Source organism: Oncorhynchus tshawytscha, linkage group LG04 (genome assembly GCF_018296145.1).
Source record: "Oncorhynchus tshawytscha isolate Ot180627B linkage group LG04, Otsh_v2.0, whole genome shotgun sequence".
Lineage (NCBI taxonomy): Eukaryota > Metazoa > Chordata > Actinopteri > Salmoniformes > Salmonidae > Oncorhynchus > Oncorhynchus tshawytscha.
This window is the reverse complement of record NC_056432.1, coordinates 4,298,090-4,370,178: the sequence shown is the minus strand read 5'-3', so window position 1 is coordinate 4,370,178 and position 72,089 is coordinate 4,298,090. Positions and strand designations below refer to the sequence as shown.

General features: G+C 42.5%; 3 protein-coding genes across 4 annotated transcripts in view; 1 reads left to right on the top strand and 2 right to left on the bottom strand.

Moving 5' to 3' along the window:
* The window catches only part of LOC112249418 (phosphatidate cytidylyltransferase 1-like), a 61,328-nt gene extending 49,185 nt beyond the window's left edge, over nucleotides 1-12,143 (bottom strand). The window contains exons 1-2 of the mRNA XM_042320236.1: nucleotides 11,781-12,143; nucleotides 2,434-2,579 (exon numbers count right to left, since the gene is read on the bottom strand). Coding sequence (XP_042176170.1) covers nucleotides 2,434-2,579; nucleotides 11,781-11,840 — 206 coding nt within the window. The 5' untranslated portion in view covers nucleotides 11,841-12,143. The remainder of the gene's footprint in view (nucleotides 1-2,433; nucleotides 2,580-11,780) is intronic.
* Nucleotides 12,144-35,195: 23,052 nt separating this feature from the next.
* Nucleotides 35,196-58,234, bottom strand: si:dkey-193c22.1 (probable isoprenylcysteine alpha-carbonyl methylesterase ICME). Of its 2 annotated transcripts, XM_042320235.1 has the most exons (10): nucleotides 57,886-58,234; nucleotides 50,446-50,551; nucleotides 48,929-49,078; nucleotides 47,251-47,341; nucleotides 47,148-47,177; nucleotides 42,135-42,347; nucleotides 41,926-42,009; nucleotides 41,047-41,188; nucleotides 38,683-38,845; nucleotides 35,196-36,893 (listed from the first exon to the last, which is right to left on the bottom strand). In XM_042320235.1, coding segments are annotated over exons 2-10 (1,119 nt in total). In that variant the 5' UTR covers nucleotides 50,448-50,551; nucleotides 57,886-58,234; the 3' UTR covers nucleotides 35,196-36,649. The 2 variants fall into 2 exon arrangements, with proteins under 2 accessions (XP_042176169.1, XP_042176168.1); XM_042320234.1 differs by lacking the exon at nucleotides 47,148-47,177 and having other exon boundaries at nucleotides 47,218-47,341.
* Nucleotides 58,235-69,211: 10,977 nt separating this feature from the next.
* cspg4ba (chondroitin sulfate proteoglycan 4ba) overlaps nucleotides 69,212-72,089 on the top strand; it is a 64,625-nt gene continuing 61,747 nt past the window's right edge. The window contains exon 1 of the mRNA XM_024414876.2: nucleotides 69,212-69,459. Within this exon, the coding sequence (XP_024270644.2) occupies nucleotides 69,366-69,459 (94 nt within the window). The 5' untranslated portion in view covers nucleotides 69,212-69,365. The remainder of the gene's footprint in view (nucleotides 69,460-72,089) is intronic.

The following is a 72,089-nucleotide window of genomic DNA, read 5'->3' as shown; positions in this document are numbered from 1 at the left end:
ACAGCACATCAATACACACAGCACAGCACATCAAGACACAGCACATCAATACACACAGCACATCAATACACACAGCACAGCACATCAAGACACAGCACATCAATACACACAGCACATCAATACAGCACATCAATACACACAGGCACACAGCACATCAAGACACAGCACATCAATACACAGACACAGCGCATCAATACACACAGCACATCAATACACACAGCACATCAATACACACAGACACAGCACATCAAGACACACAGCACATCAATACCACACAGACACACAGCACATCAATACACACAGACACAACAATACACAGACACACAACACACAGCAATCAAGACACACAGCACACCAATACACACAGCACACCAATACACACAGACACACAGCACATCAATACACACAGGCACATCAATACACACAGACACACAGGCACACCAATACACACAGACACACAGCACATCAATACATCAATACACAGACACACAGCACACCAATACACAACAGACAACAGCACACCAATACACACAGACACACAGCACATTAAAAACAAACAGCACATTAATACACACAGATACACAGCACATCAATACACAGACACACAGCACATCAATACACAGCACATCAATACACACAGCACATTGGATTTAAAAAGACACACAGCACATGAGAAACAAACAGCACATCAATACACACAGACACACAGCACATCAATACACAGACACACAGCACATCAATACACAGCACATCAATACACACAGCACATCAATACACACAGACACAGCACAGCATTGATGTGGATGCTACCATGATTACGTATAATCCTGAATGGATCGTGAATAATCATGAACGAGAAAAATAGATGCACAAATATCATACCGCAAAGACATGCTAACCAGGATATCATGGGGCAGCAGGGTAGCCTAGTGGTTAGAGCTTTGGACTAGTAACCAGAAGGTTGCAAGTTCAAACCCCCGAGCTGACAAGGTACAAATCTGTTGTTCTGCCCCCTGAACAAGGCAGTTAACCCACTGTTCCTAGGCCGTCATTGAAAATAAGAATTTGTTCTTAACTGACTTGCCTAGTTAAATAAAAATAAATACATCATGTTTTTTTTTAGGAAAATGGGACTAAACTTGACTTGACTTACCTACTTCCACTAAAATGGAGGTACTATTGTACAAGGAACTACTGTAATTTCTAAACGGTTTACCCGATATGGATGAAAATACCCTCAAATTAAAGCTGACACTTAGTCCTCATTGTATCATTTCAAATCCAAAGTGCTGAAGTACAGAGCCAAACTGTCCCAATACTTTCTGGAGCTCATGAATGTTTGGTACATAAATCTAGACAGGCTAAATACACTTGACTGTAAACACGGGATAGGCATGCTTAAATCCAGGTATAAACTGGTGTCCAGAGCCTGGGACACGAGCGTCACAGTTCCCCCAAGGAAACAAAGTGGCTTGTTGTGCTGCCGCCTTGCTGCCTCCGCAATCCAATTCATGTATTCATGTACTCTTCCTCCCTCTTCCTCCCCCTCTCCCTCCCACCTCTCGTTACTCTATAATGATGGACTATAATGTGGTGTCCCTCCCACCTCTCGTTAATCTACAATGCTGGACTAATGTGGTGTCCCTCCCACCTCTCATTACTCTATAATGATGGACTAATGTGGTGTCCCTCCCACCTCTCGTTACTCTATAATGATGGACTAATGTGGTGTCCCTCCCACCTCTCGTTACTCTATAATGCTGGACTAATGTGGTGTCCCTCCCACCTCTCATTACTCTATAATGCTGGACTAATGTGGTGTCCCTCCCACCTCTCATTACTCTATAATGCTGGACTATAATGTGGTGTCCCTCCCACCTCTCGTTACTCTATAATGCTGGACTATAATGTGGTGTCCCTCCCACATCTCATTACTCTATAATGCTGGACTAATGTGGTGTCCCTCCCACCTCTCTCATTACTCTATAATGCTGGACTAATGTGGTGTCCCTCCCACAATCTCAATGCTGGACTAATGTGGTGTCTCCCACCTAATAATGATGGACTAATGTGGTGTCCCTCCCACCTCTCGTTAATCTATCTCATTACCCTCTATAATGCTGGACTAATGTGGTGTCCCTCCCACATCTCATTACTCTATAATGCTGGACTAATGTGGTGTCCCTCCCACATCTCATTACTCTATAATGCTGGACTAATGTGGTGTCCCTCCCACATCTCATTACTCTATAATGCTGGACTAATGTAGTGTCCCACATCTCATTACTCTAGAATGCTGGTCATAACACAAAAGGTTATAATGTGTGTGTGGTTCAAAATGCATCTCTGTGTGGTTATTATAGTGTATTCAATGTGTAGTATAGAGTACAATCCCACCTCTCCCTCCAGTGAGGACGTTAAGGTGCGTGTTACCTGGGGTTGAGGCCCTCCACGGCCTCTTTGAGGAACTGTGGAGTGTTGTCTGCTGTGGAGGGAGGAACGGATGGGGTGTCTGCTTTATATTCGCCGTCTCCTCCGGCCTCACCAGGCAGACCCAGTCTGTCCTCTCCATCTGCCTCCTAACACACACCACACACACACACAAAAAGGGAGAGAGAGCAAGTTAGACTAGAAATACTAGTGTGTCATCAACAAAGAAAAACAACACAGGCATGAAAAAGATACTAGATTAGACTAGTCATTCTGCGACAGTACTGGAGTATAGATCTAAAGATACTAGATTAGACTAGTCATTCTGCTACAGTACTGGAGTATAGATCATTTCTGAAACATGGGAAGCAAGTGGGTCTCTCAATTCAATTCAAGGGGCTTTATTGGCATGGGAAACATATGTTAACTTTGCCAAAGCAAGTGAAGTAGATAATAAACAAAAGTGAAATAAACAATAAAAATTAATAGTAATCATTACACTCACAGAAGTTCCAAAATAATAAAGACATTTCAAATGCCATATTGTGTAAATACACAATGTTGTAATGATGTGCAAATATTTAAAGTACAAAAGGGAAAATAGCATAAATATGGGTTGTATTTACAATGGTGTTTGTTCTTCACTGGTTGCCCTTTTCTTGCGGCAAAAGGTCACAAATCTTGCTGCTGTGATGACACGCTGTGGTATTTCACCCAGTAGATATGGGAGTTTATCCAAATTGGGTTTGTTTTCTAAATCTTTGTGGATCTGTGTAATCTGAGGGAAATATGTGTCTCTAACATGGTCAGACATTGGGCAGGAGGTTAGGAAGTGCAGTTCAGTTTCCACCTCATTTTGTGGGCAGTGAGCACATAGCCCGTCTTCTCTTGAGAGCCATGTCTGCCTACGGCGGCCTTTCTCAATAGCAAGGCTATGCTCACTGAGTCTGTACATAGTCAAAGCTTTCCTTAAGTTTGGGTCAGTCACAGTGGTCAGGTATTCTGCCACTGTGTACTCTCTGTTTAGGGCCAAATAGCATTCTAGTTTGCTCTGTTTTTTTGTTAATCCTTTCCAATGTGTCAAGTAATTATCTTTTTGTTTTCTCATGATTTGATTGGGTCTAATTGTGTTTCTGTCCTGGGGCTCTGTAGGGTGTGTTTGTGTTTGTGAACAGAGGCCCAGGACCAGCTTGCTTAGGGGACTCTTCTCCAGGTTGATCTCTCTGTAGATGATGGCTTTGTTATGGAAGGTTTGTGAATCGCTTCCTTTTAGGTGGTTATAGAATTTAACAGCTCTTTTCTGGATTTAGATAATTAGTGGGTATCGGCCTAATTCTGCACTTCCTAACATATTTATGCCATTTTCCCTTTTGTACTTTAAATATTTGCACATCATTACAACACTGTAAATTTACACAATATGACATTTGAAATGTAGTTTTTTTTATTTTTGGAACTTCTGTGAGTGTAATGTTTACTGTGAATTTCACTTTTGTTTATTATCTACTTCACTTGCTTTGGCAATGTTAACATGCCAATAAAGCCCTTAAATTTAAAATGTTGAGAGAGCGCGAGCGAGAGAAAGAGAGCAGTAGGACAGGTGATGAGCTACTCAGTAAATGAGACTAGGAAAATCCCCAACAGCCAGGGAAGAAACAGCCGTGTGTGTGTGTGTGTGTGTGTGTGTGTGTATAAACAGTACACAGCCAAGACCATGCTACAGAAGCAGAAAGAGCACCATTCAGGAGGAAATTAATGAGAAGGAGAGCAGTGAGGTACACACCCACACACACACTGACCCCTGTCTCTATCCAGAGATTGAACAGTCACCCTGATGGTATCTGGCACCTCTCATCCTCTCTTTAAAAGCTTTGCAGAGGGACCATCCCTTTAAATTCTTTGCACAATGTCTGGACGGTCCACCACCCCCCCCCCTATTCAACCCTGGTCCCTTTAACTGCTTTGCAGAGGTGGCAGAAAACAGAGGCCCAGCTTCATTAGGGATTCATTCTCACTAGGGCAGCAAACAGCCAAATGAACACGGACGAAAAAGTCAAGCCAAACAAACATGCATTCTGTTCTGTTCTGCTTTGTAGTGCCAGGCCTAGCTGGAGTCTAGTTTATCTACTGCTGAGGCTGGAGTCTAGTTTATCTACCGCTGAGGCCGGAGTCTGGATTATCTACTGTTGAGACTGGAGTCTAGTTTATCTACTGCAGAGGCTCATTTTGTGCATGTATTCTCTTTGCTCAGGGGGTCCGGGATCCTCCCAGGGATCATTTTTATTTCGAAAGACCGAGAATCTCAGTTCTGCTAACTTTAAAAAAAAAGGTCATTCTACTCCAAAATGTAAGAAAATAAAAATATACTGACACACTATATCATTCAATCTCCAGAAATTAGCCCAAAAACATATTGGTAACATATTTAAACATGCATATAACCTATCCATAGTCTATATTATCATTGTGGAGATTCTAGCTATACTATATGGAATTATTGTGTAAATTCGCACTATATTTACTAATCATTGAAACCTATCGACGCGGACTCAACACATTTCACAGTTACGGAGGGGCGCTACATTATTGTGATGGATGAACTATCAAAAAAAAAAAAAAACAGACAATTATACCCCACAGCCAGGTCCCATTGAAGGGTATTTATTGAAGGAAAACCAGACTGAATTCTGAGCTCTCCATCATTGTTTCACAGACAACTGACTCTCTAGGCAGAGGCCTGGGCTAGTCTATAATATAATTGTGTAAAATATAAACGTCTTTACTCTTCACTTCATAGGCATCTCTGTCAAAGACGACATCTGTTAACAAATCATAGGCATAAGGGTGAAAATTCAATACCTTGATATTTAAAAACTATTTCCACTCTTCATCTCCCCCGTTATTCGTGAGCTGATCTGCTATCTGTATAAAAATCAAACAGATTTTTCCAAATATAGATCTGTCATTTGTTGGAGGAGGTTATCTAGCAAGCTTAGCAACATTGGTCATTTGACTACCGTTATAACGTTCTTTATGATTCCACAACTTCGTAGTCTGGATGCGCTCCGAGCGTCCTGAACACGCTTTATGTCCAGATAGCTCTGAGCATCCTGAACACGCTTTATGTCCAGATAGCTCTGAGCATCCTGAACACGCTTTATGTCCAGATAGCGCACTCAATGAATTCAGGAACATGATAACAAAGCCTGTTTTGCAATTAACAACGATGCCATTGGCGATCAAGTATAGAATAACTATCATTTCTAAATTCTAAATAATCAGTTGAATTTGCATATTTGCATAGTGGTTAGAGTGTAGAGGAGGCAGGTAGCCTAGTGGTTAGAGTGTAGAGGAGGCAGGGTAGCCTAGTGGTTAGAGTGTAGAGGAGGCAGGGTAGCCTAGTGGTTAGAGTGTAGAGGTGGCAGGGTAGCCTAGTGGTTAGAGTGTAGAGGAGGCAGGCAGGTTAGAGTAGCCCTAGTGGTTAGAGTGTAGAGGTAGCCTAGTGGTTAGAGTGTAGAGGAGGCAGGTAGCCTAGTGGTTAGAGCGTAGAGGCGGCAGGTAGCCTAGTGGTTAGAGTGTAGAGGTGGCAGGTAGCCTAGTGGTTAGAGTGTAGAGGTGGCAGGGTAGCCTAGTGGTTAGAGTGTAGAGGCGGCAGGGTAGCCTAGTGGTTAGAGTGTAGAGGCGGCAGGGTAGCCTAGTGGTTAGAGTGTAGAGGTAGCCTAGTGGTTAGAGTGTAGAGGCGGCAGGGTAGCCTAGTGGTTAGAGCGTTGGACTAATAACCGGAAGGTTGCAAGTTCAAACCCCCGAGCTGACAAGGTAAAAATCTGTCATTCTGCCTCTGAACAGGCAGTTAACCCACTGTTCCTAGGCCGTCATTGAAAATAAGAATTTGTTCTTAACTGACTTGCCTTGTTAAATAAAAGGTAAAATAAAAAAATGACTCCTGGTATTGAAACCTGGAAAAGGTGATAAAATTGAATCCCTAATTAATACTATTACTCAAACATAGCCTCTTGAGGACCTAATTAAAAAGTGCCAGCCAGGCTGAGAAAAGGCAAGCACAGTGAAGGCTGTGTATGAAGAAAGCACAGTGAAGGCTGTGTATGAAGAAAGCACAGTGAAGGCTGTGTATGAAGAAAGCACAGTGAAGGCTGTGTATGAAGAAAGCACAGTGAAGGCTGTGTATGCGTGTGTATGAAGAAAGCACAGTGAAGGCTGTGTATGAAGAAAGCACAGTGAAGGCTGTGTATGCGTGTGTATGAAGAAAGCACAGTGCTGGCTGGCTGCCATGTATACAAGTGAGAACAGATCCATTTTCCCTGATTTCATACTAGCCTGGTCCTCGATGTAAGTCCTGTCTCGCCAATGGCCATAGGAAGCCAATTGATCTGGGACCAGGCTAGTATATCACTGCACGAGGGATCCATTACCAAGCTGTGTAGGTCCCACGAGCCCCACAGAACCTAAATCAGAGGACAGTCTAATAGACTGACAGTCCCATACAAGGTCAGGTACAGGATAAATGATTTACCTCCACTGTGACGGAGGTAATCCATTTAACTCACTACTACACAACACAAGTCAAGGAGGTCAGTGTGTGAACTTTTTCAACGAGCCGTGTTCCAAGTTCATACCTTAAGGCTTTGGGATTAGCTGCCTGCCTACCACTATAGAACAGTTAGCTGCCTGCCTACCACTCTATAGAACAGTTAGCTGCCTACCACTATAGAACAGTTAGCTGCCTGCCTACCACTATAGAACAGTTAGCTGCCTGCCTACCACTCTATAGAACAGTTAGCTGCCTGCCTACCACTATAGAACAGTTAGCTGCCTGCCTACCACTATAGAACAGTTAGCTGCCTGCCTACCTGAACAGTCTATAGAACAGTTAGAACTGCCTGCCTACCACTATAGAACAGTTAGCTGCCTGCCTACCACTATAGAACAGTTAGCTGCCTGCCTACCACTATAGAACAGTTAGCTGCCTGCCTACCACTATAGAACAGTTAGCTGCCTGCCTACCACTATAGAACAGTTAGCTGCCTGCCTACCACTATAGAACAGTTAGCTGCCTGCCTACCACTATAGAACAGTTAGCTGCCTGCCTACCACTATAGAACAGTTAGCTGCCTGCCTACCACTACAGTTAGCACTATAGAACAGTTAGCTGCCTGCCTACCACTATAGAACAGTTAGCTGCCTGCCTGCCACTATAGAACAGTTAGCTGCCTGCCTACCACTATAGAACAGTTAGCTGCCTGCCTACCACTATAGAACAGTTAGCTGCCTGCCTGCCACTAGAACAGTTAGCTGCCTGCCTACCACTATAGAACAGTTAGCTGCCTGCCTACCACTATAGAACAGTTAGCTGCCTGCCTACCACTATAGAACAGTTAGCTGCCTGCCTACCACTATAGAACAGTTAGCTGCCTGCCTACCACTATAGAACAGTTAGCTGCCTGCCTACCACTCTATAGAACAGTTAGCTGCCTGCCTACCACTATAGAACAGTTAGCTGCCTGCCTAACACTATAGAACAGTTAGCTGCCTGCCTACCACTCTATAGAACAGGTAACTGGTCTGCGTGTCTGTAATAACCTCATAACAGCACATGTTCTGGGACTCTTGTGGCAGCCTAATCTACATTGTGGGCTGCTTTCCGATCACCACTTTGGCACCATCTCTAAGACATTACACACAAATAACCAGAGTCCTACGGCATAGAGGACCATGTCCCACATGACACCCTATTTCCTATATATAGTACACTACTTTATACCAGAGTCCTATGGCATTTTATTTCCTATATATAGTACACTACTTTATACCAGAGTCCTATGGCATCTTATTTCCTATATATAGTACACTACTTTATACCGGAGTCCTATGGGAATAGGGTGCCATTTGGGACACACCTTCCCAGAGCTAAATCAGGTCAGACGACATCATGTCATGAATCACTATTTCTGTTGTGTAATGAGCACCCACACACATAAAACCAGATAGAACCGTTTGACAGACACGCCACACAAGTCAATAGTGGGCCGGGGAGAGGGAGTGGTCACGGTGAGCCTTTGAAGCAGCAGAAGGGGGGGGGCACTAGGATAGCCCAGAGCCATATACAAATGTAGGCCGTGGCTGCGGATTCAACTCTAAAGTTCACGGGACCAAAAGATTGTGAGCTTACTGAAGCTTCTGCACACGTGTTTATTCTCTACTTTACAACGTCTCCGCTCCGCTCCGCTCCTAGAGAACAGTCTCCGCTCCGCTCCTAGAGAACAGTCTCCGCTCCTAGAGAACAGTCTCCGCTCCTAGAGAACAGTCTCCGCTCCTAGAGAACAGTCTCCGCTCCTAGAGAACAGTCTCCGCTCCTAGAGAACAGTCTCCGCTCTTAGAGAACAGTCTCCGCTCTTAGAGAACAGTCTCCGCTCCGCTCTTAGAGAACAGTTTCTGCTCCACTCTTAGAGAACAGTCTCTGCTCCACTCCTAGAGAACGGTCTCTTTACACAGTCTCTGCAAGAACACACCGATCACAGTACTCTACATAACAGAATATATCTCATAAACTTACTGTAAGTAAAAAAAGAAAAAGAAAACACCGCATTCAACTGTGAATGGTAAATCTTCGTTTTTACTGGTGAAAACATCCATGCAGCATCATTCTGTATAGTAACCATTTGATCTCACTTTCATTTAGATGTTACGTTATGGCTACCGATTGGTGCAGCGGCCTAAGGGGCGTCACTACAGTCCCCGGTTCGAATCCGAGGCTGCATCCGGCCGTGATGGGCGGCGGCGCACAATTGGCCCAGCGTTGTCCGTGGTAAGCCGCCATCGTAAATAAGACCTCTTAACTGACTTGCCTAGTTAAATAAAAAATAATAATATGCCATGTTGTTTGGAACGATGTACAGTGAACAAATTTTAGCGCCAGATGGTGTTTATTTTTTTTCCTAGTGGCGCTCGCTGTTGAGTGATTCGTACATGCGCAGAAGTTTCGGGAAGCTCTGGATCCTTCGGCCCACAATCTGTAATGTAGATCCTGATTGGGTCCCAAATTGCACCCTATTCCCTATAGTCCACTACTATTGATCAGGACCCAGAGGGTGACTAGTGCATTAGAATACTGTGGTGGGTGCTGCTATTTGTACTATTTCACAATGTACAAGTGTGTATTATACGCATATGTGACTCAACAGGTTTTTTTATTTTATTTTTTTTTTACATTGGATTAAAAAAAAAAGTAGAGATTCAGAGCTACAAAATGGTTTATCATACACAACAGTTGAGAAACAATAGGAGAGTAATTCTGCTTTGAAAGTTGTAAACTCACTTTTGAGAAATTGGAGGAAAAAAAAATATATATATATATATTATTATTATTTGTTTTTTTGTATACCCCAACTCCTGAGACATGTTCGGAGTGAGGTCAGGGCCAAGGTGGGGGTCATTATCAATCTGTTGTTGTTATTTAAAATAGTTACCATGGTAATGTACGTCATGCTATTTAATGGCCTGTCCGTTTAATTGCTACACAGAGACACGCCTCAACCGTACCAACTGTGCACACCACCATGAAGTAAACGTAATGATTGTAACATCACAACGTTGTTGACATGTTGTTTACAATGCAGGCATACCATGTAGCATAGCTATTTCATAACTACCAAAGAGGTGGATCTTTTACACTTTACTATTCTTCATCATGTCTAAGAATACCATAATCAAGTCGGATTATTTTTTTTTTCAAGAATTCATTTAAGTTAATCAAAATGTGGTCCTTTGTAGCTCAGTTGGTATAGCTTGAAACACCAGGGTAGTAGGTTCGATTCCAGAACACATATTTATTTAACTAGGCAAGTCAGTTAAGAACAAATTCTTATTTACAATGACGGCCTAGGAACAGTGGGTTAACTGGTCTAGTGGGTTAAATGGTCTAGTGGGTTAACTGGTCTAGGAACAGTGGGTTAACTGGTCTAGGAACAGTGGGGTTAACTGGTCTAGGAACAGTGGGGTTAACTGGTCTAGGAACAGTGAGTTAACTGGTCTAGGAACAGTGGGTTAACTGGTCTAGGAAGAGTGGGGTTAACTGGTCTAGGAACAGTGGGTTAACTGGTCTAGGAACAGTGGGTTAACTGGTCTAGGAACAGTGGGTTAACTGGTCTAGGAACAGTGGGTTAACTGGTCTAGGAACAGTGGGTTAACTGGTCTAGGAACAGTGGGGTTAACTGGTCTAGGAACAGTGGGTTAACTGGTCTAGGAACAGTGGGTTAACTGGTCTAGGAACAGGGGGTTAACTGGTCTAGGAACAGTGGGGTTAACTGGTCTAGGAACAGTGAGTTAACTGGTCTAGGAACAGTGGGGTTAACTGGTCTAGGAACAGTGAGTTAACTGGTCTAGGAACAGTGGGTTAACTGGTCTAGGAACAGTGGGTTTAACTGGTCTAGGAACAGTGGGTTAACTGGTCTAGGAACAGTGGGTTAACTGGTCTAGGAACAGTGGGTTAACTGGTCTAGGAACAGTGGGGTAAGTGCCTGTTCAGGGGAGGAATGACAGATTTGTACCTTGTCAGCTCGGGGGTTTGACCCAGCAACCAACACTATAAACACTAGGCTACTTGCCACCCCCATGACTAAGATGCTTTGGATAAAAGCTAAATGGAATATAAATTATAATAATAATCATGTTATTAACTACATCCTAGACAAATTGCTCCTCATTTTATTAGACATTGTAAATGATTAGGAGCAAACTTGACTAGACCCTCAAATCCACCCCAGGGGAGTCAGGCTATATACATATATATAGTATTTTATCTGTCAAACCAACAGCGTGATTGTCTTTCCAATGAAAAAGCAACTTACTCCTAGCTTTGGGTCCAAGGCACAGAAAAAAAAGAGCGTCCTATATATTCTATTTTTGGGGGTGAAAGTAATATAACATTTGGTTAGATTGTTTTGAAAGGCCATCTCTTTTTGACAACAGTCGGGTCACTAAGCTAGAGCACCGAGTCAGCTGGTTTGACAGGTTAGCCAGCAGCTCGATTATAGCATGTCAGCTAACAAAATCATTACTCGTTATAACTAAAATAAGACATTACTCGTTACAAATGGCACAATTTACCAGGGTTATACCAGTTACTAAATGCCTATTTAATAACGTAACATTCACATAGTTATCTCGCGGAAAACTTAAGTTTAGTTAACGTTGACTGAACATGAGCTACCTATAGCTAACTAAGCTAATTAGCGAGGAAGGAGATTAGCTAGTTACGACGTCCCTAGCAACGAAGGAGCACATTTCAGCACGAAAGAGATTCAAATATGTTTTCTTAGTTTAAGTTTTCTCACCTTGTCACTAACGCTGTCGGCATCTCCTCCTTTTCCTCCTCTCTTCCTTACCTCCGTCATGTTTTCCTAATTTTCACTCAAGACACATACAAAAAAAATTGAGTGTGAAGACTCAACTGAAGCAGCTTGGAATTGAACCTCGTCGGCCCCCTTTTGTAATCACACACGGGGTTATGAAGATCTTCAATGGGGTTTAACCAGGAAATAAATGGTCGGTTTTTCCGATTCTGCAATGTGCAATGTGCTGTTATTTTGACACAACAGTACGCAGCCTCTCTACTAGCCTGATCCGAATGTGTTTTGTTTATTACCGCAGTTGTCGTTCGCCATCTCAGGTGTCTGAACCTGTGTGAAGTTAGACACTATAAGGACTAGGCCACAATAGTGTGGATTTTACTGCTCGCCTTCAAAATAAATGTCCCATTTTGAAAGGGTTTTAAAAAGGTAACTACTAGTGGAATCATGCCATATTTGGACTAGATAATGCCAAACAAGGCTGGAATGTTTTTATATAAATTAAACAAAAGACAATAATTTGTTAATTTGAACCAAAAAAAAGTATAACTCTGTTTAAATCGCACTTTTGATTTATAGATTTCAGAATTGCATTGGGGGCATACTTGCATGCACTGGACAGTCTTACCAATGAAGAGTTTATACAAAAACTAGCGTCATAGCTAGTGTTATGGCTTTTCAACCTCTGCCATATCGTGGATTCAGAGCTATCTATGTAATAGAACTCAGAGGGTTTTCTTAAAATGGAAGCTTTTCTAATGTCAAACATGTAAAGTGTGGTGTACTGCAGGGCAGCTCTCTAGGCCCTCTACTCTTTTCTATTTTTACCAATGACCTGCCACTGGCATTAAACAAAGCATGTGTGTCCAAGTATGCTGAAGATTCAACCATATACACATCAGCAACCACAGCTAATGAAGTCACTGAAACTCTAAACAAAGAGTTGCAATCTGTTTTGGAATGGGTAGCCAGTAATAAACTGGTCCAGAACATCTCTAAAACTAAGAGCATTGTACTTGGTACAAATCATTTCTTCAGTTCTAGACCAGCTAAATATGGTAATGAATGGTGTGGCTATTTAACAAGAGACTAAATTACTTGGCGCTACCTTAGATCGTAAACTGTCATGGTCAAAACATATATAGATTTAATGGTTGTAAAGATGGGGAGAGGTCTGTCCGTAATAAAGAGATGCTCTGCTTTTTTGACACCACACTCCAAAAATGCAAGCCCTGCAGGCTCTAGTTTTGTCTAATCTTGATTATTGTCCCATTGTCCCAAATTGTTTGCATAGTCAACTTACACACAGACCTGACACACACACTTATCCCACCAGACATGCCACCAGGGGTCTTTTCACAGTCACCAAATCCAGAACAAATTCAAGAAAGAGTACAGTATTATTGGCCCAATTAGCCCAGCATCGTCCAGGTTTGGCCGGTGTAGGCCTTCATTGTAAATAAGAATTTGTTCTTAACCGACTTGCCTAGTTAAATAAAGGTTAAATAAAATATATATATTTTTCATCAATTTACTTAAGATCCAACTATTTCTCAATGTGCTCCACCTTATATTTGTCATCTTACACGAAGTAGTAATTCTCTTTAGTTTAGATTAGTCCCTATGTGGTCATAATTTTAAAAGAGTATACACTATGCAAAGCTGGAAGAAAAAATATATAGATTTTGTATCGCAGACTTTTATTTTAAAGGCAGATTCCGAAAACCAGTAGACTTAATGCTGCCAATACTGCTGCCGTTATGCACATCCTTCACACAGATGAGTGAGATGTTTCACCTGATGTAAACTCAGCAACAACAAAAAACGTCCTCACTGTCAACTGCGTTTATTTTCAGCAAACTTAAACATGTGTAAATATTTGTAGGAATATTAAACAACTGAGACATAAAGATTCAACAAACTGAGACATAAACAGAACAAGTTCCTCAGACATTTTTTTTTTTATTACCTTTATTCAACTAGGCAAGTCAGTTAAGAACAAATTCTTATTTTCAATGACGGCCTAGGAACAGTGGGTTAACTGCCTGTTCAGGAGCAGAAAGAAAGATTTGTACCTTGTCAGCTCGGGGATATGAACTTGCAACCTTTCAGTTACTAGTCCAACGCTCTAACTACTAGGCTACCCTGCCGTCCAACACTCTAATCACTAGGCTACCCTGCCACCCCAATGTGACTAACATAAATGGTATAATGTGTCCCTGAACAAAGGGGGGTCAAAATCAAAAGTAACAGTCAGTATCTGGTGTGGCCACCAGCTGCATTAAGTACTGCAGTGCATCTCCTCCTCATGGACTGCACCAGATTTGCCAGTTCTTGCTGTTAGATGTTAACCTACTCTTCCAACAAGGCACCTGCAAGTTCCCGTACATTTCTGGGGGAAATAGCCCTAGCCCTCACCCCCCGATCCAACAGGTCCCAGACGTACTCAATGGGATTGAGATCCGGGCTCTTCGCTGGCCATGTTAGAACAATGACATTTCTGTCTTGCAGGAAATCACACACAGAACGAGCAGTATGGCTGGTGGCATTGTCATGCTGGAGGATCAAATCTAATTTATTTGTCACATACACATGGTTAGCAGATGTTAATGCGAGTGTAGCGAATTGCTTGTGCTTCTAGTTCCAACAATGCAGTAATAACCAACAAGTAATCTAACCTAACAATTCCACAACAACTACCTTATACACCTCAGTGTAATGGAATGAATACGAATATGTACAAAAATATATGAATGAGTGATAGCCGAATGGCATAGGCAAGATTCAGTAGATGGTACAGAGTACAGTATATACATATGAGATGAGTAATGTAGGGTATGTAAACATTACATAAAGTGGCATTGTTTAAAGTGGCTAGTGATAAGTTGATCCATTTTTCAATTTATTAAAGTGGCTGGAGTTGAGTCAGTATGTTGGCAGCAGCCACTCAATGTTAGTGATGGCTGTTTAACAGTCTGATGGCCTTGAGATAGAAGCTGTTTTTCAGTCTCTCGGTCCCAGCTTTGATGCACCTGTACTGACCTCGCCTTCTGGATGATAGCGGGGTGAACAGGCAGTGGCTCGGGTGGTTGTTGTCCTTGATGATCTTTTTGGCCTTCCTGTGACATCGGGTGGTGTAGGTGTCCTGGAGGGCATGTAGTTTACACCCGGTGATGCGTTGTGCAGACCTCACTACCCTCCTGAGAGCCTTCCGGTTATGGGCGGAGCAGCTGCCGTACCGTGCAGCCCGACAGGATGCTCTCGATTGTGCATCTGTAAAAGTTTGTGAATGAGTTTGGTGACAAGCTGAATTTCTTCAGCCTCCTGAGGTTGAAGAGGCGCTGCTGCGCCTTCTTCACCACGCTGTCTGTGTGGGTGGACCATTTCAGTTTGTCCGTGATGTGTACGCCGAGGAACTTAAAACTTTCCACCCTCTCCACCACTGTCCCGTCAATGTAGATAGGGGGCTGCTCTCTCTGCTGTTTCCTGAAGTCCACAATCATCTCCTTTGTTTTGTTGACGTTGAGTGTGAGGTTATTGTCCTGACACCACACTCTGAGAGCCCTCACCTCCTCCCTGTAGGCCGTCTTGTCGTTGTTGGTAATCAAGCCTACCACTGTAGTGTCGTCCGCAAACTTGATGATTGAGTTGGAGGCGTGCATGGCCACTCATTCGTGGGTGAACAGGGAGTACAGGAGAGGGCTGAGAACACACCCTTATGGGGACCCAGTGTTGAGGATCAGCGGGGTGGAGATGTTGTTACCTAGCCTCACCACCTGGGGGCGGCCCGTCAGGAAGTCCGGTACCCAGTTGCACAGGGCGGGGTCGAGACCCAGGGTAATGACGAGTTTGGAGGGTACTATGGTGTTACATGCTGAGCTGTAGTCGATGAACAGCATTCTTACATAGGTATTCCTCTTGTCCAGATGGGATAGGGCAGTGTGCAGTGTGATAGCGATTGTGTCGTCTGTGGACCTATTTGGGCGATAAGCAAATTGGAGTGGGTCTAGGGTGTCAGGTAGGGTGGAGGTGATATGGTCCTTGACTAGTCTCTCAAAGCACTTCATGATGACGTAAGTAAGTGCTACAGTAGTCGTTTAGCTCAGTTACCTTAGTTTTCTTGGGAACAGGAACAATGGTGGCCCTCTTGAAGCATGTGGGAACAACAGACTGGGATAGGGATTGATTGAATATGTCTGTAAAAACACCAGCCAGCTGGTCTGCGCATGCTCTGAGGGCAAGGCATTGTCTGGGAGCAAGGCATTGTGGTCCACGACGGGGTTGGTTTTTCTTTTGTAGTCCGTGATTGACTGTAGACCCTGCCACATACCTCTCGTGTCTGAGCCGTTGAATTGCGACTCCACATTGTCTCTATACTGACGCTTAGCTTGTTTGATTGCCTTGCGGAGGGAATAGCTACACTGTTTGTATTCGGTCATGTTTCCGGTCACCTTGCTCTGATTAAAAGCAGTGGTTCAAGCTTTCAGTTTTGCGTGAATGCTGCCATCATTCCACGGTTTCTGGTTGGGGAAGGTTTTAATAGACGCTGTGGGTATAACATCACCGATGCACTTGCTAATAAACTCGCACACCGAATCAGCGTATTCGTCAGTGTTGTTGTTCGACGTTATGAGGAACATATCCCAGTCCACGTGACGAAGCAATCTTGAAGCGTGGAATCCGATTGGTCGGACCAGCGTTGAACAGACCTGAGCGCGGATGCTTCCTGTTTTAGTTTCTGTCTATAGGCTGGAAGCAACTAAATGGAGTCATGGTCAGCTTTTCCGAAAGGAGGGCGGGGGAGGGCCTTATATGCGTTGTGGAAGTTAGAATAACGAATAATGATCTAGGGTTTTACCAGCCCTGGTTGCACAATCGATATGCTGATAGAATTTGGGGAGCCTTGTTTTCAGATTACCCTTGTTAAAATCCCCGGCTACAATAAATGCAGCTTCAGGATATGTGGTTTCCAGGTTACACAGAGTCCAATGAAGTTCTTTCAGAGCCGTTGATGTGTCTGCTTGGGGGGGAATATACACGACTGTGATTGTGATCGAAGAAAATGTGGTAGCAGAGAGAACAGTCTATGACTTGGGTGACTGGAGTCCTTGACAATTTTTTGGTCTTTCCTCTGACACAGCCTAGTATATAATTCCTGGATGGCAGGAGGCTTGGCCCTGTACGCACTGCCCTCTGTAGCGCCTTACGGTCAGATGCCGAGCAGTTGCCATACCAGGAGGTGATGCAACCGGTCACGAGGCTCTCGATGGTGCAGCTGTAGAACTTTTTGAGGATCTGGGGACCCATGCCAAACCTTTTCAGTCTCCTGAGGGTCGAGAAGGTGTTGTTGGTCTTTCTTCACAACTGTCTTGGTGTGTTTGGACCATGAAAGTTGGCTGGTGATGTGGACACCAAGGAACTTGAAACTCTCAACCCGCTCCACTACAGCCCCTTCAATGTTAATGGGGGCCTGTTCGGCCCGTCTTTTCCTGTAGTCCACGATCAGCTCCTTTGTCTTGCTCACATTGAGAGAGATGTTGTTGTTCTGGCACCACACTGCCAAGTCTCTGACCTCCTCCCTGTAGGCTGTCTCATCGTTGTGGGTAATCACTACCACTGTTGTGTCGTCAGCAAACTTAATGATGGTGTTGGAGTCGTGTTTGGCCACGCAGTCGTGGGTGAACAGCGAGTACAGGAGGGGACTAAGCACGCACCCCTGAGGGGCCCCAGTGTTTATGATCAGTGTGGCAGGCATGTTGTTGCCTACCCTTACCACCTGGGAGCAGCCTGTCAGGAAGTCCAGGATCCAGTTGCAGAGGGAGGTATTTAGACCCAGGGTCCTTTAGCTTAGTGATGAGCTGTGGGCACTATGGCGTTGAACGCTGAGCTGTAGTCAATGAACCGCATTCTTACATAGGTGTTCCTTTTGTCCAGGTGGGAAAGGGCAGTGTGGAGTGCGATTGAGTTTGCGTCATCTGTGGATCTCTTGGGGCGGTATGCAAATTGGAGTAGGTCTAGGGTATCCGTAATGATGCTGTTTATGTGAGCCAGGACGAGCCTTTCAAAGCATTTCATGGCTACTGATGTGAGTCCTATGGGGTGGTAATCATTTAGGCAGATTACCTTCGCATTCTTGGTCACAGGAACTATGGTGGTATGCTTGAAACATGTAGGTATTACAGACTCAGACAGGGAGATGTTGAAAATGTCAGTGAAGACACTTGCCAGTTGGTCTGTGGATGCTTTGAGTACACGTCCTGGTAATCCGTCTGGCCCTGCGGCTTTGTGAATGTTGACCCGTTTAAAGGTCTTGCTCACATCGGCTACCGAGAGCGTTATCTCACTCGTCCGAAACAGCTGGTGCTCTCATGCATGTTTCAGTGTTGCTTGCCTTGAAGGGAGCATAAAAGGCATTTAGCTCGTCTGGTAGGCTCGGATCACTGGGCAGCTTGCGGCTGGTTCTCCCTTTGTAGTCCGTAATAGGTTTTCAAGCCCTGCCACATCCGACGAGCGTTACAGCTTAATCTTAATCCTGTATTGACGCTTTGCCTGTTTGATGCTTCATCTGAGGGCGTAACTGGATTTCTTATAAGCGTATGGATTAGTGTCCCGCTCCTTGAAAGCGGCAACTCTAGCCTTAAGCTTAATGCGCATGTTGCCTTTAACCCATGGCTTCTCGTTGGCATACGTACCTACGGTGACTGTGGGGACGACGTCGTCGATGCACTTATTGATGAGGCATATGACCGAGGTGGTATACACCTCAATGCCATTGGATGAACACGGAAACCTATTCCAGTCTGTGTGTGTTTTTTCCCTCTGGTTGCACATGTAACATGCTGGTAGAAATGAGGTAAAACGGATTTAAGTTTGTCTGCATTAAAGTCCCCGGCCACTAGGAGCACCACTTCTGGATGAGCATTTTATTGTTTGCTTATGGCCCTATACAGCTGGTTGAGTGAGGTCTTAGTGCCAGCATCAGTTTGTGTTGGTAAATAGACGGCTAAGAATAATATAGATGAGAACTCTCTCGGTAGATAGTGTGATCTACAGCTTATCATAAGGTACTCTACCTCAGGCGAGCAATACCTCGAGACTTCTTTCATATTAGATATTGTGCACCAGCTGTTATTGACAAGACACACACCCCATAAAACAGACACCTCACAAAAGTTCCAAAGGAATAGAGACATTTAAAATGTCATATTATGGATATATACAGTGCTGTAATGATGTGTGGTAACAATATTCATGTGAAGAGGGGTTTGTTTGTTCTCCGCCCACTTCATTTTATAGATAAATGATCTGCCATGAAAAATAAACAAATTAACAATTAACAATTAGAGTTAAATCAGGGTCCATTTAACATAATATCAGAGTCTTTTCAAATTAACAACGAAAGTAGTAGTTTATTTTCAAATAGAATCTAACTCACTCCAAAATCTTCTGACATAAGAACAGTCCCAAAATAAATGATCAAGAGTCTCTGGGTCACGACCACAGAATACACAATTTGTTATCAATAGCTATTTAGAATCGGTGTATTAAAAAAGGTCTTTACAGGGGTGCTTGACTGCTGTTGTTAGTACAGACCGCTCGAATCAACCCTTAAAGAAATGGGCGGGGCTAAAGCTTAAGAGGGTGTGTACAATGCTGAATCGGTGTAGACAAAGAATAGCTCTCCAGTAGGTGTACTGTACCAAAACATTCAAGGGCCATTTCCTCAAAAATGGGGTTACAAGTTTATCAGCTTTCAATTCAGAATTACTTTCCCATTGTTCCTCAACTGAAGTGTATGATATACAATTTTCTAGTTCTGAGTTTCTACTTTAATCCAATGTAAAAAATTTAAAAAAACACAATTTCAAATGTTGCTACATAAGACCGAATTGAGTTGATCGGTCACAAATTACAAATAAAACCTAATTGGTGGTAAACAGCGAGTATTTAATTTAAATTAAGAGAATAAGTACTGTCTTTATTGCATTTTTGTAACAGTTTATGTAAGAGTTATTCACACATTTTTTCCCCACTGTTGTACTGAACACAAATATATAATGAACATTCCGTCATCATCATCACATATTGCACACTATTATACTGTAGTAATGCAGTCTAATACAAGACCACCAAAATAAATCCAGGATTTCATTTTGATCGGTCCTTAAAGAGTACAAAAGTCCACCCAGAGTTGGAGCACATCTCCACCACTCTGTACACAGACCTGTCGCTCGGGGCTTATAACATCTTATAACAACTCATGACTGACAATGCCTTGAAAATATATAAGAAAGACACAACAAACAATAATAATGCCCCCCCCCAAAAAAATATGTACAATGAACCGACACAGAAAGTCAGTTGTGTTAATATGACACGCAAAGTAACTAAACTTGCTGAAAATTACAATAATCATTCAAAATAACCAAAAACAAAACAATAGTACAAATGTTTAAAACCCAGTAATAATTGCATAAATACGTTGAACAGTTCATATCACTCTGGAGGACAAAGGCACCCTTTCTTTAAAATGATAGCCCAACAACAATAAAATTGCATTCGATAAAAATCATGATTCCTATTCATATCAACTTTTTTTTTCTGTACATGAGAAGGTATAAATAATGAACTCGGATTAATGTAATAATAATCATCAGCATCAATCTGGTTTGAAGTTGCTTAGTAACAGCCAACTCATGATGATTGCACGCTAGATACAGTACACACCACTAGAGTGATTTACCATTAGTAATAGGAGGAGGAGGAAAAGTCACACCGTGATCGATCATTGACCGCACTTGTGCAACAGCTCTTTAAAAAAAAAGTGTTTTAACTTGTCAAAAGAGACTCCAAAAAAGTTTGAAAGAAAAATGTCAAATTACAACGTTATTTCTAGTAAACAAAGCAGCACTTCAATGCACTGTTGCCCACAGCATCACCGACGTTCGGAAGGATACAAGACCGAATTAAACGAAGAGGGTTGACGACAATAAACTACGTTCTCTCTCCTGTCGCGACTAATATGGTTCTAACGTACGTTACGTAGCTAACTGACGGCGTAAAGAGTGAAATGTGGCCAGCAAAAACAAGCAAAAAAATAAATAAACCCCTTTTCTTGTGACCAATGGTTTTCATGCTAGAAAAAACTACAGAGATGATCCTTGGTCAGTATAATATAATAGTATGAACAAAAATATAAACGCAAACATGTGAAGAGTTGGTCCCACGTTTCATGAGCTGAAATGAAAGATCCCATACATTTTCATATATGTACAAAAAGCTTATTTCGCAAAGATTTTGGGCACACATTTGTTTACATCGCTGTTAGTGAGCATTTCTCTTTTGACAAGATAATCCATCCACCAGACAGGTGTGGCATATCAAGAAGTTGATTAAACAGCATGATCATTACACAGGTGCACCTTGTGCTGGGGACAATAAAAGGCTACTCTAAAATGTGTCGTTTTGTCACAACACAATGCCACAGATGTCTCAAGTTGAGGGAGCGTGCAAATTGGCATTCTGACTTCAGGAATGTCCACCAGAGCTGTTGCCAGAGAATTTAATGTTCCGTTTTTCTACCAACGTCATTTTAGAGAATTTGGCAGTAAGTCCAACCGGTCTCACAACCGCAGACCACGTGTATGGCGTCGTGTAGGCGATCTGTTTGCTGATGTCAGCGTTGTGAACAGAGTGCCCCATGGTGGCGGGTTATGGTATGGGGAAGGCATAAGCTACGGACAACGAACACAATTGCATTTTATCGATGGCAATTTGAATGTACAAAAATACCGTGAGGAGATCCTGGGGCTCATTGTGAGACCAACAGATGCATTATCTGTATTCCCAGTCATGTTAAATCCATAGATTTTAGTCAATTCCACTCCGACATTGCTCAATCTAATATTTATATGTCTTAATTCCATTCTTTAACTTTTAGATTTGTGTGTATTGTTAGAGCTACATTGCTAGCTGACATTGGCCGGCAACTTGTGTTTCCTCCGGAGATCGCAACCACCACCCTAAGACCTGACATGGTGCTCTGGTCCCGTTCGCTCAATAAGGTCTTCATCATTGAGCTCACAGTACCCTGGGAGGACTCAGTAGATGAGGCTTATGATGAGGCTTATGAGCGAAAACATCTGCGCTATGCTGATCTAGCTGCCGAAGCACGGCATCATGGCTGGAACACAGAAGTCCGACCAGTGGAGGTGGGTTGCAGAGGTTTTGTGGCAACATCTACAACCAGACTGCTTAGAGACCTGGGAATTAAGGGCCAGAGCCAGCGTTCGGCAATCAAAGCTGTATCGGAGGCGGCAGAAGGCAGCAGTCAGTGGCTCTGGATGAAGAGGAAAGACCCCAGCTGGGCCCCGAAGTGAGAGGGCCAGGAGGTATGCGGTCAACAATGCTTGACTCAGGGAGGAGGACGCCCCGGCCATGCATAGTCCCATGGGATGTTGGCTATCAACAACAAGGCAACTCCTATGACGAATTGGGAATGGGACGCAAGCGTAGGATTGATCACCCTGTCGCTGGCCGCCTTTGGGGAGGGTGTATAGTGTGAAAGGCCGAAACACCCTAGGAACCAAAGGTACACTACTGACGATGCGCTCCCCAAATTTCACCAGGCTCACTGTTCATTAACTCTTGGAAGTGCTTGCACAAAGGACAGTAACATCTCATCCTGTGTTCTTGGAATCTGCTAAATAAGTGTTTGTAAAATTTGATCTATCTATCTATCTATCTATCTATCTATCTATCTATCTATCTATCTATCTATCTATCTATCTATCTATCTATCTATCTATCTATCTATCTATCTATCTATCTATCTATCTATCTATCTATCTATCTATCTATCTATCTATCTATCTATCTGATCAACAAATATATATATCTTGAGGTGATCCTTGTATCCCCAAATGTTCCAGTAACAACTGTACTACAGCCACTTTAGTTACTGGCTTTCATCTTAGCAGATTGTGAAACCATAGAAATAGGATAGTTTGTACTGCTGCTACTAGGTAGGTCTGCTGGTTAACTGGGTCTGACTGGACAAAACATTAAGAACACCTGCTCTTTCCGTGACAGACTGACCAGTTGAATCCAGGTGAAAGCTATAATCACCTATATTGATGTCACTTTTTAAATCCACTTAAAATCAGGGCAGATGAAGGGAAGGAGACGGATTAAAGAAGTTAAAGAAGGATTTTTAAGCCTGGAGACAATTGAGACATGGATTGTGTGTGTGTGCCATTCAGAGGGTGAACGGACAAGACAAAATATTGAAGTGTCTTTGAACAGGGTAGGGTCGTAGGTGTCTGGCGGACCGGTTTGTGTCAAGAACTACAACGCTGCTGGGTGTTACACCCTCAACAGTTTCCCGTGTTTATCAACAATGGTCCACCACCCCAAAGGACATCCAGACAACTTGACACACCTGTGAGAAGCACTGGCATCAACAATATAAATTAATGGTAAATAATGTTCAGGGGGAGGCAGGTAGCCTAGTGGTTAGAGGGGGGGCAGGTAGCCTAGTGGTTAGAGGGGGGGCAGGTAGCCTGGTGGTTAGAGGGGAGGCAGGTAGCCTAGTGGTTAGAGGAGGGAGGCAGGTAGCCAGTTAAAGAAGGTTAGAGGGACAATTGGCAGGTAGCCTAGTGGTTAGAGGGGGAGGCAGGAGCCTAGTGGTTAGAGGGGAGGCAGGTAGCCTAAGAGGGGGAGGCAGGTAGCCTAGGGGTTAGAGGGGGAGGCAGGTAGCCTGTGGTTAGAGGGGAGGCAGGCTGCCTGGTGGTTAGAGGGAGAGGCAGGTAGCCTAGTGGTTAGAGGAGGGAGGCAGGTAGCCTAGTGGTTAGAGGGGAGGCAGGTAGCCAGTGGTTAGAGGGGAGGCAGGTAGCCTAGTGGTTAGAGGGGGAGGCAGGTAGCCTAGTGGTTAGAGGGGGATAGCCTAGTGGTTAGAGGGGAGGCAGGTAGCCTAGTGGTTAGAGGGAGAGGCGGGTAGCCTAGTGGTTAGAGGGGAGGCAGGTAGCCTAGTGGTTAGAGGGGAGGCAGGTAGCCTAGTGGTTAGAGGGGAGGCAGGTAGCCTAGTGGTTAGAGGGAGGGCAGGTAGCCTAGTGGTTAGAGGGGAGGCAGGTAGCCTAGTGGTTAGAGGAGGGAGGCAGGTAGCCTAGTGGTTAGAGGGGAGGCAGGTAGCCTAGTGGTTAGAGGGGGAGGCAGGTAGCCTAATGGTTAGAGGGGAGGCAGGTAGCCTAGTGGTTAGAGGGGGAGGCAGGTAGCCTAGTGGTTAGAGGGGGGAGGGATGTAGCCTAGTGGTTAGAGGGGGAGGCAGGTAGCTTAGTGGTTAGAGGGGGAGGCAGGTAGCCTAGTGGTTAGAGGGGGAGGCAGGTAGCCTAGTGGTTAGAGGGGGAGGCAGGTAGCCTAGTGGTTAGAGGGGGAGGCAGGTATTCTAGTGGTTAGAGGAGGGAGGCAGGTAGCCTAGTGGTTAGAGGGGGAGGCAGGTAGCCTGGTGGTTAGATGGGGAGACAGGTAGCCTAGTGGTTAGAGGGGGAGGCAGGTAGCCTAGTGGTTAGAGGGGGAGGCAGGTATTCCTAGTGGTTAGAGGAGGGAGGCAGGTAGCCTAGTGGTTAGAGGGGAGGCAGGTAGCCTGGTGGTTAGAGGGGAGGCAGGTAGCCTAGTGGTTAGAGGGAGAGGCAGGTAGCCTAGTGGTTAGAGGGGAGGCAGGTAGCCTAGTGGTTAGAGGAGGAGGCAGGTAGCCTAGTGGTTAGAGGGGAGGCAGGTAGCCTAGTGGTTAGAGGGGGAGGCAGGTAGCCTAATGGTTAGAGGGGAGGCAGGTAGCCTAGTCGTTAGAGGGGGAGGCAGGTAGCCTAGTGGTTAGAGGGGGAGGGATGTAGCCTAGTGGTTAGAGGGGGAGGCAGGTAGCTTAGTGGTTAGAGGGGGGAGGCAGGTAGCCTAGTGGTTAGAGGGGGGAGGCAGGTAGCCTAGTGGTTAGAGGGGGGAGGCAGGTAGCCTAGTGGTTAGAGGGGGAGGCAGGTATTCTAGTGGTTAGAGGAGGGAGGCAGGTAGCCTAGTGGTTAGAGGGGAGGCAGGTAGCCTGGTGGTTAGATGGGGAGACAGGTAGCCTAGTGGTTAGAGGGGGGAGGCAGGTAGCCTAGTGGTTAGAGGGGGAGGCAGGTAGCCTAGTGGTTAGTGGGGAGGCAGGTAGCCTCATGGTTAGAGGGGGAGGCAGGTAGCCTAGTAGTTAGAGGGAGGAGGCAGGTAGCCTAGTGGTTAGTGGGGGAGGCAGGTAGCCTAGTGGTTAGAGCGGGAGGCAGGTAGCCTAGTGGTTAGAGGGAGAGGCAGGTAGCCTAGTGGTTAGAGGGAGAGGCAGGTAGCCTAGTGGTTAGAGGGAGAGGCAGGTAGCCTAGTGGTTAGAGGGGAGGCAGGTAGCCTAGTGGTTAGAGCGGGAGGCAGGTAGCCTAGTGGTTAGAGGGAGAGGCAGGTAGCCTAGTGGTTAGAGGGGAGGCAGGTAGCCTAGTGGTTAGAGGGGGAGGCAGGTAGCCTAGTGGTTAGAGGGGGAGGGGGAGGCAGGTAGCCTAGTGGTTAGAGGGAGGCAGGTAGCCTAGTGGTTAGAGGCAGGTAGCCTAGTGGTTAGAGGCAGGTAGCCTAGTGGTTAGAGGCAGGTAGCCTAGTGGTTAGAGGCAGGTAGCCTAGTGGTTAGAGGCAGGTAGCCTAGTGGTTAGAGGCAGGTAGCCTAGTGGTTAGAGGCAGGTAGCCTAGTGGTTAGAGGGGGAGGCAGGTAGCCTAGTGGTTAGAGGGAGAGGCAGGTAGCCTAGTGGTTAGAGGGGTAGGCAGGTAGCCTAGTGGTTAGAGGCAGGTAGCCTAGTGGTTAGAGGGGTAGGCAGGTAGCCTAGTGGTTAGAGGCAGGTAGCCTAGTGGTTAGAGCGCTGGGCCAGTAACCAAAAGGTTGATGAGTCAAATCCCCGAGCTGACAAGGTAAAAAGTATTTTCGTTCTGCCTCCTGAACAAGGCCGTTAACCCATTGTTCCTAGGACGTCATTGTAAATAAGAATTTGTTCTTAACTGACTTGACTAGTTAAATAAAGGTTAAATTTTTAAAAATGGTGTCATATTTTGTACTTTTAGAAATAAGAAAATAATATATATCTAAACACTCCAACATTGATGTGGATGCTACCATGATTACGGGTAGTCCTGAATGAATCATGAATAATGGAAGAGGGTCAAATATCATAGCCCCAAGACATGCTAACCTCTCACCATTACAATAACAGGGGAGGTTAGCATGCTATATCGTAGCCCCGAGACATGCTAACCTATCGCCATTACCAATAACAGGGGAGGTTAGCAGGGGAGGTTAGAATGTAATATCATAGCCCCAAGACAGGCCAAGCTCTCACCATTACAATAACAGGGGAGGTTAGCATCATAGCCCCAAGACATGCTAACCTATCACCATTACAATAACAGGGGAGGTTAGCATCATAGCCCCAAGACATGCTAACCTCTCACCATTACCAATAACAGGGGAGGTTAGCAGGGGAGATTAGCATGTAATATCATAGCCCCAAGACAGGCCAAGCTCTCACCATTACCAATAACAGGGGAGGTTAGCAGGGGAGGTTAGCATGTAATATCATAGCCCCAAGACAGGCCAAGCTCTCACCATTACAATAACAGGGGAGGTTAGCATTTAATATCATAGCCCCAAGGCATGCTAACCTCTCACCATTACCAATAACAAGAGAGGTTAGCATGTTATATCGTAGCCCCGAGGCATGCTAACCTCTCACCATTACAATAACTGGGAGGTTAGCATGTTATATCGTAGCCCCGAGGCATGCTAACCTCTCACCATTACAATAACTGGGGAGGTTATCATGTAATATCATATCCCCAAGGCATGCGAACCTCTCACCATTACCAATAACTGGGGAGGCATGTCTTGGGGGTATAATCTTTGACCCTCTGTAACTCCCTCACTATTCATTATTATTCATGATTCATTCAGGATTATCCGTAATCATGATAGCATCCACATTAATGTAGAAGTGTTTAGAAACATATTCTATTCTTATTTACCACAAAAGTGACTCCAAAATGACACAATACATTATTTAATATAAATGTATTTTAGTCACAAAATAATCTAAACAGAACCAAAATGAACTGCAAATGCATCCAACAAGTGCTATGAATATGTGACCAAATACTAAACTTTTGAAATTATTTATGAGAATCATTAGGGGTGTCAATTTTGACACTTACCCTTTCGAGAGAAAAAAATACTACTTGGTTTATGAACTTTTGCCTGCCCTGACCCTGAGCCTGTCTGCCGTCCTGTACCTGTCGGACTCTAACCTGGTTATGAACCTGTGCTTGTCCTGTACCTGTCGGACTCTAACCTGGTTACGAACCTCTGCTTGTCCTGTACCTGTCGGACTCTAACCTGGTTATGAACCTGTGCTTGTCCTGTACCTGTCGGACTCTAACCTGGTTACGAACCTCTGCTTGTCCTGTACCTGTCGGACTCTGACCTGGTTACGAACCTCTGCTTGTACTGTGCCTGTCGGACTCTAACCTGGTTACGAGCCTCTGCTTGTCCTGTACCTGTCGGACTCTAACCTGGTTACGAACCTCTGCTTGTCCTGTACCTGTCGGACTCTAACCTGGTTACGAACCTCTGCTTGTCCTGCACCTGTCGGACCCCCCCTCCCCTGTGTTATTATAAATGATCTGCTTGAACCTGTACCTCCATCTCCTGTGTCTGAACCTCTGCTTGTCCTGTACCTGGCGGATAATAACCTATGGTCAATAACCTCTGCCTGTCCTGCAAATCTGTCGGACTCCCAAATCTTCTTATTATCAATTATCATTTCAGCCAATCATCAGTCATGTTTTGTCAGTACAGTACATTGTCATTGCAGCCCTTCTCTATAAACATGCTGAAAGTCTGTTGTTAATTTGTTTACAGAGAAATAGCTTTGTGTCTGGTCAAAAACATTTTTTCCCTAAACTTGGCTAAGAGTCGGTTAGCAAGCTGATTGGTCGGCTATTAGAACCTGTAAAGGGTTATTTAATATTATTGGGTAGCGGAATAACTTTTTCCAGGTCTGAGGACAAACACTTTTCTCCAGACTCAGAATAAAGACATGACAAACAGGAGAGGGACTATAGCTCGCTCTCGTCCTCAGCAGCTTTCCATCTTGGTCGTCAATACCATTTGGTTTCTTCAATCATTCCTTCATTTTTCCACCTCTTTCGCACAAAATGTATAGAGTAGTTTTGTTATTTTTAACATCCTAATGTGTGTTGCATAATATGTCATCCACGTGAGCGTATTCAGATGATATTAGTAGAACTGGTTCATAGCTATGGGTCTATGTGCATATTGAAGAGAACTTCCATGGAGTGGCATCTGACACCAATATAGTGGAAACACAGTGTCTGGGACTTGGCCTCCATCTATATTTCGTTAAATCAAGAAAAAAACGTGGCACAGCCGTCTTGACAAACACAAACAGGGAAGTGTTACTTTTTTTTTAGCAGCATCATTAGCTATATCAAATGAAAAGACAACAACAACAACAACTGTAGGAAATATGTTAGATAAAGATCATCAAGGACATCAACCACCCGAGCCACTGCCTGTTCACCCCGCTATCATCCAGAAGGCGAGGTCAGAAACAGGTGCATCAAAGCTGGGACCGAGAGACTGAAAAACAGCTTCTATCTCAAGGCCATCAGACTGTTAAACAGCCACCACTAACATTGAGTGGCTGCTGCCAACACACTGACACTGACACTGACTCAACTCCAGCCACTTTAATACTGGAAATTGATGTAAAAATGTATCACTAGCCACTTTAAACAATGCTACTTAATATGTTTACATACCCTACATTATTCATCTCATATGCATACGTATATACTGTACTCTATATCATCTACTGCATCCTTATGTAATACATGTATCACTAGCCACTTTAAACTATGCCACTTTGTTTACATACTCATCTCATATGTATATACTGTACTCGATACCATCTACTGTATCTTGCCTATGCCGTTCTGTACCATCACTCATTCATATATCTTTATGTACATATTCTTTATCCCCTTACACTTGTGTGTGTATAAGGTAGTAGTTTTGGAATTGATTAGGTTAGATTACTTGTTGGTTATTACTGCATTGTCGTAACTAGAAGCACAAGAATTTCGCTACACTCGCATTAACATCGGCCAACCGTGTGTATGTGACAAATACAATTTGATTTGACTTGATTTGGATCAGATTACACCAGTACAAACATCATTTGATTTGACTTGATTTGGATCAGATTACACCAGTACATACATCATTTGATTTGACTTGATTTAGATCAGATTACACCAGTACAAACATCATTTTATTTGACTTGATTTGGATCAGATTACACCAGTACAAACATCATTTGAGTAACATCAAGATGTGACAACAGAAATAGACTTTCATTAGCGGCTGGCTGAAGGACCAAGGTGCAGTATGGTAAGCGTACATTTTAACTTTATTTAAAAATGACGCCGACAAAACGAAGAACAAAAAAACAACAGTGAAGCTTTGGGCTATGTGCCCTGAACAAAGACAAACCGTGAAGCTTTGGGCTATGTGCCCTGAACAAAGACAAACCGTGAAGCTTTGGGCTATGTGCCCTGAACAAAGACAAACCGTGAAGCTTTGGGCTATGTGCCCTGAACAAAGACAAAAAGACAAACCGTGAAGCTTTGGGCTATGTGCCCTGAACAAAGACAAACCGACAAACCGTGAAGCTTTGGGCTTCACCGCCACACCCTGGCCTAACCAACTGTCACGACTTCCGCAAAAACAAACCGTGAAGTTGGCTCCCAAAGACACACTGCCTGTTCGGGCGGTGTCGGCGGTCGCTTTGGGCGTCACCGTCCTACTAGCTGCTACCGATCCCTTTTTTCGTTTGTCTGTTGGTTTTGTCTTATTAGTTTCACCTGTGTGTATTTTAGTTTAATTAGCGTCCTTATATATAGTAGGTTGTCCCGCCCTTGTTTTGTGCGGGATTGTTTTTGTTACTCTGTTGTATGGTGGATTTCGTATGGTAATTCTCTGGACTATTTTGGTCCTGTGTTTGGGCTGGTCTATTGTATGCGCCCTGTGTGTTGGCGTGACCGTTTTTGTGCGCCGGAGAATAAATTGACAATCTACTGAACCCTGCTCTCTGCGCCTGATTCCACCCACCACTCCTAGTAAATCGTGACACCAACATAGAGAATAAAAAGCCTCTATGGCCAGGGCGTGACATTAGCTATGTCACTGGGCTGTTACCCTTATAAGCCTGACAACAGGGCTAAAGCACATAACCTGACAACAGGGCTAAAGCCTGACAACAGGGCTAAAGCACATAACCTGACAACAGGGCTAAAGCCTGACAACAGGGCTAAAGCACATAACCTGACAACAGGGCTAAAGCCTGACAACAGGGCTAATGCCTGATAACAGGGCTAAAGCCTGACAACAGGGCTAAAGTACATAACCTGACAACAGGGCTAATGCCTGACAACAGGGCTAAAGCCTGACAACAGGGCTAAAGCACATAACCTGACAACAGGGCTAAAGCCTGACAACAGGGTAAAAGCACATAACCTGACAACAGGGCTAAAGCCTGACAACAGGGCTAAAGCCTGACAACAGGGCTAAAGCACATAACCTGACAACAGGGCTAAAGCCTGACAACAGGGCTAAAGTACATAACCTGACAACAGGGCTAAAGCCTGACAACAGGGCTAAAGCCCTGACAACAGGGCTAAAGTACATAACCTGGGCTACAACAGGGCTAAAGCCTTAACAGGGCTAAAGCACTTAACCTGACAACAGGCTAAAGCCTGACAACAGGACTAAAGCACATAACCTGACAACAGAGCTAAAGCCTGACAACAGGGCTAAAGTACATATCCTGACAACAGGGCTAAAGCCTGACAACGGCGCTAAAGCCTGACAACAGGGCTAAAGTACATAACCTGACAACAGGGCTAAAGCCTGACAACAGGGCTAAAGCCTGACAACAGGCTAAAGCCTGACAACAGGGCTAAAGTTCATAACCTGACAACAGGGCTAAAGCCTGACAACAGGGCTAAAGGCTGACAACAGGGCTAAAGTACATAACCTGACAACAGGGCTAAAACCTGACAACAGGGCTAAAGCACATAACCTGCCAACTCTGATTTATTTGTATCAATTGATCTGTTATTTAATTAGAGAAGTCATAATGAGATTGACATCTCTTTCTCACGTGAGCCGTGAGCCCTAATGCCTAATAAGCTGTGGATGGTCAGTGGACCAATTCAATTTCCTGTGCTGCATGCCAAACTAACTCCACAGAAGGGTGGCTAGTTAGATGTAATTAGTCTCTGTGTGTGTTTGTGTGTACCTCACACTCCCTGCATGGCTAACGTTAACACTGTAAGCATATTTACTCATTATTTTTAATGAGCTATTGCTTAACATTCTGGAACTGAGGCTCACGCACAGTGCTGTGCTAGGATTTCCATCTTCAACTTTGGTGAGGCTTTTGGTCTTAGTCTTGGTAAACAAAGACACCAAAGGGTCTTGTGGTTCATCGTTTAAGTTAATTTGGTTCAGTAATTTCATACTCAACAAGGTCCAACACTCTCACTTAGGTTTTGTACATCTGGACAATTAAAATGGGTCTAACTGTGTGCATACAGTGCCTTCGGGAAAGTATTCAGACCCCTTAACTTTGTCCACATTTTGTCATTTCTTTCCCCTCATCAATCTACACACAATACCCCATAATGACATCACAATACCCCATAATGACATCACAATACCCCATAATGACATCACAATACCCCATAATGACAAAGGAAAACCAGATTCATAGAAATATAACATTTACATAAGTATTCAGACCTTTTACTCAGTACTTTGTTGAAGCACCTTTGGCAGCGATTACAGCATCGAGTCTTCTTGGGTAATGACGCTACAAGCTTGGCACACCTGTATTTGGTGGGTTTCTCCCATTCTTCTAGGCAGATCCTCTCAAGCTCTGTCAGGTTGGATGGGGAGCGTTGCTGCACAGCTATTTTCAAGTCTCTCCAGAGATGTTAGATCAGGTTCAAGTTCGGTCTCTGGCTGCGACACTCAAGGACATTGAGAGACTTGTCCCGAAGCCACTCCTGAGATGTTTTGGCTGGGTGCTTAGGGTCATTCGCCCCAGTCTGAGGTCCTGAGCGTTCTGGAGCAGGTTTTCATCAAGGATCTCTCTGGACTTTGCTCTGTTCATCTTTCTTTTGATCCTGACTAGTCTCCCAGTCCCTGCCGCTGATAAACATCCCCACAGCATGATGCTGCCACCGCCATGCTCCACTGTAGGGATGGTGCCAGGTTTCCTCCAGACGTGACACTTGGCATTCAGGCCAAAGAGTTCAATCGTGGTTTCATCAGACCAGAGTGGGTTGTCATGTGTCTTTTACTGAGGAGTGGCTTCCATCAGGCCACTCTACCATAAAGGCCTGATTGGTGGAGTGCTGCAGATATGGTTGTCCTTCTGGAAGGTTCTCCCATCTCCACAGAGGAACTCTGGAGCTCTGTCAGAGTGACCATCAGGTTCATGGTCGCCTCCCTGACTAAGGCCCTTCTCCTCCAATTGCTCAGTTTGTCCGGGCAGCCAGCTCAAGGAAGAGTCTTGGTGGTTCCAAACGTCTTCCATGTAAGAATGATGGAGGCCTCTGTGTTCTTGGGGACCTTCAGTGCTGCAGACATGTGTTGGTACCCTTCCCCAGATCTGTGCCTCGACACAATCCTGCCTCTGAGCTCTACGGACAATATCTTCGACCTCCTTACTTGGTTTTTGCTCTGAGATGCACTGCCAACTGTGGGACCTTATATAGACAGGTGTGTGCCTTTCCAAAACATGTCCAATCAATTGAATTTACCCTAGGTGGACTCCAATCAAGTTGAGACTGCAGATGGTAATGAGCTGTTAGCTAGATCTGGTGCAACGTATCACTTCTGAGATGTATGTTTTGATGTTACATTGTCCTTGTTTTAAATAAACTTATTAAATCAATAAAATAATGACCCCACTACTAAGTGTCCTTATAATTATAATTTACATGGCTAGTACAGTGACTACAGTATAGTGTCCCTATAATTATAATTTACATGGCTAGTACAGTGACTACAGTATAGTGTCCCTATAACTGTGTAATTTACATGGCTAGTACAGTGACTACAGTATAGTGTCCCTATAACTGTATAATTTACATGGCTAGCACAGAGTGACTACAGTATAGTGTCCCTATAATTATAATTTACATGGCTAGCACAGAGTGACTACAGTATAGTGTCCCTATAACTGTGTAATTTACATAGCTAACACAGAGTGACTACAGTATAGTGTCCCTATAACTGTGTAATTTACATGGCTAGCACAGAGTGACTACAGTATAGTGTCCCTATAACTGTGTAATTTACATGGCTAGTACAGAGTGACTACAGTATAGTGTCCCTATAACTGTGTAATTTACATGGCTAGTACAGAGTGACTACAGTATAGTGTCCCTATAACTGTGTAATTTACATGGCTAGTACAGTGACTACAGTATAGTGTCCCTATAACTGTGTAATTTACATGGCTAGTACAGTGACTACAGTATAGTGTCCCTATAACTGTGTAATTTACATGGCTAGCACAGAGTGACTACAGTATAGTGTCCCTATAACTGTGTAATTTACATGGCTAACACAGAGTGACTACAGTATAGTGTCCCTATAATTATAATTTACATGGCTAGTACAGTGACTACAGTATAGTGTCCCTATAATTATAATTTACATGGCTAGTACAGTGACTACAGTATAGTGTCCCTATAATTATAATTTACATGGCTAGTACAGTGACTACAGTATAGTGTCCCTATAATTATAATTTACATGGCTAGTACAGTGACTACAGTATAGTGTCCCTATAACTGTGTAATTTACATGGCTAGTACAGTGACTACAGTATAGTGTCCCTATAACTGTGTAATTTACATGGCTAGTACAGAGTGACTACAGTATAGCTGCATATTGGCACAACATTTATTCTACTATAAAACTATGAGAACCTATTACCAACGAACAAATCATTTTGCAGTTATTTAAAAATAATAATAATAATACTTACAATGTATTTTACACGTGTTAATAATTTTATTGAACCAATATGCATAACTATTAACAGCAGATATTCAACATGTTAAATACAGTAACAAGGTTTTGGGTCAATCCAGGAAGTACCCTGACATTCCAATTACCTCCATCAATCCTTTTGAATGGTTTACTTCCTGAATTGAAATGGAATTGACCCCAACGCTGTAGAACAATGTACTGAATGCATTTAATCAGATGTACTATATAGTTGATGTCCTAACATTTAATTAAACAAGATAATGTAATGTGCCCTGGGTTGACCATAAACAAGATAATGTAATGTGCCATGGGTTGACCATAAACAAGATAACGTGCCCTGGGTTGACCATAAACAAGATAATGTAATGTGCTCTTGGTTGACCATAAACAAGATAATTTAATGTTCTCCTGGTTGGCCATAAATGAGATAATGTAATGTGCCCTGGGTTGACCATAAAATGGATAATGTAATGTGCCCTGGGTTGACCATAAACAAGATAATGTAATGTGCCCTGGGTTAACCATAAACAAGGTAATGTTTCTGGGTTGGCACCCCCCCTTGGGTTGTGCCATGGCAGAGATCTTTGTGGGCTATACTCGGCCTTGTCTCAGGATGGTAAGTTGGTGGTTGAAGATATCCCTCTAGTGGTGTGGGGGCTGTGCTTTGGCAAAGTGGGTGGGGTTATATCCTTCCTGTTTGGCCCTGTCCGGGGCTGTCCTCGGATGGGGCCACAGTGTCTCCTGACCCCTCCTGTCTCAGCCTCCAGTATTTATGCTGCAGTAGTTTATGTGTCGGGGGGCTAGGTTCAGTTTGTTATATCTGGAGTACTTCTCCTGTCCTATCCAGTGTCCTGTGTGAATTTAAGTATGCTCTCTCTAATTCTCTCTTTCTCTCTCTCTCGGAGGACCTGATCCCTAGGACCATGCCTCAGGACTACCTGACATGATGACTCCTTGCTGTCCCCAGTCCACCTGGCCGTGCTGCTGCTCCAGTTTCAACTGACCTGCCTTATTATTATTATTGGAACATGCTAGTCATTTATGAACATTTGAACATCTTGGCCATGTTCTGTTATAATCTCCACCCGGCACAGCCAGAAGAGGACTGGCCACCCCACATAGTCTGGTTCCTCTCTAGGTTTCTTCCTAGATTTTGGCCTTTCTAGGGAGTTTTTCCTAGCCACCGTGCTTCTACACCTGCATTGCTTGCTGTTTGGGGTTATAGGCTGGGTTTCTGTACAGCACTTTGAGATATCAGCTGATGTACGAAGGGCTATATAAATAAATTTGATTTGATGTGCCCTGGTTTGACCATATTAATGCAGCAGATTATCAGTAGAAAATATACAATAGAACTGCTATCAGTCTCTGTCCCAACCGTACCCTATTCCCTATGTAGTGCACTGCCCATAGGACTCTGATCAAATGTAGTGCACCAAGTAGGGAATAGGGGGCCATTCAGGGTTCCACATGGTACACATAATACTGGCTATATAAGGGCGTGGCCAAACTGATCCGTGGAGAACGGAAACAGAGTTAGAAGGGATTCATTTTGGTCCGTGCAGAGTGTGTCTGATTGGCCAACGTCTCCATCGACCAATCAAAAAGTTAAACTCATCTGAAACTTTTCTGTCCATGAAAATGGATGGGACGTTGATGGTGGACGTTGACGGTACGACTCCCATTGGAAATCATGGCTACGTCATATAACGATATTTCTATAAAGGCTGAGTCTGGATATTACTGTATACTGGGCCCTCTAGGATAGCTCACAGGCATCCTAGATAAACCAATATTCTCATACACCAGACTTACTGTAGGTCAAATATGTCAAATGCATGTTTAGTTTGCCTGGTATCTCTCCTTCATCAGATCCAGCAGCTATTATATTAAAATATCATTCAGTCTGTTTACGATCAGGGAATTATCATACAAATCATTCAGTCTGTTTACGATCAGGGAATTATCATACAAATCATTCAGTCTGTTTACAATCAGGGTACTATCATAAATATCATTCAGTCTGTTTACAATCAGGGTACTATCATAAATATCATTCAGTCTGTTTACAATCGCAGGAACTATCATCAATCACACAGTAAAACACCAGAGGAAGAAGAGGAATCATTACTGAGATTAAAACAGAGCGATAAAACTGCTAAATGTTTTTAAGTCAAAAAGGTTCAATCCTGTAAGTTCAAGGTATCATAATAATGCACTGAAAAAGATGTAAACGAAGAATTGCGGCACATCATGAATGAATGAATGAATGGATAATGTATTGAAGTTAAGATGAATGAATTAATGGATGGATAATGTATTGAAGTTAAGATGAATGAATGGATGGATAATGTATTGAAGTTAAGATGAATGAATGGATGGATAATGTATTGAAGTTAAGATGAATGAATTAATGGATGGATAATGTATTGAAGTTAAGATGAATGAATGGATGGATAATGTATTGAAGTTAAGATGAATGAATGAATGGATAATGTATTGAAGTTAAGATGAATGAATGAATGGATAATGTATTGAAGTTAAGATGAATGAATGAATGGATAATGTATTGAAGTTAAGATGAATGAATGGATGGATAATGTATTGAAGTTAAGTTGGTTTCCTTGTTGTGCAGAAGACCGGTCTAGAAGAACGCTCAGCAGTGACAGACCTGACCTATGAACTTGCTGTACTCCTGTTTGATGCAGCTGTACACTGTGTTGTAGAAGTGCCTGTCTGTCGCCATGAGATCGGTGACAATCTCGGTGTGGTCCATTTTAGGCATGAGGTACAGGGACACCTTGATCGAGAGGGAGGTGAGCAGCTCAGAGAACCTCTGGGAAGATTCCACCGGAACTATGATGTCACTCGTTCCGTGCAGCAAGCAGAAAGGTGGCAATCTGTTAGAACAGGGAAAGAAAAAAAGAAAAAAGTTGAGATATTACACCGAGTATACAAAACATTAAGAACACCTGCTCTTCCCATGACATATACTGACCAGGTGGATCCAGGTGAACGCTATGATCCCTTATTGAAATCACTTGTTAAATCCACTTCAAATCAGTGTAGATGAAGGGGAGGAGACAGGTTAAATAAGGATTTTTTTAAGCCTTGAGACAATTGAGACATGGATTGTGTATGTGTGTCATTCAGAGGGTGAATGGGAAAGACTAAATATGCCTTTGAACGGGGTTTAGTCGTAGGTGCCAGTTTGTGTCAACAAATGCACCGCTGCTTGGTTTGTCACGCTCAACAGTATCCCGTGTGTATCAAGAAGGGTCCACCACCCACCCATTTTTTTGCAAATACCTTATTTACATAAGTATTCAGACCCTTTGCTATGGGACTCGAATTTGAGCTCAGGTGTATCCTGTTTCCATTGATCATCCTTGAGTTGTTTCAACAACTTGATTGGAGTCCACCTGTGGTAAATTCAATTGATTGGATATGATTTGGAAAGACACACACTTGTCTATACAAGCTCCCACAGTTGACTGTGCATGTCAGAGAAAAAACCAAGCTATGAGGTCGAAGGAATTGTCTGTAGAGGTCTGAGACAGGATTATTTCGAGGCACAGATCTGGGGAAGAGTAACAAAAAATTTCTGCAACATTGAAGGTCCCCAAGAACACAGAGGCCTCCATCATTCTTAAATGGAAGAAGTTTGGAACCACCAACACTCTTCCTAGAGCTGACCACCTGGCAAAGTACAGAGAGGTCCTTGATGAATACCTGCTCCAGAGCACTCAGGACCTCAGACTGGGGGTGAAGGTTCCAACAGCACAACAACCCCAAGCACACAGCCAAGACAATGCACGTGTGGCTTCGGGACAAGTCTCTGAATGTCCTTGTGTGCCCATCTTGAACCCGATCGAACATCTCTGGGTAGAGATCTGAAAATCGCTGTGCAGCAATGCTCCCCATCCAACCTGACAGAGCTTGAGAGGATCTGCAGAGAATAATGGGAGAAACTCTCCAAATACAGGTGTGCCAAGCTTGTAGCGTCATACACAAGAAGACTCGAGGCTGTAATCCCTGCAAACGTGCTTCAACAAAGTACTGAGTAAAGGGTCTGAATATTTATGTAAATGTGATATTTCAGTTTTTTGTTTTTAATAAATTTAATCCATTTCAATCCATTTCTAAAAACTTGTTTTTGCTTTGTCATTATGGTGTATTGTGTGTAGACTGATGAGAGAAAATTAACAATTGAATCAATTTTAGAATAAGTCTGTAACATAACAAAATGTGGGGAAAAAATCAAGTGGTCTGAATACTTTCCGAATGCACTGTAATCCTGCACAGTACAGTACAGCACCACCGCCTGAGTAGGTCAGCCATATTGAATGCACTGTATATAAGGCCACTCTGCAGAATGGGGGGAAGAACGAAAATAATGATTTCTAAAAAACAAATAAAGGTAGACTAAATGCTAGAAAGTCATATTTCCTCTTGTCGTTCCCCTAATAAGTCATATTTCCTCTTGTCGTTCCCCTAATAAGTCATATTTCCTCTTGACGTTCCCCTAATAAGTCATATTTCCTCTTGTCGTTCCCCTAATAAGTCATATTTCCGTTCCCCTATTTGTTCTTCAACAGTGTAATTTAAACACAAAGTATCATCAGAACCCAGATGAGATAGTATCAACTTTATGGTCAATTTCAGTACAACACTGCAACACCCGCATACCTTTTCAGTTGCTCCTCGCTGAATTCCTTCAGTAGGTGTGTGGGTGAATAATAAGGGAAGTTCTCTAGTCCATTCATGGCTTTGTGCATCGTAGAGACATACTCCACAGCTCTCATCTGTTCATGCTCGTAGTGGTCCATTATGTTGTAGACTCCACTTAAACCTGTACAGACAACAAAACACCATGTCAGAAACAAAAGTCACGGAACTTTAATTTATCTTAATTTATTTATATATATCTTCATTTAATTTTCAACGCTATAGAATAATAGTGAAGACATCAGAAGTATTAGATAACACATATGGAATCATGTAGTAACCAAAAAAAGTGTTAAACAAATCAAAATATATTTTATATTTGAGATTCTTCTAAGTAGCCATCCTTTGCCTTGATGACAGCTTTGAACACTCTTGGCATTCTCTCAAGCAGCTTCATGAGGTATGTGAAAAGTTCATTTGTGGATTTTTTTTCTTCCCTTGATGCGTTTGAGCCAAACAATCGTGCTGTGACAAGGTGTAACGATGTGTGCCGAGTCGGGATCAAGTTCAGGGAGTGTTTTAATAAATAAACATAACACAAAAACAGAATCCGTGGCTGGATGGCGGCTTTCACGACAAAACTGGCAAGGCCGAAACACAGCATTTAACCATGGAAAGAGGTCTGGGCTGAATATAAACCGTGTAGTTACAAGCAAAATGTCGTCAGGAGATGTATCTGGCACGGTCTACAGGAAATCAAGGACTACAAAAAGAAAACCAGCCACGTCACGGACACCGACGTCTTGCTTCCAGACAAACTAAACACCTTCTTTGCCCGCTTTCAGGATAAAACAGTGCCACCGTCGCGGCCCGCTAACTAGGACTGCGCCCCCCTCTCCTTCTCCATGGCCGACGTGACATTCAAACGTGTTAACTCTCGCAAGGCTGCCGGCCCAGACAGCATCCCTAGCTGCGTCCTCTGAGAATGCGCAAACCAGCTGGCTGGTGTGTTTACGGACATATTCAATCGCTCTCTATCCCAGTCTGTTGTCCCCACATTCTTCAAGATGGCCACCATTGTTCCTGTTCCCAAGAAAGCTAAGATAACTGAACTAAATGACTACCGCTCCATAGCACTCACTTCTGTCATCTTGAAGTGCTTTGAGAGACTAGTCAAGGATCATATCAACTCCACCTTACCGGCCACCCTAGTTTGCATACCGCCCCAACAGGTTCACAGACGACGCAATCGCCATCATACTGCACACTGCCCTGTTCCATCTGGACAAGAGGAATACCTATGTAAGAGTGCTGTTCATTGACTACAGCTCAGCATTCAACACCACATAACCCTCCAAGCTCAACATCAAGCTGGAGGCCCTGGGTCTCAACCTCGCCATGTGAAATTGGGTCCTGGACTTTCTGACGGGCCGTCCTCAGGTGGTGAAGGTAGGAAACAACATCTCCACTTCGCTGACCCTCAACAGTGGGGCCACACAAGGGTGTGCGCTCAGCCCCGTCCTGTACTCCCTGTTCACCCACGGCTGCGTGGCCATGTACGCCTCCAACTCAATCATCAAGTTTGCAGACGACACAACAGTAGTGGGCTTGATTACCAAGGTGAAGCTGGTTGAGAGAAATGCCAAGAGTGTACAAAGCTGTCATCAAGGCAAAGGGTGGCTACTTTGAAGAATCTAAAATCTAAAATATATTTTGATTTGCTTAACACATTTTTGTTTACTAGATGATTCCATATGTGTTATTTAATAGTTTTGATGCCTTCAATATTATTCTATAATGTAGAAAATAGTAAAAATAAAGAAAAACCCTTGAATGGGTAGGTGTGTCCAAACATTTGACTGGTACTGTGTGTGTATTAAATATATATATATATCTATAAACCACATATTGACCTGTATATATATATATATATATATATATATAAAACAAACTTTATACATCCAATTAGGTCAATTGAGTGATTATATTGTATGTTTATAAAGATCTATAAACATGTTATAGACATATATGCCATGTTATAAACATATAAGCTATGCAATAAAAATCTATAAACCACATATTGACCTGTAACTATAAACCACATATTGACCTGTATCTATAAACCACATATTGACCTGTAACTATAAACCACATATTGACCTGTATCTATAAACCACATATTGACCTGTAACTATAAACCACATATTGACCTGTATCTATAAACCACATATTGACCTGTAACTATAAACCACATATTGACCTGTATCTATAAACCACATATTGACCTGTAACTATAAACCACATATTGACCTGTAACTATAAACCACATATTGACCTGTATCTATAAACCACATATTGACCTGTAACTATAAACCACATATTGACCTGTAACTCCTCTGATTGCCATGGTGATCTCTGTCTGCTTCTTGGCTTCTATAAAGAGCTCGTCTCGTCCCTCGACCATGAACAGCACGGTTAGAGCTGCTAGGTGGGCCCCAGCGGAGTGGCCCATTAACACAATGTTATCCTGCACAGACAACATAGTGGATATCAATACCTGTTAACTGTTTATTACCCACTTTACAAACTAAAAATGAACAGTTTATGAACGACTAACACAATGTTATCCTGCACATACCCTTTGTTGGCAATGACAGAGGTCAAACGTTTTCTGTAAATACCAGCAACAGTGTGTGAAAACCTTGTGAAGACTTACAGAAAACGTTTGACCTCTGTCATTGCCAACAAAGGGTATGTAACAAAGTATTGAGATAAACTTTTGTTATTGACCAAATACTTACTTTCCACCATAATTTGCAAATAAACTCATTAAAAATCCTACAATGTGATTTTCTGGATTTTTTTTTCTAATTTTGTCTGTCATAGTTGAAGTGTACCTATGATGAAAATTACAGGCCTCTCTCATCTTTTTAAGTGGGAGAACTTGCACAATTGGTGGCTGACTAAATACTTTTTTGCCCTACTGTATTAACTTACAGGTTAGTGTTTATTAACCTTATAAAGGGTATTTTAACACTATAATGTCCTGTGAATAGACAACAGACACAGGAGGGTGTCTATAAACATTGCATTTATGAATAATCTTCAGTTAAGGGCCTTATAAAAACGTAACATCCCATTGACGTCAATGTATCAAATTGAAAATGCCGAATAAATAAGTTTGAATAGGCCTCTGTGATACACACCAGCGTGTTACACTGTAATTGTGAAACCTGAATTCATCTACTTGTTTGCATCGCTTACTTTGTCAAAGTTGAACTTATGGCCGTTCTCCCTCGCCCAAACGAGACAGTCGGCGATATCTTGAACCATACACAAAACATTACCCTGGAAAGAAGATTAAAGTCAAATTCAATGTGTACGCTCGCTCACTGAATATGACAGCGACTGTGTCCTTTAAATGGTTTTGTTTTGTTTCAGCTCTATTGTTATGGTCGTGGAGGGAGTCTTACCTTTGGATATGTGCAATAGTCCGGACAGATCACCGTTGCGCTGAGCTCCTTAGCCATCTGCATGGCCAGTAGACAGTATATGGACCTCTCCCCTGAACCCCAGCCTCCCCCGTATATAAACACTACCACGGGCACCTGCTCACTGCCTGGCTGGGCCACTGTGGGAGAATAGTACAAGTCCAGCCGGTTGCTACGACGACCAAACGTGATGCCCTTAAGAAAGACGAGAGGAGGGGGAAGAAGAAGAAGCAGTGACGCTTTCACATTCAGTTATCATGAGGTACATAGCTCCTATTATCACCACAGTCAGCTCCTATTATCACCACAGTCAGCTCCTATTATCACCACAGTCAGCTCCTATTATCACCACAGTCAGCTCCTATTATCACCACAGTCAGCTCCTATTATCACCACAGTCAGCTCCTATTATCACCACAGTCAGCTCCTATTATCACCACAGTCAGCTCCTATTATCACCACAGTCAGCTCCTATTATCACCACAGTCAGCTCCTATTATCACCACAGTCAGCTCCTATTATCACTACAGTCAGCTCCTATTATCACCACAGTCAGCTCCTATTATCACCACAGTCAGCTCCTATTATCACCACAGTCAGCTCCTATTATCACCACAGTCAGCTCCTATTATCACCACAGTCAGCTCCTATTATCACCACAGTCAGCTCCTATTATCACCACAGTCAGCTCCTATTATCACCACAGTCAGCTCCTATTATCACCACAGTCAGCTCCTATTATCACCACAGTCAGCTCCTAGTCAGCTCCTATTATCACCACAGTCAGCTCCTATTATCACCACAGTCAGCTCCTATTATCACCACAGTCAGCTCCTATTATCACTACAGTCAGCTCCTATTATCACCACAGTCAGCTCCTATTATCACCACAGTCAGCTCCTATTATCACCACAGTCAGCTCATTATCACTACAGTCAGCTCCTATTATCACCACAGTCAGCAGCTCCTATTATCACCACAGTCAGCTCAGCAGCTCCTATTATCACTACAGTCAGCTCCTATTATCACCACAGTCAGCTCCTAATATCACTACAGTCAGCTCCTATTATCACCACAGTCAGCTCCTATTATCACCACAGTCAGCTCCTATTATCACTACAGTCAGCTCCTATTATCACCACAGTCAGCTCCTAATATCACTACAGTCAGCTCCTATCACCACAGTCAGCTCCTATTATCACCACAGTCAGCTCCTATTATCACTACAGTCAGCTCCTATTATCACCACAGTCAGCTCCTATTATCACCACAGTCAGCTCCTATTATCACCACAGTCAGCTCCTATTATCACCACAGTCAGCTCCTATTATCACCACAGTCAGCTCCTATTATCACCACAGTCAGCTCCTATTATCACCACAGTCAGCTCCTATTATCACCACAGTCAGCTCCTATTATCACCACAGTCAGCTCCTATTATCACCACAGTCAGCTCCTATTATCACCACAGTCAGCTCCTATTATCACCACAGTCAGCTCCTATTATCACCACAGTCAGCTCCTAATATCACTATCACTCCTACAGTCAGCTCCTATTATCACCACAGTCAGCTCCTAATATCACTACAGTCAGCTCCTAATATCACTACAGTCAGCTCCTATTATCACCACAGTCAGCTCCTAATATCACTACAGTCAGCTCCTAATATCACTACAGTCAGCTCCTAATATCACTACAGTGAGCTCCTAATATCACTACAGTCAGCTCCTAATATCACCACAGTCAGCTCCTAATATCACTACAGTCAGCTCCTAATATCACTACAGTCAGCTCCTAATATCACCACAGTCAGCTCCTAATATCACTACAGTCAGCTCCTAATATCACTTCAGCTCCTATTATCACCACAGTCAGCTCCTAATATCACTACAGTCAGCTCCTATTATCACCACAGTCAGCTCCTAATATCACTACAGTCAGCTCCTAATATCACTACAGTCAGCTCCTATTATCACCACAGTCAGCTCCTAATATCACCACAGTCAGCTCCTATTATCACTACAGTCAGCTCCTATTATCACCACAGTCAGCTCCTATTATCACCACAGTCAGCTCCTATTATCACCACAGTCAGCTCCTATTATCACCACAGTCAGCTCCTAATATCACTACAGTCAGCTCCTAATATCACTACAGCTCTGCATAATCAGAAAAGAAATGACTATAATCATCCTCTACCACTATTCCTGGAGAAAATATTTTTTGAAAACCTCAGAATAAAAGATTTATAAACTCAGCAAAAAAAGAAACGTCCCTTTTTCAGGGCCCTGTCTTTAATTAGATAATTAGTCAAATTAGTACAAATCCAAATAACTTCACAGATCTTCATTGTAAAGGGTTTAAACACTGTTTCCCATGCTTGGGTAAATGAACCATAAACAATAATTGGACATACACCTGTGGAACGGTCGTTAAGACACTAACAGTTTACAGACGGTAGGCAACTAAGGTCACAGTTATGAAAACATAGGACACTAAAGAGGACTTTCTACTGACTCTGAAAAACACCAAAAAAAGATCCTCTTGGTCCCTGCTCATCTGTGTGAATGTGCAAGGAGGCATGAGGACTGCAGATGTGTCCAGGGCAATAAATTGCAATGTCCATACAGTGAGACTCCTAAGACAACACTACAGGGAGACAGGATGGACAGCTGATCGTCCTCGCAGTGGCAGACCACGTGTAACAACACCTGCACAGGATCGGTACATCCAACCATCACACCTGCGGGACAGGTACAGGATGGTACCAACAACTGCCCGAGTAACACCAGGAACGAACAATCCCTCCATCAGTGCTCAGACTGTCCACAATAGGCTGAGAGAGGCTGGACTGAGGGCTTGTAGACCTGTTGTAAGGCAGATCCTCACTAGACATCACTGGCAACAACGTCGCCTATGGGCACAAACCCACCGTCGCTGGACCAGACAGGACTGGCAAAAAGTGCTCTTTACTGATGAGTTGCGGTTTTATCTCACCAGGGATGATGGTCGGATTCACGTTTATCGTCGAAGGAATGAGCTTTACACCGAGGTCTGAACTCTGGTGCGGGATCGATTTGGAGGTGGAGGGTCCGTCATGGTCTGGGGCGGTGTGTCACATCATCGTCGGACTGGGCTTGTTGTCATTGCAGGCAATCTCAAAGCTGTGCGTTACAGGGAAGACATCCTCCTCCCTCATGTGGTACCCTTCCTGCAGGGTCATCCTGACATGACAATGCCACCAGCCATACTGCTCATTCTGTGCGTGATTTCCTGCAAGACAGGAATGTCAGTGTTCTGTCATGGCCAGCAAAGAGCCCAGATCTCAATCACATTAAGCACGCCTGGGAACTGTTGGATCAGAGGGTGAGGGCTAGGGCCATTCCCCCAGAAATGTCTGGGAACTTGCAGGTGCCTTGGTGGAAGAATGGGGTAATATCTCCCAGAAGAACTGGCAAATCTGGTGCAGTCCATGAGGAGGAGATGCACTGCAGTACTTAATGCAGCTGGTGGCCACACCAGATACTGACTTAATTTTGATTTTGACCCCCCCCCTTTGTTCAGGGACACATTATTCCATTTCTGTTAGTCACATGTCTGTGGAACTTGTTCAGTTTATGTCTCAGTTGTTGAATCTTGTTATGTACATACAAATATTTACACATGTTAAGTTTGCTGAAAATAAACGCAGTTGACAGTGAGAGGACGTTTCTTTTTTTGCTGATTTTGTGATACCAGTGAATCTTTTATTTTTAATTTTACCCCTTTTCCTCCCCAATTTCGTGGCATCCAATTAGTATTTACAGTCTTGTCCTATCGCTGCAACTCCCCTACGGACTAGGGAGAGGCAAAGGTCGAGAGCCATGCGTCCTCCGAAACACGACCCTGCCAAGCCGTACTGCTTCTTGACACACTGCTTGCTTAACCCGGAAGCCAGCCGCACCAATGTGTGAAACACCGTCCAGCTGGTGCCCGTTCCGCCAAAAGGAATCACGACTGGCCAAACCCTCCGCTAACCCGGACGATGCTGGGCCAAACCCTCCCCTAACCCGGACGACGCTGGGCCAAACCCTCCGCTAACCCGGACGACGCTGGGCCAAACCCTCCGCTAACCCGGAAGACGCTGGGCCAAACCCTCCTAACCCGGACGACGCTGGGCCAAACCCTCCGCTAACCCGGACGACGCTGGGCCAAACCCTCCCCTAACCCGGACGACGCTGGGGCAAACCCTCCCCTAACTCAGACGACGCAGGGGCAATTCTGCACCGCCTCATGGGTCTCTCGGTCACGGGTCTGTAGTGACGCCTGTGCCACACGGGAGGACTAACTAACCTGGTTTTCTACATTAGCTTTTCATAATGTTTGTGGTTTCCTACATTACCTTTTCATAATGCTTGTTGTTTTCTACATTGCCTTTTCATAATGATTGTTGTTTTCTACATTACCTTTTCATAATGCTTGTGGTTTTCTACATTACCTTTTCATAATGCTTGTGGTTTTCTACATTACCTTTTCATAATGCTTGTGGTTTTCTACATTGCCTTTTCATAATGCTTGTGGTTTTCTACATGACCTTTTCATAATGCTTGTGGTTTTCTACATGACCTTTTCATACTGTTTGTGGTTTTCTACATTACCTTTTCATAATGCTTGTGGTTTTCTACATTACCTTTTCATAATGCTTGTGGTTTTCTACATGACCTTTTCATAATGCTTGTGGTTTTCTACATTACCTTTTCATAATGCTTGTGGTTTTCTACATTACCTTTTCATAATGCTTGTGGTTTTCTACATGACCTTTTCATAATGCTTGTGGTTTTCCTTTTTCATAATGCTTGTGGTTTTCTACATTACCTTTTCATAATGATTGTTTTCTACATGGTTTTTTTCTACATGACCTTTTCATAATGCTTGTGGTTTTCTACATTACCTTTTCATAATGTTTGTGGTTTTCTACATTGCCTTTTCATAATGCTTGTGGTTTTCTACATTACCTTTTCATAATGCTTGTGGTTTTCTACATTTTTCATACCTTTTCATACTGTTTGTGGTTTTCTACATTACCTTTTCATAATGCTTGTGGTTTTCATTACATTGCTTGTACCAGGACTTCCACTGGAAGTAGAGTTTTCCGTACTGGAAGTATTTCAGCATCTCCAGCACAGCTCTAGTCAGACAGTATATCCTCCTGGGGAGAGGAAGGCACACACACACACACACACACACACACACACACACACACACACACACACAGACACACACACACACACAGACACAGACACAGACACAGACACACACACACACACACACACACACACACACAGACACACACAGACACAGACACAGACACAGACACACACACACACACACACACACACACACACACAGACAAACAGACAGACAGACAGACACAGACACACACAAACACAGTGTTTTATGAGAAGAGTTCATCTCAGAACCAAGAATAAATATTAGTCCCGCTTTCCAGACTCATGGAGACTATAAATATCTGAACCTCAGAACTGTTCTGAGTCCCAAATGGCACCCTATTCCCTAGTGCACTACTTTAGACCAGGGCCCATAGGGAATAGGATGCACTACTTTAGACCATGGTCTATAGGGAATAGGGTTCACTACTTTAGACCAGGGTCTATAGGGAATAGGGTGCACTACTTTAGACCAGGGCCCATAGGGAATAGGGTGCACTACTTTAGACCAGGGCCCATAGGGAATAGAGTGCACTACTTTAGACCAGGGCCCATAGGGAATAGGGTGCGCTACTTTAGACCAGGGCCCATAGGGAATAGGGTGCACTACTTTAGACCAGGGCCCATAGGGAATAGGGTGCACTACTTTAGACCAGGGCCCATAGGGAATAGGGTGCACTACTTTAGACCAGGGCCCATAGGGAATAGGGTGCACTACTTTAGACCAGGGCCTATAGGGAATAGGGTGCACTACTTTAGACCAGGACCTATAGGGAATAGGGTGCACTACTTTAGACCAGGGTCTATAGGGAATAGGGTGCACTACTTTAGACCAGGGCCTATAGGGAATAGGGTGCACTACTTTAGACCAGGGTCTATAGGGAATAGGGTGCACTACTTTAGACCAGGGCCCATAGGGAATAGGGTGCACTACTTTAGACCAGGGTCTATAGGGAATAGGGTGCACTACTTTAGACCAGGGCCTATAGGGAATAGGGTGCACTACTTTAGACCAGGGCCCATAGGGAATAGGGTGCACTACTTTAGACCAGGGCCCATAGGGAATAGGGTGCACTACTTTAGACCAGGGCCCATAGGGAATAGGGTGCACTACTTTAGACCAGGACCTATAGGGAATAGGGTGCACTACTTTAGACCAGGGTCTATAGGGAATAGGGTGCACTACTTTAGACCAGGGTCCATAGGGAATAGGGTGCACTACTTTAGACCAGGGCCTGTAGGGAATAGGGTGCACTACTTCAGACCAGGACCTATAGGGAATAGGGTGCACTACTTTAGACCAGGGTCTATAGGGAATAGGGCGCACTACTTTAGACCAGGGCCCATAGGGAATAGGGTGCACTACTTTAGACCAGGGCCCATAGGGAATAGGGTGCACTACTTTAAACCAGGGTCTATAGGGAATAGGGTGCACTACTTTAGACCAGGGCCCATAGGGAATAGGGTGCCATTTGGGAGAGTAGTGCACTATATAGAAAATAGGGAGGCATTTGGAAAGCACACAATATATTAGCCTAGACAAGATTAGAGATGGAACGTTATGTTACCTTGGCTTCAGCGCCTCAATGTACTTTTTATAGCCAGGCTTGTTCGGCCAACCATACATCCACTGGGCCACGAGAGAGATGGAGTAGGGGATGCCCACTAACAGGGCCCCTGCAGCCATGGGTAGAGACACATTGTACTTCAGTCCAATCCTAGAGGAAAGAGAGAGAGAGCGAGAGAGAGAGAGAGCGAGAGAGAGCGAGAGAGAGAGAGAGCGAGAAAGAGAGCGAGAGAGAGAGAAAGAGAGCGAGAGCAAGAACGAGAGAGAGCGAGAGCGAGAGAAAGAGAGAACGAGAGAGAGAATGAGAGAGAAAGAGAGAGAGAGAGAGAGAGAGAATGAGAGAGAAAGAGAGAGAGAGAGAGAGAGAGTGAGCCAGAGAACGAGAGAGAGAAAGAGAGAATGCGAGAGAGAGCAAGAGAGAGAGCGAGAGAGAGAGAACGAGAGAGAGAAAAAGAGAGAGAGAGAGAAAGGGCAATCAGCAAGTCACAGTTGAGAATAGTCTTAAGGACGTTACATAGCACTGGTATTGTAGATATGCAAATAAAATGCTTAGTATGATTTTCATATTATGGAAGAATTTGCAATCTGCTGAAAAATAGTAAAATAGTAGGACAGTTGTATTCAAGCATGCAAATGAAGAGTTTCTTTCCAAAACGCTATATATCCATTTTATTAAGAAGTGTTGATAAATTAGCTGTAAATGTTTAAAGAACTTAAGAAAGAGATTGGTGTTTTTTCATTATCTAATAATCATGGTATGAGGTTGTTGAATAACAGACATGTTTACGTTTAAAATATATCACTTGATGGTTTCATTTCAGAGAGATAAATAATAATGTTTTCTGCTAAATATCCACCTCACTCTCAGATAAATCATTAGTACTGCTAGGTTTTACACAGTAATAATATATATCATCCTCACTCTCAGAGAAATCAGTAGTACAGCTAGGTTTTACACAGTAATAATATATATCATCCTCACTCTCAGAGAAATCAGTAGTACAGCTAGGTTTTACACAGTAATAATATATATCATCCTCACTCTCAGAGAAATCAGTAGTACAGCTAGGTTTTACACAGTAATAATATATATCCTCCTCACTCTCAGAGAAATCAGTAGTACAGCTAGGTTTTACACAGTAATAATATATATCCTCCTCACTCTCAGAGAAATCAGTAGTAACACATAATGAATAAGAATTTGTTCTTAACTGACTTGCTTACTTAAATAAAAATAAATAAATAGCATGTACATGTTTAGTCATTTAGTAGATGCTCTTATCCAGAGTGACTTACAGTTAGTGCCTTCATCTGAAGATAGCTAGCTGAGACAACCACAGTCAAATATAAAGTATACAGACATTTCATTCAATCTATGAATAAAACAATCTGAGAACAGTAATATGCTACACACACGAAGGTACCCACAAGCAAAAAAAAATGCTTTTTTTTTTTTAAATGTGAAAAATAGGGTTTGAAAATAAACTCTTCCATGTTATTTTTGAGTATGCTACTCACATGTTTACTGATCCAAATTGAAGAGATGTATCTCTGAAACTGGTTCTGGAACTGGTTCTGGTTCTAGAATTGGTTCTGGAACTGGTTCTGGTTCTAGAACTGGTGCCTAGATGAGAAAAGGGAAGATGGACAGAACATGTTAGTTACAACATTAGACCTAAATCATCCGTAGCTGATCAAAACAACAAAAGGTCCAGATCTAGGATCATAACTAGTTAATTATCTGAAGCAGGTGTGTCGGTGCCCAGATTGGAACATAAACATGCACCTCAAGCTCTCCAGGACTGAAGTTGAAGACCCCTGGCTGCTCCAATAAGTTGAGGCAGACTGGTAAACATGCACCTCAAGCTCTCCAGGACTGAAGTTGAAGACCCCTGGCTGCTCCAATAAGTTGAGGCAGACTGGTAAACATGCACCTCAAGCTCTCCAGGACTGAAGTTGAAGAACCCTGGCTGCTCCAATAAGCTGAGGCAGACTGGTAAACATGCACCTCAAGCTCTCCAGGACTGAAATTGAAGAACCCTGGCTGCTCCAATAAGCTGAGGCAGACTGGTAAACATGCACCTCAAGCTCTCCAGGACTGAAGTTGAAGACCCCTGGCTGCTCCAATAAGCTGAGGCAGACTGGTAAACATGCACCTCAAGCTCTCCAGGACTGAAGTTGAAGACCCCTGGCTGCTCCAATAAGCTGAGGCAGACTGGTAAACATGCACCTCAAGCTCTCCAGGACTGAAGTTGAAGAACCCTGGCTGCTCCAATAAACTGAGGCAGACTGGTAACATGCACCTCAAGCTCTCCAGGACTGAAGTTGAAGACCCATGGCTGCTCCAATAAGCTGAGGCAGACTGGTAAACATGCACCTCAAGCTCTCCAGGACTGAAGTTGAAGACCCCTGGCTGCTCCAATAAGCTGAGGCAGACTGGTAAACATGCACCTCAAGCTCTCCAGGACTGAAGTTGAAGAACCCTGGCTGCTCCAATAAGCTGAGGCAGACTGGTAAACATGCACCTCAAGCTCTCCAGGACTGAAGTTGAAGAACCCTGGCTGCTCCAATAAGCTGAGGCAGACTGGTAAACATGCACCTCAAGCTCTCCAGGACTGAAGTTGAAGAACCCTGGCTGCTCCAATAAGCTGAGGCAGACTGGTAAGTTTCCTGTTCCAACATTCTACCATGCAATTAGTTCTGACAGTGCAAAATTCCATGTTCCATTCCCCTATGATAGGTTATCTGTAGGCTAGATCTGGGTCAAGGTGCCCTGGACCAGAGCTTGTCTATCTTCAGATTGTCATAGCAACTAAATACAAAAAAAGAAAAGGTCCACGCTGGGATGTATTTTTTGTTGCATTGACAGTTGCTTAAACATATTGTTCATTTTTGTATTACTTCCTACACATGGCTTTGGCAACCATGGCAACAAACCTTTCAAGCCAATAAAGTTTTTATGCTAAATACGGTATTTTAATGCAACATAATACCATAGTGCTGACCATGTGCTGAGTGCTGAAGCTAGACCAGGAATTACCAGGTGCTGAAGCTAGACCAGGCATTACCAGGTGCTGAGTGCTGAAGCTAGACCAGGCATTACCAGTGGCTGAGTGCTGAAGCTAGACCAGGCATTACCAGGTGCTGAGTGCTGAAGCTAGACCAGGCATTACCAGTGGCTGAGTGCTGAAGCTAGACCAGGCATTACCATGTGCTGAGTGCTGAAGCTAGACCAGGCATTACCAGTGGCTGAGTGCTGAAGCTAGACCAGGCATTACCAGGTGCTGAGTGCTGAAGGCATTACCAGGTGCTGAAGCTAGACCAGGCATTACCAGGCTGAAGATAGACCAGGCATTACCAGGTGCTGAAGCTAGACCAGGCATTACCAGTGGCTGAGTGCTGAAGCTAGACCAGGCATTACCAGGTGCTGGGTGACTGGCATTACCAGGTGCTGGACCAGGCATCACAAAGTGCTGAGTACTGACCAGGCATTACCAGGTGCTGAAGCTAGACCAGGCATTACCAGGTGCTGAAGCTAGACCAGGCATTACCATGTGCTGAGTACTGACACTGGACCAGGCATTACCAGGTGCTGAGTACTGACGCTGGACCAGGCATCACAAAGTGCTGAGTACTGACACTGGACCAGGCATTACCAGGTGCTGAGTGCTGAAGCTAGACCAAGCATTACCAGGTGCTGAGTACTGACGCTAGACCAGGCATTACCAGGTGCTGAAGCTAGACCAGGCATTACCAGGTGCTGAAGCTAGACCAGGCATTACCAGGTGCTGAAGTAGACCAGGCATTACCAGGTGCTGACCAGGCATTACCAGGTGCTGAGTAGACCAGGCTGGACCAGGCATTACCAGGTGCTGAGTGCTGAAGCTAGACCAGGCATTACCAGGTGCTGAAGCTAGACCAGGCATTACCAGGTGCTGAGTACTGAACTGGACCAGGCATTACCAGGTGCTGAGTACTGACGCTGGACCAGGCATTACCAGGTGCTGAAGCTAGACCAGGCATTACCAGGTGCTGAAGATAGACCAGGCATTACCAGGTGCTGAAGCTAGACCAGGCATTACCAGGTGCTGAAGCTAGACCAGGCATTACCAGGTGCTGAAGATAGACCAGGCATTACCAGGTGCTGAAGCTAGAGCGGCATATGGAAATGAACTCCATGCTCAATTGCTATTGCTACAACTTCTACTGGAAGGTTGACGAAGAGGCATTACTACAGAATTTCCAAGTGGGCAAGGATATTGGCAATTTAATCAAAGCCTATTGGATGACAACTTGTTTTTAACTAGGACAGAAGAATTGACTGACTTTTTCCGACATAACATAGGTACAGCAGAGCCCGTTATTGTATGGGACACTTTTAAAATGTGCTTTTAGAGGCCATACAATTCAGTACTCTAAACCAAAAGCAATTTAGGTCAAAAGAGTCCATATTATCAAATGAAATGGAAGGACTACCAATGAATGCACCAAATAATTTTTGAATCTTCGACATAGAAATGCTACCAAAAATAATTTACTGAAACTTGTTACAAATGATGGAGTCACGCATGATTCACCAAATGATATTTAGAAAGAGGAAGTAAAGTACTTTAAGCATGTTTTGGTTTCAGTCTCCTCCATCTCCTCTAACAGAAGATAATTGTATGGATGTTTTTTCTATTAATAATGCCAAATGAACATCTGAACAGAAAGACTCATGTGAAGGTAAATTACAGAGGAGGAACTGCTTGATGGAATTGGGGCCTTTAAGTCTGGGAAAACTCCAGGGCTGGATGACATACCAGTGGAGGTATACCAAACTCCAGGGCTGGATGGCATACCAGTGGAGGTAGACCAAACTCCAGGGCTGGATGGCATACCAGTAGAGGTATACCAAACTCCAGGGCTGGATGGCATACCAGTGGAGGTATACCAAACTCCAGGGCTGAATGGTATACCAGTGGAAGTATACCAAACCATTTTTACTGTACTCAAAGGACCATTATTAGCATGTTTTAACCACTCCTATATAAATGGTAGATTATCCAATATCAACAAGAAGGACTGATTTCATTATTACTGAAACAGGATCCAAGTGGTAAATATAAAGATCCAGTCCCCTTACACTTCAGTGTTGTGATGCAAAAATTCTAGCAAAATGCATGCACACTGTACATCGATTTTTCTATTGTGACTGTATGTTTGTTTATTCCATGTGTAACTCTGTGTTGTTGTTTTTGTCGCACTGCTTTGCTTTATCTTGGCCAGGTAGCAGTTGTAAATGAGAACTTGTTCTCAACTGGCCTACCTGGTTAAATAAAGGTGAAATAAAATAAAAAATAAAATAGCGCACAGAATTAAAAAGGTATTGTTGGATATTATTCATCCAAATCAGACAAGTTTTTTTTTACATGGACGATACATTGGAGATAATATAAGACAAGTACTGGAAACAATGGAACACTATGAAAAATCTGGGAAACCAGGCCTGGTATTCATAGCTTACTTTGAAAAGGCTTTTGTAAAGTACGACCAGAATATATATACATAAATATTTAAAAACAAAGGTGTCATTGTGCATTGATTGATTCATGTTTTATAAACTAGTAATAATAAAAATAAATAATAAAAATAAATATAGTAATAATAATAATAATAATAGTAATAATAAATAATAAAATATATAATAATAATAATAATAATAATAATAGTAATAATAATAATAATATATAGATATAGATATATATATAGATATATAATATTAATAATAATAATAGTAATAATAATAATAATAAAAAATAAATAAAAATAATAATAAAATTAATAATAATATTAATAATAGTATTAATAATAGTAATAATAATAATAATAATAATAGTAATAATAATAATAAAATAAAATTAATAATAATAATAATAATAGTAATAATAATAAAAAATAAAAAAAAATAAAAAAAAATAATAATAATAGTAATAATAGCAATAATAATAATAATAATGATAATAATAATAATGATAGTAATAATAATAGTAATAATAATAATAGTAATAATAATAATATTAATAATAATAATATTAATTATAATAATAACAATAATAATAATAATAATAACAATAATAATAATAATGATAATCTAGACACTTTTTCTAACCTCTCTGGATTATATCCAAATTACTTATTGGATTATTCTTACTTAATAATTACTTATTTATTTACTTATTACTTATTTATTACTTATTATTACTCAAATCTACAACTTTTACATTACCGTGTAGTCAACCAATAAAATAGTCTGACGGTGATGTGGACATGCTCAGTATACATATCCCAAAAATAAACAAATGATTTTTCACTACAATACATTTTTATATAAAGTTAGCAAATATAGATACGATTTTGCTACCATGGAAAGGGAAATACCTGTCTATTTGTTGAAAAATCACCCTGATTAACTCTTTAGTCATATCCCAGTTTACCCTGATTAACTCTTTAGTCATATCCCAGTTTACCCTGATTAACTCTTTAGTCGTATCCCACTTTACCCTGATTAACTCTTTAGTCATATCCCAGTTTACCCTGATTAACTCTTTAGTCATTTCCCAGTTTACCTATTGTCTTATGGTCTTGCCTACACCTAGCGACCAGTTTTTTAAAATGATATGAGCAAATAATATTCCATTTTATTTCGAACGGCAAGACAGACAAAATTAAAGGGCCGTATTTATATAATGAATATGAATCCGGAGGGCAGAAATGATTAAATATTAAAGCATTAGACCTCTCGCTAAAGGCATCAGTCATACAAAAGTTATACTTAAATCCGAACTGGTTCTCTAGCAGATTAGTAAAAATGTCTCATTCCATGTTCAAGAAAGGCCTTTTTCACTTTATTCAGATTATAACCTCTAACTTTCGGTTATTTGAAAATGAAATAATCTCTAAAATATCGCTACAGAGGGTAGTGTGTACGGCCCAGTATATCACTGGGGCCAAGCTTCCATCCTTCCACAACCTATATACTAGGCGGTGCAGAGGAAGGCCCAAAAAATTGACCAAGACTCCAATCATCCACTTTTCTCTCTTATACCACACAACAAGCGGTACCGGAACGCCAAGCTGCTTAACAGCTTCTACCACCCCTTTTTTTTACACTGCTGCTCCTCGCTGTTTATTATCTATGCATAGTCACTTTACTCCTACCTACATGTACAGATTACCTCGACTGACCTGTACCCCCGCACATTAACTCGGTACCGGTTCCCCCTGTATATACAGTTGAAGTCAGAATTCACATACACCTTAGCCAAATACATTTAAACTCAGTTTTTCACAATTCCTGACATTTAATCCTGGTAAAAATTCACTTTATTTTAAGAATGTGAAATGTCAGAATAATAGGAGAGAGAATGATTTATTTCAGCTTTAATTTCTTTCATTACATCCCCAGTGGGTCAGAAGTTTACATACACTCAAATAGTATTTTGGTAGCATTGCCTTTAAATTGTTTAACTTCGGTCAAATGTTTCGGGTAGCCTTCCACAAGCTTCCCACAAGTAGGTGGGTGAATTTTGGCCCATTCCTCCTGACAGAGCTGGTGTAACTGAGGCAGGTTTGTAGGCCTCCTTGCTCGTACACACTTTTCAGTTCTGCCCACAGATTTTCTATGGGATTGAGGTTAGGGCTTTGTGATGGCCACTCCAATACCTTGACTTTGTTGTCCTTAAGCCATTTTGCCACAACTTTGGAAGTTTGCTTGGGGTCATTGTCCATTTGGAAGAACCATTTGCGACCAAGCTTTAACTTCCTGATTGATGTCAGGAATGGTGTGCTTCCAAATGAACCAGACTTGCGGAGGTCTACAATTTATTTTCTGAGGTCTTGGCTGATTTCTTTTGAATTCCCATGATGTCAAGCAAAGAGGCACTGAATTTGAAGGTAGTTCTTGAAATACATCCACAGGTACACCTCCAATTGACTCAAATGATGTCAGTCAGCCTATCAGAAGCTTCTAAAGCCATGACATACTTTTCTAGAATTTTCCAAGCTGTTTAAAGGCACAGTCAATTTAGTGTATGTTAACTTCTGACCCACTGGAATTGTGATACAGTGAATTATAAGTGAAATAATCTGTCTGTAAACAAGTGTTGGAAACATTACTTGTGTCATGCACAAAGTAGATGTCCTAACCGACTTGCCAAAACTATAGTTTGTTAACAAGAAATTTGTGGAGTGCTTGAAAAATTAGTTTTAATGACTCCAACCTAACACGGAACCCAAAGCGTCTGCGCGTCTGCGTCTGCGCGTCTTTTCACCCCCTACACCAAACGCAATCACCGCACGCAGGTTAAAATATCAAAACAAACTGAACCAATGACAATTTGGGGACAGGTCGAAAAGCATGGTTAAGGGCTTGTAAGTAAGCATTTCACAGTCAGGTCTACCTGTTGTATTCGGGGTGTGTTGTGACACGAAGTTTGATTTGAAATAGATGGGAGGAGGGGTTGAGGGTAGCTGAAGGATGGGAGTAAAAACAAACAAAAGATAACTAATGTAAAATAGATTGTGTCCGTAAAACGTATATTGTATGTATAAGCTGGAAGTAGAAAGCTAAGTATTGTTGTTCATTAGTTTACTCCAATTAGGGAAGGGCCGGTAGGGTTTGTGGAAAATAATAAAGGAAAATATATTAAAAAAGATGTGTGTGATACATATATATATAAATAAATATGTATTTTACATGTATATGTGTGTACGTATGTATGAATGTGTAATGTTTTGTATATATATATATATATACAGAAAAATATATGGAGAATTGGAAATGATGCAGACAATTACTTTGATGGAATCTACAATCTATCTACAATTGTAAAGATGATCTACCCCTAAACAGGAGATGTAAAATATACATAAGCACCTGTTATATCGGATTGTTTTGCATCTCTAGAAACGACTTACCGTTTAGACGGGGTAGGCTACAATGTTTCTTCGTAAACCTATTCCTGCAGGAATTAAAGGTTTGGTGGTTGTATGTAAAAATGTTCAAAGATAAGAAAATATTTTCGGTCTAAATCCCGAATGAAATGTCAGCTATGAAAGCATCCAGGCTCCGGAAAATGGTCCCAAATATGTCGCAATTAATGTCGTATTCCTATACTTGCTATTTCGTGATCTTAAGTATTATCTTGTCGTTCCAGGTTTTGGAAAGGTACGTCTTGTTCGAACATAAAAAATGCCGATTTTACAACAATAGGGTGGCGGTATTGAGATATCCGAGGCTGCCCTAAAGTAGGAACATCGAACCGGGTCTACTGTACACCACATTCTTCTTTTCCATTGGTTTATTTCTTAGAAGGCGGGACTACTGGTTACCGTACATTGATGTTTGATTGGCTATGTGAGTTATCATTTTGCACACTGTTTTTTTTTTCTTTAAAAAAAAAGATATATTTATAGGTCAATATTCTCATCTACAATACATAATCGATTTATGAATATTTGGATAGGTCTTGAATAATTATAAAACAGTATGAAGAATATGAATAGAATATGTTTACAGAACAGCTGATATTCAGCCAATGAAAACAAGCAGAATATACGTTTTTTTGGGGATGGACATTGGGACTGGACTTTCAAGTTTTACTGTCATGTGCACAAGTACAGTGAACTGCCTTTCTTGCATGCTCTTGTAACGGATGTGAAACCGCTAGCTTAGTTAGCGGTGGTGCGCGCTAAATAGTGTTTCAATCGGTGACGTCACTCGCTCTGAGACCTTGAAGTAGTAGTTCCACTCGCTCTGCAAGGGCCCCGTGGCTTTTGTGGAGCGATGGGTAACGATGCTTCGTGGGGGTGACTGTTGTTGATGGGTGCAGAGGGTCCCTGGTTCGCGCCCGTGTATGGGCTAGGGGACGGTCTAAAGTTATACTGTTACACTCTTTCTAACAATGCAGCACTCAATATCAGTAGTAGCTAGTATGCAAAAAAAGTAACGTGGAACAAAAACACACGAGAAATAAGAAGAACACGAGACAAACATTAAACTGCATTATTGTGAGCTGTGTTTGACTTTCAAGCCTTTACCAAGGCTCCCTGTGATTCCCCCAGGGAAAATACCCTACCCCACAACTCACCCGTGTGGCATGGTTCGGTGGAAGAAAGATGTGCTAGGAGTAAACCCTCCAGCCCTATAGCAGGCCCTAAATCATAGCTTAGTGCACTACCTCATAGCTTAGTGCACTAACTCTGCCATGGCTCCAAGGACAAAGCCTATGGGAAAATGAATGGAGTTTTTGAGTTAAATGCTGAAAAACAAAGTCTGGGTTAAACACAGGTTTAGGATATCTTAAACATTTTGTTATTTTGAGATACTCTTCAGCTAATTTAACTTTTTCTGAATTTTGAAGCATTTATGTACTTAAAAAAACAACATATAAACACATAAATCACATAAAGGCCTCATAATTCATAAAGGTCATGTGAACTGACTGAAATTATCTGATATTTTCTCCATTAATTTCCCCCATAAGGATGGCTGAAAGAACCTAGGTAACTAATTTCTGGGTTTTAGGACTTCAAACTGGCGAGCTCTATAGATGCCGCGTTTACGTAAAAGTCGGAACTAGGAAACTGGGACATTTTCGACTTGGTAAATGGTTGTAGTTAATCACATGTCTCGTTCAACGAATTAGCGAGTTTCCTAATCCGACTAGTATGTGAACGCTGTACGGGTACCACAGTATGCCTCATAATACCCATAAAACCTAGCGGTCAAATACAGAAATGGTTCCAATCGTTTTTCTACCATTCATTTTTCCCATAGGGGATTTGAGAAACACCTCATATAGGCTGTGTTTCTTATAGGCTTACCCTGGCGTGACGTTTTGATAATCATGTAAATTTATCTCGGACAAGGTGACTTTTGTCAATATATTTACTTATATTCCCCGCTCAAAACATTTTTTTTAAAAATGAAATGCTAATCAGCTGCTAATGTGGCTATCATGTAGAACTACAAATGCCTCAAGCTTCATAACGCTCACCAGGGTCATGATGATCTGTGACTGCCGAATCGAGGTGAAGGTAAGAATCTCTGCATTAACTATTTAATGTTCGCTACATTTAGTAATTAATAAATTGGCAAAATTGGTAAATTTGTTTAAATTTACAATTCTTGGTCCTCCTGAGTGGCGCAGTGGTCTAAGGCACTGCATTGCAGTGCTAGCTGTGCCACTAGAGATTCTGGGTTCAAGCCAAGGCTCTGTCGCAGCCGGCCGCGACTGGGAGGCCCATGGGGCAGCGCACAATTGGCCCAGCGTCGTCCGGGTTAGGGAGGGTTTGGCCGGCAGGGAGATCCTTGTCTCATCGCGCACTAGCGACTCCTGTGGCGGGCCGGGCGCAGTACATGCTGACACTGTCGCCAGGTGTACGGTGTTTCCTCTGACACATTGGTGCTTCCGGGTTGGATGTGCTTTGTGTCAAGAAGCAGTGCGGCTTGGCTTCGTTGGGTTGTGTTTCGAAGGATGCATGGCTCTCGACCTTCGCCTCTCCCGAGTCCGTATGGGAGTTGCAGCAATGAGACAAGACTGTAACTACCAATTGGATACCATGAAATTGGAGAGAAAGAAGGGGTGGAACATTTTTTTAAATTATGTACAATTCTGTGATTGTACATTCTATCTTGGCCAATTTTACACAATCCCTGTTATCTAGGTAACTAACTCATGGTTAGCTAGTTAGCAACATTAGCATGGCTAGACTCTGTCTATTTGTCTAGTCATTTAAATGCATGAGAAATTCATAAAAACAAGTTTAGCTTTCATAAACCAACAGTCTAGCTAGCTAACTTAACTAGCTAGCTAACTTAACTAGCTTGCTAACTTAACTAGCTAGCTAACTTAACTAGCTTGCTAACTTAACTAGCTTGCTAACCTAACTTAACTAGCTTGCTGACTTAACTAGCTAACTAACTTAACTAGCTAGCTAACGTAACTAGCTTGCTAACTTAACTAGCTAGCTAACTTATATGGTGAAGCTAGGCGTTCTTGATAATGTTTGTGTCTGAGGAGTGGGTAGTGTACTGTTTCAATATGCTTTGTGTTGTAGTCACGACAGTCAAAGATATATAGTTAGTTAAGCAAACTTTACTAGGTTGTCAACCAGCATAAACTAATTAATAATAGGCTTTCCGTTTTCTGTGTAACATCAATATTGCTACATCTACGACTTGACTTGTAGCTATCTGTATTATTTTGTATATTTAACTCGGCAAGCCAGTTAAGAACAAATTCTTATTTACAAAGACGACCTAGGAAAAGTGGGTTAACTGTCTTGTTCAGGGGCAAAAAGGACAGATTTTTACATAGTTAGCTCAAGGATCAAGCAACCTTTCAGTTACTGGTCCAACGATCTAACCACTAAGCCTACCGGGATTTTTGAGATGCTTTAGAGATGGACTGATTAGCATCTCTTGAGTCAGCAGTACTCTACTGCAGTGAGACATCGATCTGTTTGCCGTTACCCTCTGGACAACAGATCATTAGTATAGCTACTATAATGACAAAGTGAAAACATATCTTTTTAGAAATTTTAGCAAAGTTATTGAAAATTAAATACAGAAATATTTGATTTTCATAAGTATTCAGACCCCTGAGTCAATACATGTTAGAAACAACTTTGGCAGCAATTAGAGCTGTAAGTCATTCTGGGTAAATCTGGAAGAAATTTGCGCACCTGGATTGTACAATATTAGTGAAAAAATGCTAATTAGCATCAGTGTAGACATCATGCAAAACTACAAATCCCTGCAAGCTACTGCACCTCACTTCTAGCTGACACCTTTGCTAACAGGTATTGTATCAATTTAAAACTCGCAATAGACAGTTCACAGAATTGTCCATTTAAAGAAATGTTGCCATTTTATTCATTACTACATTATTACATTACATTTAGCTAACATTATGTAACAGTATAACTTTAGTCCGTCCCCTCGCCGATACCCGGGCTCGAACCAGGGACCCTCTGCACACATCAACAACTGACAACCACGAAGCATCGTTACCCATCGCTCCACAAAAACACAGCCCTTGCAGAGCAAAGGGGGAACCACTACTTCAAGGTCTCAGAGCGAGTGAAGTCACCGATTGAAACGCTATTAGCGCGCACCACCGCTGACTAGCTAGCCATTTCACATCCGTTACAATTACATAGATAATCCAGAGCACAGGCAGCTGGTGGAACTTTAATTGGGGAGGATGGGTTTTATAGTAATGGTTGGAAAGAATAAATGGAATGGTTTGACAGTGTTTGACTCCATTCACTCCATTCCAGCCATGATTGTGAGCGGTCCTCCCCTCAGCAGCCCCCTGTGACCCAGAGATTTGTTTTTACCTTTGCCTCGATTTGGCAGTATCTTCCAGATCATCATGGCATTTGGAGTTCTTTATGATAGCCACATTAGCAGCTAATTAGCATAAAAATACAGGAAAATATATTGATAAAAGTCTCCTTGTCTTTAAGAGAGATTTACACGGTCTTCAATACGTCACACCAGGGTAAGCCTACACAAAACACAGCCATTATTGTATGTGTTTCTAAAGTCCCCTACAGGGGAAAAAACAATGGTGGAAAAACGATTGGAGCATTTCCCTGTTTGACCGCTAGATTATATATATTATATTATTGTACATTTAGTTATATAAATATATTATATTATTCCAAGGACATTTAGTTATATATATATATATTATAGTATTGTACACTTAGTTATATATATATATATATATTATATTATTATTGTACATTTAGTTATATATATATATTATATATTTATTTATGTACATTTATTTATATATATATATATATATATATATTTTATTATTATACATTTAGTTATATATATATATATTATACCAAGGACATTTAGTTATATATATATATATTATATTATTGTACATTTAGTTATATATATATAAATATATATATATATTATAATATTGTACATTTAGTTATATATATACATTATATTATTGTACATTTAGTTATATATATATATATATTATATTATTGTACATTTAGTTATATATATATATTATATTATTGTACATTTAGTTATATATATATATATATATTACTGTACATTTAGTTATATATATTATATTATTGTACATTTAGTTTTATATATATATATATATTATATTATTGTACATTTAGTTATATATATATATATATTATATTATTGTACATTTAGTTATATATATATATTATACCAAGGACATTTAGTTATATATATATATATATGTATATTATATTATTGTACATTTAGTTATATATATATATATATATATTATTGTACATTTAGTTATATACATATTTTATATTATTGTACATTTAGTTATATATATATATATTATATTATTGTACATTTAGTTTTATATATATATATTATATATATATATTATATATATATATATTATATTATTGTACATTTAGTTATATACATATTTTATATTATTGTACATTTAGTTATATATATATATATTATATTATTGTACATTTAGTTATATATATATATATTATATTATTGTACATTTAGTTATATATATATATATTATATTATTGTACATTTAGTTATATATATATATTATACCAAGGACATTTAGTTATATATATATATTATATTATTGTACATTTAGTTATATATATATATATATATATATATATATATATATATATTATACCAAGTACATTTAGTTCCGCGTTTGGAGAAAGTTGTTTTCCGTGTTTCTCTTTATGGCTGTGTTTACAAATCAGTAATCATAATGTCGTTGACAGGACTGTAAGGAACCAGGCAAAAAGCGAATTTCCTGCTAACATTAACCATTTTATATGTCACAATGCTATTTCATGTTATCTCGAAATTGTCCAGCAGATGGCAGTACTATTTACTGGCTATGTGATTTAGTGAGCCACGTCCAAACCTGTTAGCTAGTTCGCAATAAACAATGAGCAATGAATATGAAAGCCCATGCCTGTTGTTCCCTCATTCATATACTGTACAACAATATAAACGCAGCATGTAAAGTGTTGGTCCCATGTTTCATGAGCTGAAATAAAAGATCCCAGAAATGTTCCATACACACACAAAAAAAAAAAACGTATTTCTCTCAAATTTTGTGCACACGTTTGTTTACATCCCTGTTAGTGAGCATTTCTCCTTTGCCAATTGACAGGTGTGGCATATCAAGCATCTGAGTAAACGGCATAATCGTTACACAGGTGCACCTTGTGCTAGGGGACAATAAAAGGCCACTCTAAAATGTGTAGTTTTGTCACACAACACAATGACACATATGTCTCAAGTTTGGAGGGAGCGTGCAATTGGCATGCTGACTGCAGGAATGTCCACCAGAGCTGATGCCAGAGAATTTAATGTTCATTTCTCTACTATAAACCGACTCCAACGTCGTTTTAGAGAATTTGGCAGTACGACCAACCGGCCTCACTACCGCAGACCAGGCTACCTGCCTCCCCCTCTAACCACCAAGCTACCTGCCGCCCCCTCTAAACACTAGGCTACCTGCCACTAACCACTAGGCTGCCTGCCTCTAACCACTAGGCTGCCTGCCTCTAACCACTAGGCTGCCTGCCTAACCCTCTAACCACTACGCTACCTGCCTCCCCTTCTAACCACTAGGCTACCTGCCTACCCCTCTAACCACCAGGCTACATGCCACCCCTCTAACCACTAAGCCTCCTGCCTCCCCCTCTAACCACTAGGCTACCTGCCTCTAACCACTAGGCTACCTGCCTCCCCCTCTAACCACCAAGCTACCTGCAGCCCCCCTCTAACCACTAGGCTACCTGCCTCTAACCACTTTGCTACCTGCCTCTAACCACTAGGATGCCTGCCTCTAACCACTAGGCTGCCTGCCTCTAACCACTAGGCTGCCTGCCTCTAACCACTAGGCTGCCTGCCTCTAATCACTATGCTACCTGCCTCCAACCACTAGGCTACCTGCCTCTAACCACTAGGCTACCTGCCTCTAACCACAAGGCTACCTGCCCCCCTCTAACCACTACGCTTCCTGCCTCCCCCTCTAACCACTAGGCAACCTGTCTCCCCCTCTAACCACCAAGCTACCTGCCTCCCCCTCTAACCACCAAGCTACCTGCTGCCCCCTCTAACCACTAGGCTACCTGCCTCTAACCACTTTGCTACCTGCCTCTAACCACTAGGCTGCCTGCCTCTAACCACTAGGCTACCTGCCTCTAACCACTAGGCTGCCTGCCTCTAACCACTAGGCTGCCTGCCTCTAATCACTATGCTACCTGCCTCCAACCACTAGGCTACCTGCCTCTAACCACTAGGCTGTCTGCCTCTAACCACAAGGCTACCTGCCCCCTCTAACCACTACGCTACCTGCCTCCCCCTCTAACCACTAGGCAACCTGTCTCCCCCTCTAACCACTAGGCTACCTGCCTCCCCCTCTAACCACTAGGCTACCTGCTGCCCCCTCTAACCACTAGGCTACCTGCCTAACCACTTTGCCACCTGCCTCTACTGCCTGCCTGCCTCTAACCACTAGGCTACCTGCCTCTAACCACTAGGCTGCCTGCCTCAAAACCACTAGGCTGCCTGCCTCCCCACTCTAACCACCAAGCTCCAACCACTGCAGCTACCTGCCTCTAACCACTAGGCTACCTGCCTCTAACCACTTTTCTACCTGCCCCCCTCTAACCACTAGGATGCCTGCCTCCCCCTAACCACTAGGCTGCCTGCCCCCCTCTAACCACTAAGCTACCTGCCTCCCCTCTACCACTAGGCTGCCTGCCCCCTCTAACCACTAGGCTACCTGCCTTTAACCACTAGGCTATCTGCCTCTAACCACTAGGCTGCCTGCCTCTAACCACTAGGCTGTCTGCCTCTAACCACTAGGCTGCCTGCCTCTAACCACTAGGCTGCCTGCCTCTAACCACTAGGCTTCCTGCCTCTAACCACTAGGCTGCCTGCCTCTAACCACTAGGCTACTGCCTCTAACCACTAGGCTGCCTGCCTCTAACCACTAGGCTGCCTGCCTCTAACCACTAGGCTACCTGCCTCTAACCACTAGGCTACCTGCCTACCCCTCTAACCACTAGGCTACCTGCCTCCCCCGCCAACCACTAGGCTACCTGCCTACCCCTCTAACCACTAGGCTACCTGCCTACCCCTCTAACCACCAGCCTACCTGCCTCCCCCTCTAACCACTAGGCTACCTGCTTCTAACCACTAGGCTGCCTGCCTCAAACGACTAGGCTACCTGCTTCCCCCTCTAACCACCAAGCTACCTGCAGCCCCCCTCTAACCACTAGGCTACCTGCCTCTAACCACTTTGCTACCTGCCTCTAACCACTAGGATGCCTGCCTCTAACCACTAGGCTGCCTGCCTCTAACTCTGCCTGCCTCTAACCACTAGGCTGCCTGCCTCTAACCACTAGGCTAACTGCCCCCCAACCCACTAGGCTATCTGCCTCTAACCACTAGGCTACCTGCCTCTAACCACTAGGCTGTCTGCCTCTAACCACTAGGCTGCCTGCCTCTAACCACTAAGCTGCCTGCCTCTAACCACTAGGCTGCCTGCCTCTAACCACTAGGCTGCCTGCCTCTAACCACTAGGCTACCTGCCTCTAACCACTAGGCTGCCTGCCTCTAACCACTAGGCTGCCTGCCTCTAACCACTAGCCTACCTGCCTCTAACCACTAGGCTGCCTGCCTCTAACCACTAGGCTACCTGCCTAAACCACTTTTCTACCTGCCTCTAACCACTAGGCTGCCTGCCTCTAACCACTAGGCTGCCTGCCTCTAACCACTAGGCTGCCTGCCTCTAACCACTAGGCTGCCTGCCTCTAACCACTAGGCTACCTGCCTCCAACCACTAGGCTACCTGCCTCTAACCACTAGGCTACCTGCCTCTAACCACTAGGCTACCTGCCCCCTCTAACCACTACGCTTCCTGCCTCCCCCTCTAACCACTAGGCGACCTGCCTCCCCCTCTAACCACCAAGCTACCTGCCTCCCCCTCTAACCACCAAGCTACCTGCTGCCCCCAACAACCACTAGGCTACCGGCCTTTAACCACTAGGCTACCTGCCTCTAACCACTAGGCTGCCTGCCTCTAACCACTAGGCTGCCTGCCTCTAACCACTAGGCTGCCTGCCTCTAACCACTAGGATGCATGCCTCTAACCACTAGGCTACCTGCCTCTAACCACTAGGCTGTCTGTCTCTAACCACTAGGCTGCCTGCCTCTAACCAATAGGCTCCTGCCTCTAACCACTAGGCTACCTTCCTAACCACTAGGCTGCCTGCCTCTAACCACTAGGCTACCTGCCTCTAACCACTAGCCTACCTGCCTCTAACCACTAGGCTACCTGCCTCTAACCACTAGGCTGCCTGCGTCTAACCACTAGGCTGCCTACCTCTAACCACTAGGCTACCTGCCTCTAACCACTAGGCTTCCTGCCTCTAACCACTAGGCTACCTGCCTATAACCACTAGGCTACCTGCCTCTAACCACTAGGCTGCCTGCGTCTAACCACTAGGCTGCCTACCTCTAACCACTAGGCTACCTGCCTCTAACCACTAGGCTGCCTGCCTCTAACCACTAGGCTACCTGCCTCTAACCACTAGCCTACCTGCCTCTAACCACTAGGCTACCTGCCTATAACCTCTAGGCTACCTGCCTCTAACCACTAGGCTGCCTGCGTCTAACCACTAGGCTGCCTACCTCTAACCACTAGGCTACCTGCCTCTAACCACTAGGCTGCCTTCCTCTAACCACTAGGCTACCTGCCTCTAACCACTAGGCTACCTGCCTCTAACCACTAGGCTACCTCCCTCTAACCACTAGGCTACCTGCCTCTAACCACTAGGCTACCTGCCACTAGCCACTAGGCTACCTGCCATCTACAAACATTCTGATTTGGTCTATAGCCTAGACTAGCAAACTTAGAAACACTTACACGTGCTCCTGATTTTTTGACACATTGCCTATTTTGAATAAAAATTACTATACAATATAATTACGAAAAGGATTGAGGTTAGATTTTAAGTCGACTTATATGTGCGTTTTAGGTTATAGTTTTATAGCATAATCATATATATATATATATATATATATATATATATATTTTTTTTAATTTTCTTATGTCTAATGTTGCAGAAAAAAATATTAATGGAAACATAAATAGGAAAACATGAACCTATTGATCTATAGTTGGAAATGAAGCCTAGAGCCTATTGATCTATAGTTGGAAATGAAGCCTAGAGCCTATTGATCTATAGTTGGAAATGAAGCCTAGAGCCTATTGATATATAGTTGGAAATGAAGCCTAGAGCCTATTTATATATAGTTGGAAATGAAGCCTAGAGCCTATTGATCTATAGTTGGAAATGAAGCCTAGAACCTATTGATCTATAGTTGGAAATGAAGCCTAGAGCCTATTGATCTATAGTTGGAAATGAAGCCTAGAGCCTATTGATATATAGTTGGAAATGAAGCCTAGAGCCTATTAATATATAGTTGGAAATGAAGCCTAGAGCCTATTGATCTATAGTTGGAAATGAAGCCTAGAGCCTATTGATCTATAGTTGGAAATGAAGCCTAGAGCCTATTGATCTATAGTTGGAAATGAAGCCTAGAGCCTATTGATATATAGTTGGAAATGAAGCCTAGAGCCTATTGATTTATAGTTGGAAATGAAGCCTAGAGCCTATTGATCTTGAAGCTTAGAGCCTATTGATATATGGTTGGAAATGAAGCCTAGAGCCTATTAATCTATAGTTGGAAATGAAGCCTAGAGCCTATTAATCTATAGTTGGAAATGAAGCCTAGAGCCTATTAATCTATAGTTGGAAATGAAGCCTAGAGCCTATTGATCTATAGTTGGAAATGAAGCCTAGACCCTATTGATCTATAGTTGGAAATGAAGCCTAGAGCCTATTAATCTATGTGAAACGGTTTAATGGAACGGCTGTGACAGCTGGTACAAGAATATCTGTCTGGTGGGGTCTATGAGGGACAGTCTCTCCAAGCCCTTCAAAATCAAGAGTTGTTAAACCCTACTCTCTACTAGTTTGACCTCGTAAATGGGCTCATGCTAATCTAAAATGTATTTTTCCCCCATGTTCAAAGTAGCCCACTGCTAAGGTATATCGCAGGGTGGTATAAGGAGGGGGCACAAAACACACACACACAAGGCGGAGTTACAGAATTCACCAAGTGTCTGCACGGTCTTTCTCTCTCTCTCTCTCTCTCTCTCTCTCTCTGCTTAGTTGAAAAGAAGTGGGGAGGGTAGGTTAACTTGTAAATGAAGTGGTCGAATACGTGACCGAAATCTCAACAAGACCACCCAATCTGCAAATATGTAACGCCCGGACTAAACCTTGGATAATATTTCCGAATGGAAAACATGAAATTCCCTATTAGAAGCACAAAGAAGCTGTGTTTTTACGCGGCGTTGTTGGTGTCGCTTACGAGCGACCTGGCAATGGGAGGTAAGATCTCTGATAATTCGATTTCCCCCACCGAGGATCAGAGATGGTTTGCAATCTGTATACATTGTGTTTTAGGTGGTGTGTATATATGTGTTTGACACTGTAATTCACGAATGTATGTTTAAGCGTTATTACGTTCAACTTTGACCGTGTTTTGGCTAAGTGCGAGAAAAGAACTCAGTTGGGCTTTGGTCCTGAGCTCACTTCGAATAAAATCTAATTCAAATCAAGATTTATAATTACAGTTTGATAATGGCGATACCAGACTTGATGCTATGTGTCTTCCAATGACAGCTCAATATTGAGTTATACAGATATAACAGCATAAGTTATACGCGTGAAGAAAAAATCGATTATATCCAACATTTCAACAATTCAATTATTAAGTAAAAAACCAAAGGTATCACTTTCAGAATAGAAAACTGCCCTGAGGGTTGTCCATGGCTACACACAAATTAATTATTTTATAAAGGAAACATTGTCCGAATGTTATATACTGTGCTGCACAGCGAAGACACATTGTATAACACAGAATCATCAGAATGAATCCGAACTCTTGAACTGAAAACATCCAAAAATTACATTACTGAAAATTAAATGAACCCAGAGAAATAGACAGAAATAGATAGTAGGGGCAGTGTATCCCAAAGGTGAATCACCGTATTCCCTACTGTAGTGCACTAACTTTTGACTATAGCCCTATGGTTAGTGCACTGCATAGGGAATAGGGTGCCATTTGGGAGGTTCACCCTGGTCTGACTGGAATAAAGGGCCCATGGAAAGTAATTAGTGACATCTTTGGATTTAGTTCCCTATGATTACACATACTCTAATACATAAAAGCTTTTTCTAGTTAAAGCAAACATTCATTAGGCGGCTGTATCATTTATTTAGTCAATGGGAATGGGAGTAATCTAGATGAAGAGTTTTTTTCACATCTGTGTTTTTTTTTCATCAGAAATGATTGCTTATGAGTACCATCGTGTGTGTGTGTGTGTGTGTGTAAAATAGTAATGTTGTCAGATGTTTAATTCATAGATTTTAGATCTGTATTTATAATGTGTTTTTGTTTTGCTAAATGCTATATTATCCATTATTTAACTAGGATGGAATGTTCGTACCCTGTATATTTGACAGTGGTATGTGGTTGTCTCACTAAACTAGTTTAAGATTAATGCACTTACTGTAAATCACTCTGGATAAGAGCATCTGCTAAATTACTCAAATGTTTAATGTACTTTTTCTTTTTTTACATACAAATGTCATATTACTGTATAGAATATTTTAAAGTATTGATGTCACAAATGTACAATTTTAAAAATGTCTTTAGAAAAAATGTAGTTATTTGTTACATTAGACTGTGTAAAACCTAGCAGTACTACTGATTTCTCTGAGAGTGAGACAGATATATATTATTACTGTGTAAAACCTAGCAGTACTACTGATTTCTCTGAGAGTGAGACAGATATATATTATTACTGTGTAAAACCTAGCAGTACTACTGATTTCTCTGAGAGTGAGGCAGAGATATATTATTACTGTGTAAAACCTAGCAGTACTACTGATTTCTCTGAGAGTGAGGCAGAGATATATTATTACTGTGTAAAACCTAGCAGTACTACTGATTTCTCTGAGAGTGAGGTGGATATTTAGCATTTAGCAGATAAACATGATTATTTATTTATTATTTACATGTCTGTGATTCAACAACCCCATGCCCTGATTATTAGATAAAGAAAAAACACACCAATCTTTTTTCATACTTTCTTTAAAAAAGCTCATTTTATGAACTTTTCAAATTCTGAAAATGGATATATAACGTTTTGGAAAGAAACTTCGCATATAGATATATTTATTTCCAGTTTAATGATTAATACAATCTGAATGAACATCGGTAATTGTCAGCATCATTTAGGAGCATGATGGTAATTTTGTATTTTTTGTATTTTTAATGAGATGTTTAGCACATCTTTAGCCTGGCTCAAATGATGATTCATTAGCGTGGCTTCATATTCTAAAGATAAGATAAGTTCCGGCTCTATATTATATGGAGGGTCTGTGTATAAAACATGGTATATAGAAAAACAACAGCAGAAAGGAACATTCCAAGGGGCCAGTTTCCCAGACACAGTGATAGTTGGAAGTAAAGCACACACAAAAAAAATGCATTGACTTGCATTTGATTTGTGACAACAACAAAAAATGCTAAAAAGTGTTTGAAAGCAGTGGCCAAGTGAACAAAATCAAAAGCATGGGATTGCTGTTATAACTTTACAATGCACTGTTAGAAAAAAGGCTTCTAAAAGGTTTTAAAAGGGTTCTTCGGGTGTCCCTCTGCGGGAAAGGGTTCTTTATGGGTTCTATATCGAACCCAATTGGGGATCAATCTGGAAGCAAAAAGGGTTCTACCTCGTACCAAAAGGGTTCTACCTGGAACCAAAAAGGGTTCTTTAAAGGGTTCTCCTATGGGGACAGCCGAAGAACCCATTTTGGTTCTCGATAGTATATTTTTTCTTCTTCTATGAGTGTACAGTAGACTGCTTACAAGGTAAGGAAACCAACATTGAATGTTGTCTCCTTTAAGCTTACTCCTGGACTAAAAAGCATGTAAATCTATGACGATACGCATT

What these genes read in the sequence shown, in the direction of transcription:
- si:dkey-193c22.1 (XM_042320234.1), bottom strand. An exon ending in ATTGAGGCGCTGAAGCCAAG is followed by an intron (nt 47,342 to 48,928) that starts GTAACATAACGT and finishes TCCTCTCCCCAG; the next exon opens with GAGGATATACTGTCTGACTA. An exon ending in ACTATTGCACATATCCAAAG is followed by an intron (nt 42,010 to 42,134) that starts GTAAGACTCCCT and finishes TCTTCTTTCCAG; the next exon opens with GGTAATGTTTTGTGTATGGT.